Below are 72,089 nucleotides of genomic sequence, written 5' to 3' on the forward strand. Positions count from 1 at the left end.
TAGTACTGGTGTGTGTGGGGGGGGAGAGGTGAGGGGCTTTGCTATTGGTGTGTGTTGGGGAGGTGAGGGGTTATTGCAATGGTGTGTGGGGGGGGGGGAGGTGAGGAGCTATAGTACTGGTGTGTGTGGGGGAGGTGAGGGGCTATATTACTCGTGTGTGGGGGGAAGGTGAGGGGCTATAATATTGGTGTGTGAGGGGGAAGGTGAGGGGCTATAGTACTGGTGTGTGTGTGGTGGGGGGGAGGTGCGGGGATATAGTACTGATGTTTGGGGGGGGGGGAGGTGAGGGGCTATAATAATGGAGTGTGGGGGGGAGGTGAGGGGCTAAAGTACTGGTGTGTGGGAGGGGAGGTGAGGGGCTATAATTTTGGTGTGTTGGGGGGAGGTGAGGGGCTATAGTACTGGTGTGAGTAGGGGAGGGAGGTGATGGGCTATAGTGCTGGTGTGTGTGTGGGGGAGGTGAGGGGCTATAGAACTGGTGTGTGTGTGGGGGGAGGTCAGGGGCTATAGTATTGGTGTGTGTGGGTTAGGTCAGGGGGGACTATAGTACAGGAATATAGGCGGGAGGTTAGGGGCTATAGTACTGGTGTGTGTAGGGGGGGAGAGGTGAAGGGCTATAGTACTGGTGTGTACTCACCTAGTTGTGTTTGCGGGGGTTGAGCTCTGGCTCTTTGGTCCCGCCTCTCAGCCGTCAATCAACAGGTGTACAGATTCCTGAGCCTATTGGGCTCTATCATATCTACACTTGAAACTGTGTATGGAGTCAGCCTCCATCACATCACCTCCTAATGCATTCCATTTTTCAACCACTCTGACACTAAAAAATTTCTTTCTAATATCTCTGCGGCTCATATGGGCACTCCTTGTGTTAAATAGACGGTCTCTATCTACCCTATCAATTCCCTTCAGAATCTTGAATGTGGTGATCATGTCCCCCCTAACTCTTCTGTCTTCCAGCGAAGTGAGGTTTAATTCCCGTAGTCTCTCATCGTAGCTCATACCTCTCAGCTCGGGTACTAGTCTGGTGGCAAACCTTTGAACCTTTTCCAGTTTAGTCTTATCCTTGACTAGATATGGACTCCATGCTGGGGCTGCATACTCCAGGATTGGCCTGACATATGTGGTATACAAAGTTCTGAATGATTCTTTACACAAGTTTCTGAATGCCGTTCGTATGTTGGCCAGCCTGGCATATGCCGCTGATGTTATCCGCTTCATATGTGCTGCAGGAGACAGGTCTGGCGTGATATCAACCCCCAAGTCTTTTTCCTTCTCTGACTCCTGAAGAATTTCCTCTCCCAGATGATACCTTGTATCTGGCCTCCTGCTCCCTACACCTATCTTCATTACATTACATTTGGTTGGGTTAAACTCTAGCAACCATTTGTTTGACCATTCCTTCAGCTTGTCTAGGTCTTCTTGAAGCCTCAAACAGTCCTCTTCTGTATTAATCCTTCTCATAATTTTAGCATCGTCCGCAAACATTGAGAGAAATGAATCGATACCCTCCGGGAGATCATTTACATATATCAGAAACAAGATAGGACCGAGTACAGAGCCCTGTGGGACTCCACTGGTGACTTCACGCCAATCGGAGGTCTCACCCCTCACCGTAACTCTCTGCTTCCTATTGCTTAGATACTCCCTTATCCACTGGAGCACCTTACCAGCTACACCTGCCTGTCTCTCCAGCTTATGTACCAGCCTCTTATGCGGTACTGTGTCAAAGGCTTTCCGACCATCCAAGAAAATGCAGTCTGCCCAGCCCTCTCTTTCTTGCTTAATCTTTGTCACCTGATTGTAGAATTCTATCAAGCCTGTAAGGCAAGATTTACCCTCCCTGAACCCATGTTGGCGATTTGTCACGAAGTCCCTTCTCTCCAGATGTGTTACCAGGTTTTTTCTCACGATCTTCTCCATCACCTTGCATGGTATACAAGTCAAGGACACTGGCCTGTAGTTCAGTGCCTCTTGCCTATCGCCCTTTTTGTATATTGGGACCACATTCGCCGTCTTCCATATTTCTGGTAGGTCTCCCGTCTCCTGTGACTTACTATACACTATGGAGAGTGGCAAGCAAAGTGCCTCTGCACACTCTTTTAGTATCCATGGTGAGATCCCATCTGGACCAACAGCTTTTCTAACATCCAGATCCAGCAGGTGTCTCTTGACCTCCTGTCTCGTAATTTTGAACTCTTTCAAGGCCGCCTGGTTTACCTCCCTTTCTCCTAGCACAGTGACCTCACCTTGTTCTATTGTGAAGACCTCCTGGAACCTCTTGTTGAGTTCTTCACACACCTCTCTGTCATTCTCTGTATACCTGTCCTCGCCTGTTCGAAGTTTCAATACCTGTTCTTTCACTGTTGTTTTCCTTCTGATGTAACTGTGGAGTAGCTTTGGTTCGGTCTTGGCTTTGTTTGCTATATCATTTTCAAAACTTTTCTCTGCTCCTCTTCTCACCCTGACGTACTCATTCCTGGTTCTCTGGTATCTCTCTCTTCTTTCTGGTGTTCTGTTATTCCGGAAGTTCCTCCACGCCCTTTTGTTCAGTTTCTTCGCTTCCATACATGCCCTATTACACCATGGATTCTTCTGTTGCTTCTCGGATTTTTCCCTTTGGGCCGGGATGAACCTGTTTACTGCCTCCTGACACTTTTGGGTAACATAGTCCATCATACCCTGTACAGACTTATCTCTGTGGTCTGTGTCCCAAGGCATTTCACTTAGGAAACTTCTCATCTGTTCATAATTCCCCTTTCGGTATGCCAGCCTTTTGATTCCTAGTTCTTTTTTGGGGGAGATAAGTTCTAGCTCTACCAGGTACTCAAAGTTCAATACACTGTAGTCACTCATTCCCAAGGGCGCTTCCATCTTAACTTCCCTTATATCCCACTCATTTAGAGTAAATATCAAATCAAGCATTGCTGGTTCATCGTCTCCTCTCATTCTTGTTGGTTCTTTGATGTGCTGGCTTAGAAAGTTTCTTGTAGCCACGTCCAGCAGCTTAGCTCTCCATGTTTCTGGTCCTCCATGCGGGTCTCTGTTCTTCCAATCTATCTTCACATGGTTGAAGTCTCCCATAATTAGTAGTCCAGATCCATTCCTGCTAGCAACAGAAGCTGCTCTTTCTATTATGTTAATGGTGGCCATGTTGTTTCTATCATATTCCTGTCTAGGTCTTCTGTCATTTGGTGGTGGATTATATGACTACGACTATAATTTTTTTCCCTCCATTCGTTACGGTACCTGCTATGTAGTCACTGAAACCTGCACAGCCCTGAATATCCATCTCCTCAAAATCCCAGCCTTTTCTTACCAGCAGAGCTACACCACCCCCACCTCTTCCTTCCCTCTCTTTCCTCATAACATAATAGTCCTGTGGGAACACTGCGTTTGTTATCGTTTTCGTGATCTTTGTTTCTGTGAGGGCTATTATGTCTGGGTTTTCCTCTAGTACCCGTTCTCCAAGCTCATTTGCTTTATTTGTAATTCCATCTATGTTAGTGTACATCACTTTGAGGCTCACTTTCTTCTGTCCCTTCTCAAATTGCCTCCTTGGTGAGTGTTCTGCTGGTGGAGGAGGTTGTTCCATGGGTGTGAGGACCTGTGAGGTGGATAACAGGGTCTCAGAGGATACTGGGATGAGGGGCGGGGGATCCAGTGAAGGGGATGGGACAGGGAGGGTATGGGGTGGAAGGGGAGGGAGGACGGGAAGGAAAGGGGGGGGGAGGGAGGACTCGGGAAGAGAGGAGGGGTAGAAGGGTGGGGATTGGGTGTGGGGGGAGGAAGATTTGGCTGAACATTTGAGTGGGGGGAGGGGAGGTGAGGGGCTACAGTATTGGTGTGTGTGGAGGGGGTTATCTTGAGGTTATCTTGAGATGATTTCGGGGCTTTTTAGTGACCCCGCGGCCCGGTCCTCGACCAGGCCTCCACCCCTAGGAAGCAGCCCGTGACAGCTGACTAACACCCAGGTACCTATTTTACTGCTAGGTAACAGGGGCATAGGGTGAAAGAAACTCTGCCCATTGTTTCTCGCCGGCGCCTGGGATCGAACCCAGGACCACAGGATCACAAATCCAGCGTGCTGTCCGCTCGGCCGACCGGCTCCCCAGGAGGTGAGGGGCTATAGTACTGATGTGTGTGGGGGAGGTGAGGGGCTATAGTACTGATGTGTGTGGGGGAGGTGAGGGGCTATAGTACTGATGTGTGTGGGGGAGGTGAGGGGCTATAGTACTGGCGGTACGCAACAAGGGGACACAGGTGGAAACTGAGTACCCACATGAGCCACAGGGACATTAGAAAGAACTTTTTCAGTGTCAGATTAGTTAATGGATGGAATGCATTAGGCAGTGATGTGGTGGAGGCTGACTCCATACACAGTTTCATATGTAGATATGACAGAGCCCAGTTGGCTCAGGAATTTGTACACCAGTTGATTGACAGTAGAGAGGCGGGACCAAAGAGCCAAAGCTCAACCCCTGGAAGCCCAAATAGGTGAGTGCAAATAGGTGAGTATACACACACAAACACACACACAAACACACACACACACACACACACACACACACACACACACACACACACACACACACACACACACACACATACACACACACGAACATAAATAGGATTACAAGCATGGCGAGGGAACTTAGGGAAAAAGCACAAGAAGTAAGCCCAGATGTAATTGGAATCACAAAAACAAAACTCTCAGGAATCATAACAAATGCAGTGTTCCTTCAGGATTACACTGTAATAAGAAAAGAGAGAGGGTAGGGAAGGAGGCGAAGTGGCCCTACTAATGAGAAAGGAATGGAGTTTAAAGGAGATGGTTATCCCAGGCTGTGAAGGGTTTATAGACTACATAACAGGCACCATGACGATGGGAGGACCTAGAGTAGTAGTAGCAGTGATATATAACTCTCCACCAAATGACAGAAGACTCAGGCAACAGGATGACAGAAACAGCATGGCAGTAAATAACATAATTGAGAGGGCAGCCTCTTCTGCCTGTAGAAATCGATCCCATTTGTTCATCATTGCCCCCCTCCCCGCTCAGCTCGTTGATGCCATAAGGGGGGCTTAGTGGGCGGCTGCCGGAGTGTGATGCTCCTTGGGGCAGTCCTCTATCCTTTTCTAGCCTTGTGCTCCTGCTGCCGTCCTCTCCAATTGTGCTGAGCACCTTTTCCTTCTGTTTCGTTTTTCTCCCCCCTCTTCTCCTATCTGCTTGTCGTTTCCTGCCGACCTTTTACTTGTTTTGGATCTTTCTTTGTACTTCTTCTATTTTGACGCCCGGGTGCTTGAGGAGGCATACTCTTGCCCCCGTAGAACTGTTGCACCCAACGTCTCGAGCGAGGGGAACTTTTTATTGTCAATCCCCCTTTCGTCGCTGAACCCGATCTCGACGGACTAACGGTTCTTAAGGTGGCGTTTGTGGGGCATATACTCACGACGCACCCCTAGGGGGCCCCGGCATGATCGGCGATAGCTTCCTGTTGGGTGTCCTACCTCTAATTGTGGCTCCATGGTGGGTATGGGGGCACATTCGTGGATGAATTTCTTTCTCTTCGTCTCTATGTCGATAAATGTTTCCGTTGTACCCTCTCAGGCTCGTGGGGTGGGCGACCAAGCCCCCGAGTCGGCCTGTATTGGAAGACCAGGCTCTGTAGCTCCTGCTGCGTTGGGCCCCGACCTTGCTCCTCCTTTGACCATCCTGACTTCTTCCCCCAGCTCCCCTCCCTCCTCTGTGGTTGGGTCGAGCCTCCAGCCCCCAGTGGTGACCACTTCGTCCCCTGGTGCGGCTAAGTCTCTCGTTGTGACTACTGCGCCTTTTAACCCCTCTCTGGGGGTTCTCAACGCCGTTCGCGCCCCGGCCGCACTCGCTCGATTCCTTCCCGTACTGCCGCGTATCAGGCCTTGTTTGGTCCCGCTTCCTGGGCCAAATACTTTGATCTCCTCCCTCTTGATTCTGCGCTTCCTGACGATTTCTCCCTCCATCGGCATCTTGTTGATTCCGTGGATGCGTCTGTTACTTTCAACCCCACTCGTCTCGGTACATGTGTCGTTGCTGCTCCATCTCAGGATGCAGCTTCCCGCTTGGCAGCCTTGTCTTGCCTTGGCGAGATTCCTGTTCGGGTCTCCAAGAATGTTCAGATGAATGCCAGTGTTGGCACTATTCTCCTCCCGCCCCATGTTGCAACCGGTGTTCGGAATCTGCAGGATTGCCACGATGATATTCGGCATATCCTTGATGCCCAAGGCCATTCTGTCCTCCAGGTTGACTCGTTTACTCGTCCCCCTCGTGGTCGTCGCCGTCAACCCCTTCGTGTTGTGAAGATCACCTTTGATGGTAGGACCCTTCCATCCTCTGTCATTCTTGCTGGTGCTAGGTGCTCTGTCCAGGAGTATATTCCTTCTCCAAAGCTATGTAACAAGTGCTGGAGGTTTGGGCATGGTGCCCTCCGCTGCTCTGGGACTGTCTCTCTCTGTCCTTTGTGTGGGGGTGAAGGTCACTCTAAGTCGAAGTGCACTTCTCCCCAAGCTCGCTGCCTCAACTGCGGTGAGAGGCCCATCCTACCTTCTCCCGTGCCTGTATCCATTACAAGCTTGAGGCGGCCGTCCTCAACTTGAAGCACCGGGAGCGTTTATCTTTTCCTGAGGTGAGGCGCCAGGTTCGCCGGCTCCCGCCTTATGCTAACGTCTCTTATCCTCTCGTGTTGCGCTCTTCCTCTCCTCGTCCTTCCCTTCTTCCACAGACTCACAACCGTTTCCAGGCCTTGGACCCTGATATGCCCACTGCCTCCGCCTCTGTTCCTTTGAGTTCTGTCCCGAAGGGTCCCCCTCCTGGTCCTCTGTCTGGGGTTCCATTTCTTTATACCCGGTCTGTCATGTCTCCTGTGTCTTCTTCCTCGTCTCCCTCCGATCCTCCTTCCCATCCTCTTCCTCCATCTATTGGCTCTCCCCGCCGCCTGTCGGTGCAGGCGGATGTCCATCGCTCTCCTAACGGCCGTCGTGTGTGCTCTCGTTCAGCTTCTCCTATTGAGACACTGGAATCCGTTGCCCGGTACGTAGTTGCTGGGACGTCGGCCTCTTTAAGTCAGAATCGTAAGCCTGGCTCTTCTCCTTCCTCCTCCCCGGCGGGTAAGAAGGTTTCGCTTTCTTCCTCGGCCCCTACTTCTGCCTCTCTCGCTCCTTCCCCTCCCATTTCGGTGGTTGCGCCCCCTGTTCCTGCTATGGAGGTTTCTTTAGCCCCCGCTTCCCTCTCGGTTGCTGCCCTTGCTGAGGTGCGCTCCTCTCTTCCTGCTGCTGTCCTTGCCTGCTCCCCTCAGTTGTCTCCTCCTCTTCCTCCTCTGAACCCCGCCTGCCCACCTCTGGTCTGTTCTCCCGCCTCCTTCCCTCCGTCTTTGCTCAGTTTACCCATGCCCCCTAACCCTGACTTTGCTGACCCTGATCCCGACCCTGATATTCTTTAACGTGCTCTGTTGCTCTTTCGCCTTTGTTTCTTCCTTGTCCTCTGTTTTTGTACTTTCTCTTCTCGTCGATGTCTATTCTTCAATGGAACGTTCGAGGTTATTACGCCAATTTCCTCGAACTCCAACTTCTGATTTCGCGGTTTTCGCCCCTTTGTGTCTGTCTCCAGGAGCCAATGCTTGGTGCTCGTCCTGGTCGTTTTCGTGGCTATTCCTTTCTCTCTCCCCCCCCCCCATCCTAATTCTTCTGCTCTCTTGATTCGTGCTGATGTTCCCTTTGTTCCTTTACTTTTTCCTTCGCCTCTCCAATGTTCTGCTGTTCGTATCTTTGTGGGGAAATGGTACACAGTTTGTTCCATTTATCTCCCCCCGAGTATCCCGCTTTCTCTTCCTGATTTGAAACACCTCCTAGACTCCTTGCCGGAGCCTGTGCTCCTGCTGGGTGTCTTCAATTGTCGTCATTCTCTTTGGGGTGATGTTCTGACGAATACCTGGGGTCGCCTTCTTGAGCCGTTTCTCCTCTCTTCTTCCCTGTGTTCTGAATTCTGGTGAGCCCACTCATTTGGACTCTCGGACTCGCACCCTTTCTTGTCTTGATCTTTCTCTCTGCTCTTCTTCTCTTTACTTAGATTTCACGTGGCAGGTTCTTGATGACCTCCAAGGAAGTGATCATTTCCCCATCTTTGTTTCCTTTTTCTCTTTTCGCCCTTCCCTCTCTTTCCCTAGGTGGCAGTTTGCTAAGGCGGACTGGACCCTATTTACCCTCAGTGCTACTCTCTCTGACCTCTCCCTTCTGCCTCTCTCTCGCGCTCTCCTCCTTTTTCATGACACTGTCTTCAACGCTGCCCTCTGCTCTATTCCTTGCTCTTCCTCTCGGGGTCCGCGGAAGTGCGTTCCCTGGTGGAATGCGGACTGTGCTCGGGCTGTCCGCTGTAAGCGTGCAGCCTGGAAGAGGCACCGCCGTAGGCAGACGACCGATTCTTTTCTTTTCTTTCAGAAAGTGAGTGCGGTGGCCCGTAGGGCCATCTGTACGGCTAAACGTGAATGTTGGGCATCTTATGTCTCAACAACTACGTCCGAAACTCCTCTGCCCCAGATCTGGAAGCGTATCCGCAAGATAGCCGGTAAGTTCGTTCCCGATGTTTCACCGGTCCTTCACCTCCATGATACTCTTGTGGCGGACCCGTTGCAGGTCGCTTCAGTACTGGGTTCCCACTTTTCTTCTGTTAGCTCTGGTCTTCATCTTCCCCAATCTTTCCTTCTTCATAAACCTGTCCTTGAGGTTCGTCTTTTAGATTTCTGCACTCGTCTTCAGCTTCCCTATAATGATCCCTTCTCTCTCTCTGAACTTCGTTCTGCCCTGGCCCTCTGCGGTTCTACGGCGGCGGGATCCGATGGTATTCATTATGAGATGCTTCGCCATCTCCCTCCGTGCACGTCTCAGTATTTACTGAGTCTGTATAATCGGATCTGGGAGTCGTCGTCAGTCCCTGAGGACTGGCTCGATGCCGTTGTCCTCCCTGTTCGCAAACCGGGGTCTCTGGGTACTTCCCCTAAGGACTTTCGCCCTATTGCCCTCACAAGTTGTGTCTGCAAACTCTTTGAACGTATGGTTAACGTTCGTCTGATGTGGTTCCTGGAACACCATCACCTCCTCTCCCCTTCTCAATTTGGTTTCCGCAAGTGCCGCAGCACGACAGATGTCCTGGTGAACTTGGAGGTCTATATTCGTACTGCTTTTGCTGCGAAGACCTCCGTTGTTGCCGTCCTTTTTGAACTGGAAAAGGCTAACGACACCACTTGGCGGTATCATATTCTATCTCAACTTCATTCTTTTGGCCTTCGTAGTCATCTCCCTCTCTTTCTCTGCAGCTTCCTCTCTCGTCGTTCCTTTCGGGTGCGCCTTGGTACCGCTCTCTCTGCCTCTTTTCAGCAATGCGAAGGTGTGCCCCAGGGTAGTGTTCTGAGCACTACTCTTTTTCTAGTTGCCCTCAATGGTCTTCTTTCCTCTCTTCCTTCAGGTGTCTTCTCTGCTCTTTATGTCGATGATCTGACCCTTTGCTCTCAGGGTGATGATTCGCCTCTCCTTCAGAGCCGGCTTTAACTTGCAATTGAAGCCGTGTCGTCTTGGGCCACCGATCATGGCTTCAAGTTCTCTCCTTCTAAGACTTGTGCCATGACTTTTACGCGGAAACGGGTCGTTCTTCGTCCCTCTTTGTCACTTTATGGTCATCCCCTTGAGTACAAAGATTCCGCGAAGCTTTTGGGGTTATTCCTTGACACTCGTTTGTCTTGGTCTCCCCATATCTCTTACCTCCGTGTTGAGTGCTCTAAGGCCCTTACCCTCCTTTGGGTCTTGTCCCATACTTCTTGGGGGGCAGATAGGTGCACTCTCCTTGCTTTACATTCCTCTCTCGTCCTGTCTAAGCTCGATTATGGTTGCCCTGCTTACTCGTCTGCTTCTCCTTCTACTCTTCGCCGTCTTGATGCTTTGCACCATACTGGGTTGCGCCTCAGTTCTGGTGCCTTTGCGTTGACTCCCGTCCTAAGCTTGTATGTTGACACTGGCTTCCTGTCTCTCCAAAACCGCCGTGATCGCTACTGTCTTCGCTATCTTGCGCTGTCCTTACAACATCCTTCCTCTCGCCTCTGTCGTGCTTTAACTTTTACCCCTCCTGCGGTTCCTGTTCCTCTTCACCACCTCCCTCTTTCTGTCCGGTTATCTCGCCTACAGGACTCTCTTTCCGTTCGTATTTCTAATGTTTCTCCTCGTGTTGTTCCTTCTTTGCCCCCGTGGAGAGTCCCTCTTCCGCGCTTTTGTACATCCTTGACCCATATCACTAAAGCTTTTACCCCTCCTACGGTTCTAAAACGCCTTTTCCTTGAGCACTTTTCTTCTCACTCCCGCTCCGTTTCTGTCTTTACCGATGGGTCTAAGTCTGTGGACGGTGTTGGCTACTCTGTTGTTTTTCCTGATCGCACTTATATGTGTCGCTTACCTCCAGAGACTAGCATCTTTACAGCGGAGCTTTATGTTATTCTCTATGCTCTTCATCTCCTGCTTTCTCGTTGTCAGTCTTCCTTTGTAGTTGTTGTTGACTCTCGTAGTGCCCTCATGGCTCTCTGGTCCTTTAATCTGGTTCATCCAGTAGTTGTCGAGATCCAGCATTGGCTGTTTCTTGTTCACAGTAAATTTAAGTCGGTTGAGTTTTGTTGGGTTCCCAGCCATATTGGTGTGTCTTTAAATGAATGTGCGGATGCTGCCGCCAAGGAAGCTGTCCGCTCTTGTCCCATCTCTCGTAAAGGTATTTCATATTCCGACTTTTACCCGGTTATCCATTCACCATCCTTACCCGTTGGCAGGCTTCTTGGTCGTCTGTTACTGGTAACAAACTACTTACTCTTAAATGTTGTGTTTCCTCGTGGCCGTCCTTCTACCACTGTAACCGGCGATGGGAAACAGCTCTGGCGAGGTTGCGTATTGGCCATACTCGCTTAACCCATGGTCACTTGATGGAGCGCCGCCCAGCTCCTTATTGTCCTAGTTGCATTGTCCCTCTTACGGTCGTGCATGTCCTTCTTGAATGTCCTGACTTCCAGGACGAGCGTGTGTCTTGCTTTCCGACCGCCCCTCGCGGTCACCTGTCCCTCAATAGAATTCTTGGTGACTCGGATACTTTTGATATCGTTCGCCTTATGCGTTTTTGTTCTCGTATTGGCATCCTTGGTGATATTTAGCGCCCTCTGATTATTTTGTGCATTTGATGGTGCTACATAGCCTTCCCGGTTTGGTGCCTTCTTTTGATAATTACTTACTTACTTGTTCATCATGGGGGACTACAATCATGGAAGGATAGACTGGAAGAACAAGGAACCGCACAGAGGAGAGGATACATGGAGAGCCAAACTAGTGGAGGTGGTGACAAGAAACTTTCTTAGCCAACATGTCAGAAAACCCACTGGGATGAGGGGAAACGATGAACCAGCGAGACTCGACCTAGTCTTCACTCTGAATGACTCCAACATAAGGGAAATTTACTTCGAGGCACCAGTAGGAATGAGCGATCACAGTGTACTGACGTTTGAGTATCTGGTCGAATAAGGGCTAAAGTACTCGTGAAAGGGAACTGAAAGCAAAAGGCTAGCATTCTGTAAGGGAAATTACGAGGAGATAAGAAAATTCCTAACGGATATAATATGGGAATCAGAGCTAAGGGAAAAGACAGCCTAAGACAAGATGGAATATATCACACAAAAGTGCAAGGAGGCAGCAGAAAAGTTTATCCCGGCCTTAAAGGTAAAAAATGAAATGCAGATGAGAAAGAAAAAAGAAAAAAAAGAAATGAGGTTTAATCAGAGATAGAAGCTAGCTAAGCAACAAAGTAAAGGACCATAGAGAAACTATAGAAATAACAGGACACTTGGGAGCAAAGAAGGTTACCAGAGAGCCAGGAATGAATATGTCAGGGTGAGAAGAGAGGCAGAAGGGCAATATGAACACGACATAGCAAGCAAAGCTAAGACCCAACTCAAATTGCTGCACAGCCACATCAGGAGAAAGACAACAGTGAAGGAACAGGTAATAAAACTGAAGATAGGGGCAGACAGATTCACTACAAACGACAAAGAAGTGTGCGAGGAACTCAAGTTGAAATTCCAGGAAGTCTTCACATTAGAGCAAGGAGAAATTCCAGAGATAAGAGAAGGAATAATTAACCAGGCACCACTAGAGGAATTTGAGATTACCAGTGGAGATGTAAGGAACCTTTGCTAGAGTTGGATGTAACAAAGGCTATAGGCCCGGATGGAATATCACCATGGATACTAAGGGAAGGAGCAGAAGCTCCGTGCCTGCCACTCTCCATGGTGGCATACAAATCACCGGTAACAGGTGAACTGCCAGAAATTTGGAAGGCGGCAAACATAGTCCTGAGATACTAGAAGGGGGGTAGACAGGAAGCACCTGAACTACAGGCCAGAGTCCCTAACTTGCATACCATGCAAGCTAATGGAGACAATTGTGCGAAAAAAGCTAGTCGAACATCTGGAGCGAAGGAACTTTGTGTCACTACACCAACATGGTTTCAGGGATGGGAAGTCATGCATCACAGGATTAATTGAATTCTACGATCAGGCAACAAGAATCAGACAAGAAAGCTACGGTGGGCAGACTGCATATTTTTGGATTGCCAGAAAGCCTTTGACACAGTGCCACACCAGAGACTAGTGCAAAAGCTAGAGATGCAGGAAGGAGTTAAAATTAAGGCTCCGTTGGATTAAGGAGTACCTATGTAACAGAAGGCAGCAAGTCACTGTGCAGGGTGAGGTCTCAGATTGGCGAGACGTCACCAGTGGGGTCCCGCAGGGTTCATTCCTTGGACCAATACTGTTTCTTATATAAGTAAATGATCTTCCAGATGGTATAGAATCATTCCTCTTATTGTTTGCTGATGATGCAAAAATTATGATTTAGACACAAGATTTGGACGTAAGAAAGATCTAGGAGAGCCCGGATGGAATCTCACCATGGATTCTAAAGGAAGGAGCAGAAGCTCTGTGCCTACCACTTTCCATGGTGTACAACAAGTCACTGGTAACAGGTGAACTGCCAAAAAATTGGAAGACGCCCAATGTAGTCCCAATATACAAGAAGGGTGATAGGCAGGAGGCACTAAACTACAGGCCAGTATCCCTAACTTGCATTCCACGCAAGATGATGGAAAAGATTGTGCGAAAAAAGCTAGTGGAACATCTGGAGAGGAAGAACTTTGTAACACAACATCAGCATTGGTTCAGACATGGCAAATCATGCCTAACAGGATTAATTGAGTTCTATGACCAGGCAAGAGAGAGAGAGAGGGCTGGGCAGACTGCATATTTCTGGACTGCCAGAAAGCTTTAAACACAGTACCACATAAGAGACTAGTGCACAAACTGGAGATGCAGGCAGATGGGAAAGGGAAAGTACTCCACTGGATAAGAGAGTACCTAAGCAACAGGACACAGCGAGTCACCGTGAGGGGTGAGGTCTCGGAATGGCGGGGAGTCACCAGTGGAGTCCCACAGTGATCAGTCCTTGGACCTATACTGTTTCGGATATACGTAAATGATCTCCCAGAAGGAATTGACTCGTTCCTCTCGATGTTTGCTGATGATGCAAAAATTATGAGGAGGATCAGGACAGAGGAGGATAGTATGAGGCTACAAGATGACCTAGACAAACTGAAGGAATGGTCTGACAAATGGCTACTAAAGTTCAACCCAAGTAAATGTAAGGTAATAAAACTATGAGGAGGAACTAGGAGGCCAGTCACTAGATACCGAATGAGAGACGAAGTCCTTCACGAAACGGACAGAGAGAAAGATCTGGGAGTTGATATCACGCCAAACCTGTCTCCCGAAGCCCACATCAAAAGATTAACATCAGCGGCCTATGCGAGGCTGGCTAACATCAGAACTGCTTTAAGAAACCTGTGTAAGGAATCTTTCAGAACCTTGTATACCACGTATGTAAGGCTATCCTGGAGTATGCAGCCCCAGCTTGGAGCCATATCTAGTCAAGCACAAGATGAAGCTGAAAAAGTTCAGAGGTATGCCATTAGGGTAGTGCCTGAACTAAGAGGCATGAGTTATGAGGACAAACTACGTGAACTGCACCTCACGTCGCTGGAAAACAGAAGCGCTAGGGAAGACATGATCACCTCATTCAAAATTCTCAGGGGAATTGACAGGGATTATTTAACACGAGTGGCACACACAAAAGGGGACACAGATGGAAGCTGAGTACCCAAAAGAGCCACAGAGTCATTGGAAAGAACTTTTTCAGTGTCAGAGTAGTTAGTAAATGGAATGCATTAGAAAGTGATGTGGTGGAGGCTGACCCAATACACAGTTTCAAATGTAGATATGATAGAGCCCAGTAGGCTCAGGAACCTATACACCTGTTGATTGACAGTTGAGCAGCGGGACCAAAAAGTCAGAGTTCAACCCTTGCAAGCACAATTAGGTGAGTACAATTCAGTGAGCGCGCGCGCGCGCACACACACACACACACACACACACACACACACACACACACACACACACACACACACACACACACACACACACACACACACACACACACACACACACACACACACGAGCCCAAAGAGCCAAAGCTCAACCCCCACAAGAACAATTAGGTGAACACACACACACACACACACACACACACACACACACACACACACACACACACACACACACACACACACACACACACAAACAGATGGGGAAGGACAGGAATCATGGTTTAGGGATTCAATCGAACACATGTGGAGTGAATTCATGGAAGGACTGAGGGTTATGAAGGAGACAGTATCCAACCTGCAGGATGAGCTGAAGACAGCAAAGGATGAAATCAAAAGCTTGAAAGAAAATCCTACCAAGCACCAGACACAAACCATCTAGCAGGGTGATGGTAATTTTCCTGTTGATTGGAATCTTACAATACAACCCTCATATGCAGAGTTGCTTAAAAAGGACCTTGAAGCTAGGTCTGCAGTAAGGGAAGTTGCCATGGAAGTGGCTTCCTCTCAGGAAGCAGCTAGATGTACTAGCCGGCTGATAGAGAGAAAAAGAGCAGTAATATTAGCAGGCATTAAGGAGCAAACAGGGACCAGCCTAAGGGGTGGAGAGACAAAGACAAAAACATAGTTACCGAGATCCTTAAAGAGGTAAGGATGGAGGGAACTGACCAAAATGTTGAAAAAGTTTTCAGGCTTGGAAAATACAACAAGGACAGAGACCGAATGATAAAGGTGGTATTCATGAGCGAGAACACGAAAAAGGAACTGCTAGTAAGGAAGAACGGTCTAGCAAATGTACAGAAGTTCAAAAAAGTATTCCTGCAGAGGGATATGACAAGGGAAGAGAGAAGGCAGGCAGCAGATGCAAGGAAGGAGTGCAGGGAGAGAGAAAGGAATAAGAGAACCACAACCCCGAACCCTACAATCCCAAAGGGGAGTGGGGAACCCTCCTCAAACAGTGCAACAGCCACAGGAAGTGGAGCACCACCCCCACATTCTACCCAACAGACACCCTACCTGCCCCATCCCATGACAGCCCCCACTAACTACCCATCTAGGGCACCTTCCTCCCAACCCATCCCCTCCTCCCACTCACCCCTCTCCCCAGGACCTTCTTTTTCTCCCAACCACTAAGCCCTCCCTACAACCACATGCCTTCCTGTCTCTCCCACCCCCAAGCCCTCTGTTCTCCACCACCCCCCGAAGCCCCCACTCTCCCCACCCCACCTAAGCCCTCGACCCCTCTCCACTACCTCCCTAAACCCTCCCCTCTTCCTCACCCACCTCAGCCTTCCCTTTCCCCTCACGTCCCCCAAGCCCTCCCCCTTTTTCTGCCCCCCCTCCATGCACCCCCTTCTCCCCCATCCCCCAAAGCCCTCCCCCTTTTTCTGCCCCCCCCCCAAGCCTCCCTGTCTCCCACACACCCGAACCCTCCCCCTCTCACCTCCCAACCCTCCCCCTCTCACCTCCCAACCCTCCCCCTCTCACTCTTCCCCACAACCATCCCCCTCTCACCCACCCCCCTACCCTCCCCATCTCCCCCATCCCCCCAAGCTCTTCCTCATCCGCCAGTCACCCCGTACCAGATCCTCCCAGCTCCCGCTCACCCCAGATCCCACAGATCCCCCCCCCCCCCAAGAGGAGAAGCAGAAGAGAGTCAGTTTCAGGGTAATGCACTAAAACACAGATGGGATCACAAGCAAGGCAAGTGAACTAAGGGAAAGAGCACAAGAAGTGAACCCAGATATAATTGGACTCACTGAAACAAAACTCTCAGGAATCATAACGAATGCCATGTTTCCCGAGGAGTACACAGTTTTCAAGGAGATGGCTATCCCGGGCTGTGAGTGTTTTAGAAACTACATAACAGGCACCATGACAATGGGAGGACCAAGAATAGTAGTAGCAGTAATATATAACCCTCCACCAAATGACAGAAGACCCAGTCAAGTGTATGACAACAACTACATGGCAGTTAACACTATAATTGAGAGGGCAGCCTCTGCTGCCTGCAGAAATAGATCCCACCTGCTCATCATGGCGGACTTCAATCATGGAAGGATTGACTGGAAGAACAAGGAACCGCATGGAGGCGAGAATACGAGGAGAGCCAAACTATTGGAGGTGGTGACTAGAAACTTCTTAACCCAGCATGTCAGAGAACCCACAAGGATGAGAGGAAATGACGAACCAGCGAGACTCGACCTAGTCTTCACTCTGAACGACTCTGACATAAGAGAAAGTGGTTTTGAGACTCCAGTAGGAATGAGCGACCACAGTGTACTGGCGTTTGAGTACCTGATTGAAGAAGCGTTATTGAACTCGAGGAGGGGTACTGAAAACAAAAGGCTGGCATTCCAAAAGGGAAACTATGAGGAGATAAGAAAATTCCTAACAGATATATCATGGGTAACAGAGGTCAGGGTAAAAACGGCCCAAGACATGATGGACTACATCACGCAGAAGTGCAAGGAAGCAGCAAACAAGTTTGTCCCAGTCAAAAAGGAAAACAGTGAAATGAAGATGAGAAACCCATAGTTTAATCAGAGATGTAGGCTAGCTAAGCCGCAAAGTAAAAGGGCGTTATCTTGAGATGATTTCGGGGCTTTTTAGTGTCCCCGCAGCCCGGTCCTCGACCAGGCCTCCACCCCCAGGAAGCAGCTCGTGAGAGCTGACTAACACCCAGGTACCTGTTTTACTGCTAGGTAACAGGGGTATAGGGTGAAAGAAACTCTGCCAATGTTTCTCGCCGGCACCTGGGATCGAACCCAGGACCACAGGATCACAAGCCCAGCGTGCTGTCCGCTCGGCCGACCGGCTCCCCGACCGGCGTGGAGAAACTATAGGAATAACAGGACACTTGAGAGCAGAGAGAGAGAGAGATGCCAGAGTGCCAGGAATGAATATGTCAGAATGAGAAGAGAAGCAGAAAGACAATACGAAAATGACATCACAAGCAAGGCAAAGAGCCTAAATTGCTGCACAGCCACATCAGGAGAAAAACAACAGTAAAGGGACAGGTTATGAAATTAAGGATAGGGGTAGAAAGATTCACTACAAACGACAAGGAAGTGTGTGAGGAACTGAATAAGAAATTCCTGGAGGTCTTCACCTTAGAGCAAGGAGAAATTCCAGAGATAAGAGAGGGAATAGTTAACCAGGAACCACTGGAAAAGTTTGAGATTACCAGCGGGGAAGTAAGGAAGTTTTTACTAGAGTTGGATGTGACAAAGGCTATAGGCCCAGATGGAATCTCCCCTTGGATACTAAAGGAATGAGCAGAAGAACTGTGCCTGCCACTCTCCATAGTGTATGAGAAATCACTGGCAACAGGGGAACTGCCAGAAATTTGGATAGCAGCTAACGTAGTCTGGATACACAAGAAAGGGGATAGACAGGAGGCACTGAACTACAGGCCAGTGTTCCTAACCTGCATACCATGCAAGCTGATGGAGAAGATTGTGCGATGAAAGCTATTGGAACATCTGGAGCGAAAGAACTTTGTACCACAGCATCAACATGGGTTCAGGGATGGCAAGTCCTGCCTCACAGGGTTACTTGAATTCTATGACCAGGCAACAAAAATAAGGCAAGAAAGAGAAAGGTGGGCAGACTGCATATTTTTGGATTGCCAGAAAGCCTTTGATACAGTACCACACAAGAGGCTAGAGAAAAAGCTGGAGATGCAGGCTGGACTGAAAGGGAAGGTACGCCATTGGATAAAGGAGTATCTACGCAACAGGAGACAACGAGTCAATGTGAGGGGTGAGTTCTCAGATTGGCGAGATGTTACAAGTGGAGTCCCGCAGGGGTCAGTCCTTGGATCTATACTGTTTCTGATATATGTAAATGATCTCCCAGAGGGTATAGACTCGTTTCTCTCAATGTTTACTGACGATGCAAAAATTATGAGGATGATTGAAACAGAGGATGATAGTAGGAGGCTACAAGATGACCTAGACAGACTGAGTGAGTGGTCCAACAAATGGCTGTTAACGTTCAGCCCGAGTAAAAGCAAAGTAATAACTCGAGGCGGTGGAAACAGGAGGCCAGACACAGGATACAAAATAGGAGATGAAGTACTTAATGAAACGGACAGAGAGAGAGAGATCTAGGAGTCGATATCACACCAAACCTGTCTCCTGAAGCCCACATAAAAAAAAATAACGTCTGCGGCATATGCGAGTCTGGCTAACATCAGAACTGCCCTCAGGAACCTGTGTAAGGAATCATTCAGAATCAGGAATACCACATATTTAAAACCAATCCTGGAGTATGCAGCCCCAGCATGGATCCCGTACTTCTGTCAAGCACAAGACGAAGCTGGAAAAAGTTCAAAGGTATGCCACTAGACTAGTCCCAGAACTAAGAGGCATGAGTTACGAGGAAAGGATGCGGGAAATGCACCTTACGACACTAGAAGACAGAAGAGTAAGGGGAGACATGGTCACTACCTAAAGAATCCTCAGGGGGAATCGACTGGGTAGAGAAGAATAAACTATTCAACACTGGTGGTACGCGAACAAGGAGACACAGGTGGAAACTAAGTAACGACATGAGCCACAGGGACGTTAGAAAGAACTTATTCAATGTCAGAGTAGTTAATTAACAGATGGAATGCATTAGGCAGTGATGTGGTGGAGGCTGACTCCATACAAATGTTTCAAATGACAGAGCCCAGTAGGCACAGGAATCTGTACACCAGTTGATTGACAGTTGAGAGGCGGGACCAAAGAGTCAAAGATCAACCCCCCACAAGTACAAATAGGTGAGTACATATAGGTGAGTACACAGTTGAGAGGCGGGACCAAAGAGCCAGAACTCAACCCCCGCAAACACATCTAGGTGAGTACACACACGAACACGTATCCACACACACACACACACACACGCACACACACACACACACACACACACACACACACACACACACACACACACACACACACACACACACACACACACACACACACACACACACACACACACACACACACACACACACACTTACACTCACACACGTGCACAAACATATTCACATACACATACACACACCGGCCGGCCGAGCGGCCAGCACACTGGACGTGTAATCCTGTGGTCCCAGGTTCGATCCCGGGCGCCGGCGAGAAACAATAGGCAGAGTTTCTTTCACCCTGTGCCCCTGTTACCTAGCAGTAAATAGGTACCTGGGAGTTAGTCAGCTGTCACGGGCTGCTTCCTGGTGTGTGAGGGGGGGAAATAAATAGTAGTAGTAGAAACAGTTGATTGACAGTTGAGAGGTGGGCCGAAAGAGCAGAACTCAATCCCCGCAAGCACAACTAGGTGAATACACACACATGCACATGCACTCACACACACACATGCACATGCACTCACACACACACACAAACACAGACACACACACACACATGCACATGTATGCAAACACGCACACAAACACACACACGCACAAACACACACACACACACACACAAACACACACACACACACACACACACACACACACACACACACACACACACACATATGCATATATGTACAGGTTTCAGGAACCTGTACGGTTGAGAGGCGGGACCAAAGAGCCAGAGCTCAACCCCCGCAAGCACAATTAGGTGAGTACATGCTCACAAAAACACACATTTAAGCGCAATATACAAACACTCCAAACAGCCAGAGCTCAATCCCCGAAAAGCACAACTAGGTGAATGCACACACACACACAAACTCACATTAGGTAATTAATACTTAATTTAAATTATAAATGCTATAAAACATCACTTATGCATTTGCTTAAAATGTCTACGATTTCATTAACTGAAATTTACATATATTATACGTACAAAAGACGACTTTATGTAAATAGTTATGGTGTCACCATTCTGCTACCAAATGAAAACGCCAGAAAACGTTATATGTTTGCCGAGGACGAATCAGACCAACAAAAGCTCCTTGATTCTGTCGTTATCTCATCACGTGATTTTCCCCCTAAAAAACTGATGGAGAGGACTATGCTGCCGCCGTGATCCAGGAATTGCATGATAAAAGGAATTATGCAATTCAAGCAAGAGACATCAAATCAGTATATAGAGTGGGTACCAAAACATCTGGTGTAAATAACAGAAGAATTCGTGTGAAATTAGATAGGTGCTCCTGCAAGTCAGACCTTATCAGAGCTGCAGTCTCTAGTAATACCTCTGTTTATGTGAATGAATGTGAATGTCTATTTATGTGAATGTCTGACTAGAAACAGACAAAGTCTCTACTTTAAACTGCATAGAATCCGTAAAAATTCCATTGGGTCAATCAAACATTGTTTTGTGATGGATGGTAAAATTCTAGCTATGAAGACTGACGCTGGGAAAACCTATGAAATAACCTGAGGCATACCTCAGGTCTTTCCTCAAAGACTCTGGGACAATAGCTGAATAACCAGAATATAAATTAAAGTTTTATCTAACAACCAAAGTATACTACAGCTCTGCTTTTCCTTTCAAAAGGTTTTTAAATTTTACATTTTGTTTTGTGTTTTTTGTTATTATTTTTCTCGTGTTTATACTATTTTATATTGTTCACTTTTTTTATTTGACACTGTATTGTTATTTGCTATCACTGTCTCAATTCAGTGATCTTCATTTTACTTTATTTGTTTCTATTATATGTGTATTTGCATTTGTTTTAATTTTAACCAGAATTATTTTATATTTTTTACAGATTTAGTATTTTACTGCTCTGTAATTGCTTACCTTATTGTACCCCCTCCGTGGTGCCTCCTTGCCGTGGTGAGGGGCTCACGTACACCTCCCTGGGACCGGTGTGGGTTGCCTGCGCCCCCCTCTCCTGCCCCTTCTTTGGGTGGTGGACGTGCTGAAGGGTACCATGTAGGGGCCTTGTGAGCCATCGGACCACCTGCTGGAGGGGTCGCCTGTGAGAGGCCGCCCTGAGTGGATGGTTGGGTGTCCAGGCTGGGGCGATAGGGGATATGTGGTCTTAGCACCGGTGTGGGACAATGAACGAAGTAGTTGGACTCCCCCTGTTGAAAAGGGGGAGCACCGCTGGGGACATACATACATTGCTTTGTATGTCCTTCCTATCAAAGCCTTCCTGCTTTGGCCCATGCTCGGCCTCCCTGGCTGCCCTGGTAGGTGGTATCCCTTGGTTCCAGGTCCCATTCTTTAGATATTGGTTTGCTGCATGGATGACGACTTGACTTCTCTTACCCAGGCTTATGGGGTGGGCGACCAGGTCCCTGAGTCGGACCGTCCTGGAAGACCGGGATCTGTAGCCCCCACTACAGGACCCGGTTTAGGCCCAGACCGGACTCTTCCTCCCTGCTCCCCTCCCTCCTCTGTGGTTGAGTCGAGCCCCAAGCCTGCTGTGGTGACCGTCTCGTCCCCTTGCACGGCTCCATCTCTTCTTGTGACTACTGCACCTTTTGACCCGTCTCTCTCTAAAGGTTCTCATCGCCGTCCCTGCCACGGCCGTTCTCGTATGCTCCCTTCCCATCCTAATTCGTTCCATACTTTGTTTGGTCCTGCTACGTGGACTAAGTACTTTGACCTCCATCCTTTGGATTCAACTCCTCCTGACGATTTTTCCCTTCAAAGGCATCTTGTCGTTTCCGTAGATGCCTCTGTCACCTTCAACCCAACCCGTCTTGGTACCCATGTCGTTGCTGCTCCTTCTCAGGATGCGGCCACCCGCTTGGCCGCCTTATCCTTATCCTGTGAGACTCCTGTTCGGGTCTCGAAGAACGCTTGGTTGAATGCCAGTGTTGGCACTGTTCTCCTCCCGCACCATGTTGCGACCGTTGTCAGGAATCTCAAGGACTGCCACGAGGATATCAAGCATATCCTCGAGGCCCAGGGGTCATTCTGTCCTCCAGGTGGATACGTTTACTCGTCCCCCTTCGTGGTCATCGCTGTCTGCCCCTTCGGGTTGTGAAGATTACCTTTGATGGTAAGACCCTTCCCCCCTCTGTCATTCTTGCTGGTGCCAAATGCTCCGTTCAGGAGTATATTCCATCTCCTCGGCTCTGCAGTAAGTGCTGGAGGTTTGGGCATGTGCCCTCAAATGCTCTAGTCCTATCACTCTCTGTTCCATGTGTGGAGGTGAGGATCACTCTAAGTTGGAGTGCATTTCTTCCCAGGCCCGCTGCCTCAATTGCGGTGAGGCTCACTGTACCTTCTCCTGTACGTGTATTCGTTACAAACTTAAGGCGGCTATCCTCAACTTGAAGCACCGGGATCATTTGTCTTTTCCTGAGGCTCAGCGCCAAGTTCTCCCCTCTTTCGCTGGCGTCTCCTATGCTCGCGTGGTGCGCTCTTTCTCTCCTCTTCCTTCCCACCTTTCTCAGTCTTACAATCGTTTCCAAGCCTTAGACCCGGACACGCCCACCACCACCTCCCCTGTTTCCCTCCGTTCTGTCCCGGAGGGTCTCCCTCTTGGTTCACTGTCTAGGGCTCCCCTTCTTTCTACCCAGTCTGTCACGTCTCCTGTGTCTTGTTTCTCCTCTCCCTCTGGTCCTCCTTCCTGTCATTCTCCTCCATCTCTTGGCTCTCCACGCCGCCTGACTGTGTTGGCCAATGTCCATTGCTCTCCTGGTGGTTGTGTTGTTCGCTCTCGCTCTTCTTCTCCTATCGAGACGCTGGAGTCTGTTGCCCAGTACATTGCTGCTGGGACGCCTGTCTCTTTGAGTCAGAAGCGGAAACCTGGCTCCTCTCCTTCCTCCTCCCCAGTCGGTAAGAAAGCTTCGCTTTCTTCTTCACCCCCTATCTCTGATTCTATCGTTCCTGCCCCTCCCACTTCGGTGGTGGAGCCCCCTGTTCCTACTGTGGGGGTTTCTTTAGCCCCCGGTTTCATCTCGGTTACTGCCCTTGCTGAGGTGTGCTCCCCTCTTTCTGCCCCTCGTCCTCCTCTTCCTTCTCCTCCTCCAGACCCTGTTCGTCCACCTCTGGTCTGTCCTCCCGCTTCTTTCCCTCCTTCTTTACTCAGTTTACCCATGCCCCCTAACCCTGACTTCGCTGACCCTGCGCTTTTTTAGCATGCTGTGTTCCTTCTTCACCTTTGTTTCTTCTTTGCTCTCTGTTGCTCTCCTCTCTCTCTTTGCCGATGTCTATTCTTCAATGAAACATCCGTGGATTTTACGCCAATTTCCTTGACCTCCAACTTCTCATTTCACAATTTTCGCCCCCTTTGTGTCTGTCTCCAGGATCCGATGCTTGGTGCTCGTCCTGGTCGCTTCCGTGGCTATTCTTTTCTCTCCCCCCTCCCCCCAGCAACAGCTGTGGTCCATAATTCTTCTGCTCTCTTGATTCGCTTTGATGTTCCCTTTGTCCCCTTACTTTTTTCCTCACCTCTCCACTGTTCTGCTGCCCATGTCTTTGTGCGTAGATGGTACACGGTTTGTTCCATTTATCTCCCCCCCTCCCATGTCCCACGTTCTCTTCCCGATCTTAAACACCTCCTAGACTCCTTGCCGGAGCCTGTGCTCCTGCTGGGTGATTTCAATTGTCGTCATGCCCTTTGGGGTGATGTGCTGACAAACCCCCGGTGTCGCCTCCTTGAACCTTTCATCCTCTCTTCTTCCCTGTCCCTTCTTAATTCTGGTGAGCCCACTCATTTGGACTCTTGGGCTCGCTCTCTTTCTTGTCTCGATCTTTCTCTGTGCTCGTCATCCCTTTCCTTAGATTTCGGGTGGCGGGTCCTTGATGACCTCCATGGCAGTGACCATTTTCCTATCCTTGTTACTTTTTTCTCTTTTCACCCTCCTCTCTCCTTCCCTAGGTGGCGGTTTGCCGAGGCTAACTGGCGCCTCTTTACTCTCTGTGCTACTATTTCTGACCTCTCCCTCGCGCCCTCCTTCTTTTTCATGACACTGTCTTTGACGCCGCCCTCCACTCTATTCCTCGCTCTTCCTCTCGAGAATGCGAAAATGCGTTCCCTGGTGGAATGTGGACTGTGCTCGGGCTGTCCGCTGTAAGCGTGCAGCCTGGAAGAGACATCGCCACCGGCAGACGGTTGAGTCTTTTCTTTTGTTTCGGAAGGCGAGTGCGGTGGCCCGTAGGACCATCCGTGCGGTGGCCCGTAGGACCATCCGTGCGGTGGCCCGTAGGACCATCTGTGTGGCGAATCGTGCTTGATGGGCGTCTTATGTCTCCACCGTTATGTCGGAAAGTCCTCTCCCACTGGTCTGGAAGCGTATTCGCAAGATTGCGGGTAAGATCGCTCCCGATGTCTCACCGGTCCTTCGCCTCCATGGTGCTCTTGTGGCGGACCCGATGCAGGTCGCGACCGAACTGGGTTCCCATTTTTCATGTTAGTTCTGATTCTCATCTTCCCCAATCCTTCCTTCTTCGTAAGCCTATTCTTGAATCTTGTCCTTTAAATTTCTGTACTTATCTTTGCCTTCCCTATAATGATCCCTTCTCTCTCTCTGAGCTTCAGTCTGCCCTAGCCCTTTGCGGTTCTATGGCAGCGGGCTCCGATGGCGTTCATTATGAAATGCTTCGCCATCTCCCTCCGTGCACGTCTCAGCATTTACTGAGTCTGTACAATCGGGTCTGGAAGTCGTCGTCAGTCCCTGAAGACTGGCTCGATGCTGTTGTTCTCCCTGTTTGGAAACCCAGGGTCATCGGGGGATGACCCGAGGGTCTCTCGGGTCATCCCCCAAGGACTTCCGCCCTATTGTCCTCACGAGTTGTGTCTGCAAACTCTTTGAACGTATGGTTAACGTCCGTTTCATGTGGTTCTTAGAACATTATCACCACCTCTCCCCTTCTCAATTTGGTTTTCGCAAGTGCCGCAGCACAACGGATGTCCTGGTGTACTTGGAGGTCTATATTCGTACTGCTTTTGCTGCGAAGACCTCCGTTGTTGCCGTCCTTTTAGACCTGGAAAAGGCTTACGACACTACCTGGCGGTATCATATTCTGTCTCAACTTCATTCTTTTGGCCTTCGTGGGAATCTACCTCTCTTCCTCCAGAGCTTCCTCTCTCGTCGTTCCTTTCGTGTGCGGCTTGGTACCACTCTCTCTGCCCTTTTTCAGCAGTATGAGTGTGTACCCCAGGGTAGTGTTCTGAGCACTACTCTTTTTCTGGTTGCCCTCAACGGTCTTTTTTCCTCTCTTCCTTCTGGCGTCTTCTCCGCTCTCTATGTTGATGATCTTACCCTTTGCTGTCGGGGTGATGATTCGCCTCTCCTTCAGCTTTTGGGGGTCAGTCTTTGACACTCGTTTGTCTTGGTCAGCCCATATCTCTTACCTCCGAGTTGAATGCTCTAAGGCGCTTAACCTACTTAAGGTTTTGTCCCATACTTCTTGGGGAGCGGATAGGCGCACACTCCTCTATTTGCACTCCTCTCTCGTCCTGTCTAAACTCGATTATGGTTGCCCTGCATACTCGTCTGCTTCTCCTTCTACTCCTCGCCGTCTTGATGCTTTGCACCATACTGGGTTGCGTCTCAGCTCTGGTGCATTTCGTTCAACTCCTGCCCTCAGTTTTTATGTTGACACTGGCTTTCTCTCTCTTCAGGACCGCCGTGATCGCTACTGTCTTCGCTATCTTGCGCGGTTCTTACAACATCCTTTCTCTCGCCTCTGTCGTGCTTTAACTTTTCCTCCTCCTGTAGCTCCTGTTCCTCTTCATCGTCTCCCTCTTTCTGTCCGGTTATCTCACTTGCAGGATTCTCTTTCTGTTCATATTTCTAATGTTTCTCCTCATATTGTTCCTTCCTTGCCTCCGTGGAGAGTCCCCCCCTTCCCAAGTTTTGTACGTCCTTGACTTGTATTACTAAAGCCTTTACCCCTCCTACGATTCTGAAAAGCCTCTTCCTTGAGCACTTTTCTTCGCACTTCCACTCTATTTCCATCTTCACCGATGGGTCTAAGTCTGCGGACGCTGTGGACTACTCATGTTTTTCCTGACCGTTCCTATATGTGTCGCCTCCCTTCGGAGGCTAGCGTCTTTACAGCAGAACTTTATGCTATTCTCTATGCTCTCCGTCTCTTGCTTTCTCATTAGCATTCCTCCTTTGTGGTTGTAGTTGACTCTCGTAGTGCCCTCATGGCTCTAGGGTCCTTTAATCCTGTCCATCCGGTGGTCATTGAGATTCAACATTGGCTGTTTCTTATTTCTAGTAAATTTAAATCAGTAGAGTCTTTGCTGGATTCCCAGCCATATTGGTGTCTCTTTCAATGAGCGTGTGGATGCTGCCGCTAAGGAAGCTATCCTTTCTTGTCCCATCTCCCGTAAAGGTATTCATTATTCCGACTTTTATTCTGTTATTCATTTCTCCGGCCTTGCCCGTTGGCAGGGTTGTTGGTCCTCTGTAGTTAGTAACAAGCTGCGTATTCTCAAACGTAGTGTGTCCCCGTGGCCTTCCTCCTACCACCGAAACCAGCGGTGGGAAACTGCTTTGGCATGGCTACGGGTTGGCCATACTCGCTTAACCCACGGTCACTTAATGGAGCGCTGCCCTGCTCCTTATTGTCCATATTGCGTTGTCCCTCTTACAGTTGTGCATATCCTTGTTGAATGTCCTGACTTCCAGGACGAGCGTGTGTCTTGCCTTCCGACCGTCCCTCGTGGTCACTTGTCCCTCGATAGAATTCTAGGTGACTCGGATACTTTTGATATCGTTCGCCTTATGCGTTTTCGTTCTCGTATTGGCATTCTTGGTGATATTTAGCGCCCTCTGATTATTTCGCACTTTGATGGTGCTACATAGCCTTCCCGGTTTGGTGCCTTCTTTTGATAATTACCTTACCTTACCTTATTGTACCTTGACTCCATTGCATCCACATGCAAGCTGATATTGATCCTGAACAAAATCTTCTGTCACAAATTTACAATATCCAGCTAATTTACCATCACTACTGAAGGTATTACACAGCACACCAGGCAAAAAACAAACTCTAAAATAACACTTGCTTATCAGTTTTCAACCAAAATGTCAGATCACTTGGTAAACATTTTGATGATATAAATACACTACTCACCGCCCTAGGTACAAAACTATCGTTCTTTACTTTTAACAGAAACCTGGCTAAGCAAAGACCATACCCAACTTTACAACTTAGCTGGTTATAAAGCCATTCACAACTGAAGGCCTAACGAAAAAGAAGGTGGCACAGCTATATATTACCAAGATACCTTCATCTGCAATAGTGTCATTAGTGATAGAGATGACTACTGTGAATATACCTTTGCTCAATTCTAGATTTAATCCCTTAAATCCTCCTTGACTATTTGGAGCCATCATTAGATTTCCCAATGCAAACATAGCTGCATTCTCAGATAACCTGAGGAATCTTATCATAAACGACAACCTCAAAAAAAATCACATCATTTTGGGAGGTGAATTCAATATTATGTAACCAATTATGTTCATTCAACAATTCAAAATTTATGAGAATTCAAGGCTAAATTTAATAAGAATTCAACAATTATGTAACCATATGGAGCACCTTAAACGAGCTGCCGGCTCTTGTTCCGACTTCAAGTGCTTCGCTGATAACCCATGGCTCAAGTTATTAACCCAGATGCATGAAGACCAAATATCAGTAATCGAAGAGCAGTTAGCCCTAATACGGAACCTACAAGTTGAAGCTAAAGCCATGCTCAAGAATAATCAAGATCTGTCTACCAGAGTCAGCCTCCTCGAGCTGGAATTAAGCCCTCTTAAGAACACAGTTACTAACTTTAATTAAACCAGCTTAAACCACTAGAAAACAAGAAGAATGTTGCAAAAGTTTGAGAACCATCTTAACATCCTATAACAGCATCACAGTTTTACCCAACACGAATCAGACCAACATAAGCTCCTTGATTCTGTCATTTTTCTGTGTATGGAAGAATACGTGCACATGGAGTGGGGGATCTTTATTTAATAATAGCAATAAGAATAATTATAGTAAATAAATAATTATAATATTATAACAGGTAATACTTATAATAATAAATTACCATAATAGTAATAATATATTTTATTAACTATAATAAATAGATATAATAATTTCATTACAAATAATTAATAATAATTAGTAATTAAATGTTGCTTTATTTAAATTTACACTAATGCATTTACCAACAGTAATTACAATTGTATACTGCTTTGGCACGGCTGCGGGTTGGTCATACTCGCTTAACCCACGGTCACTTAATGGAGCGCCGCCCTGCTCCTTATTGTCCGAATTGCGTTGTCCTCTTACAGTTGTGCATATCCTTGTTGAATGTCTTGACTTCCAGGACGAGCGTGTGTCTTGCTTTCCGACCGTCCCTCGCGGTCACTTGTCCCTCGATAGAATTCTAGGTGAATCGGATACTTTTGATATCGTTCGCCTTATGCGTTTTTGTTCTCGTATTGGCATTCTTGGTGATATTTAGCGCCCTCTGATTATTTCGCACTTTGATGGTGCTACATAGCCTTCCCGGTTTGGTGCCTTCTTTTGATAATTACCTTACCTTACAATTGTATATAGGATAACATTAGTCATAGTATTAAATAGCATAAAACTTTAGGGTTTCCGGCGGAGCACCCGCCAGCCCAGCTGGCGGATGCGGAACTCCCTTCCTGAAGGGCAAACTTTAGGTGGCTGCTATAATGGTGTTTATGACGGTAGCGTCCCTTCTGATGTAGGCGTCATATGTATGCCAAGATGGGAACGGAGAGGCTAAGATAGGGTAACGACGGCAATAACCTCGCTACATCAGGGTTAGCCACCTTGCTGTGTGATGTTGCTCGCTCGGAGGCCATTGCTGCCTGCATGGTCTCTGTCTGCATCCGTTCCCGTACTCCTAGTCTGCTGTTAAGAAACAGTTAGTTTTCCTGAACTGAAAAAGGTACAGGTTCAGTCATACGAGGTTGACGCTGCTAAGTAAACAGCGTCTGGGATGGGACCAATGGAGCGCCATCTGAAGCAGGAATCCCTGATAGGAGATCTACAGCTAGTGAAATCTAAGGGAGAGGAGTTAGGCCTTACCCTAAACTCATCAAAGTGTGAAATCATCTCATCCAGCCAACCAATCAATGCAGTAAGAATCTTATGGCCAGGAGCCCCAGTGATTGCTCCCACCAACAGTGTGCTGCTAGGGGCACCTCTGGGCTCGTACGCCATTGAGTTATATATAGTCCTCGAAGAAAAGCTGAACGACCTGAGGAGGATGGAGGGAAGAATAGGGGCTTTGGATGCTCACGATGCTTTGTACCTTCTCAAGGTGCTGGCTTTGCCCAGACTTACCTATTTCCTCAGGTGTGCTCCCTCCTTCGACAGCCCAAAATTAACGGAATATGACTCACTCAAAGTCAATAACTATGAAACCTATGTTTCATAGGTTTAACTATGTTAGACCTCTCCCTGCAAGATGACCAGTGGGACCAAACAACGCTCCCAGTTAGACTCGGGGGTATAGGTATTCGGATTTCCAGCATTCTTATCCTCGACCAGTGCCACAAGTGAATTAGTGAATGAAATACTACCACAATACCTTAGGAACTCCGTTGGTATTCATGATCCTAAATTTGAGAAAGGAGCTGGTCAGTGGGACACACTTGCCCAACTCACACCCTCGACCAGCTTTTCCAAACGACGGCAAACAGGCCAAACGGGATAGCCCCATAGTGGAGAACATCTCCAAAGCATTTATTTATTTATTTATTTATTTATTTATTTATTTATTTATTTATTATTTTGCCGACACTGAAGTACCACTACCCAGAATTCTTAGGTTACTTCCCTTCTCATGGGGCAGGGGACACCCCACCGCAGCCTGCAATTTAATTTTGCTAAGAACTTTAAGACCTGATTACAAGTTTTTTTAGTCCTCAGTGAATTCAACTGTTTAATGACCTCGAACGCGTATCCGCTCCTGTCGACTCTGCTGTACCTCCAACTTCATTAGCTGCTCCTTGAGCTACAACACCCCACACATGATGTAACATCCCCAGAAGACAGCTAAGTACCCAGTGACCTAAATGTGATCAAAATATACGACAAGACCGACCTACTAGCTCATCTCGACCTCATTAGTGTTGCTCCCTGGAGGAAGCTGAACCTAACGTTCGCTGCTGCCATATCAACGAGTCTACCCCATTTTCCTGCCTGCATTTCTCCTGCTACCATGCAAAACAAACCTAAACTCGGTAAGGCCGCTAAGAAAGATAGCACACCTATCAGGATTAACCAACCAGCCAAGCTAGCAACAGGAATAATGCGGCTGTCTCCCCCTTAGTGTTCGCCGGGAGGGGGAGGGGGGGGGGGGTACCGACACTCCCCTCGACAACAATAACAAACCATCCCAGCTGAGTGGAGCGTCGTCACCGACTCTGGCCATGCAATATTTATGTAACCATATGGAGCAAGTTAAATGAGCTGCCTCCCCAATTTTTGACTTCAAGCGTTTCGCTGATAGCCCATGGCTCAAATTATTAACTCAGATACATGATGACCAAATGTCTGTAATCCGAGAGCAGTCGAACTTGATAATGAATCTACAGAGTGATGCTTTGGCCATGCTCAAGATTAATCAAGATCTGTCAACCGAGTCGGCCACCTCGAACAGGAATTAAGCTCTCTTCAGACCTCAGTTATTAACTTTAAATCAGCAGGAACCTCCAGGAAGCAAGATGAGATGTTTCAAAAGTTTAAGACCATTTTAAATCCCTACAACAGCAACACACTGCAACCCAAGGCGAATCAGACCAACTTAAGCTCCTTGATTCTGTCATCATCTCATCACATGATTTTCCCCATGAAACTGAAGGAGAAGACTGTACTGCCATCGTGATCCAGGAATTGCGTACTGAGATGAATTATTTAATCCAAGCAAGAGACGTCAAATCAGCTTATAGAATGGGTACCAAATCATCTGGTACAAATAACAGAAAAATTCGCGTAAAATTAGATTGCTGCTCCCGCAGGACAGACCTTATCAGAGCTGCAGTCGCTAAGAAACCCACTGTTTATGTGAACGAATGTCTAACCAGATTCAGACTATACCCAATCTCTTATTTAAACTACGTGGAATCTGCAAAAGATCCACTACAATTAAACATTGTTTTGTGCAAGATGGTGAAATAATAGCTAGGAAGACTGACTCCGGAAAAACTTATGTCATAACCACTGAGGCACACCTCAGTTCTTTCCAGGATGATTGTGGGTTAACAGCTGTATAACCAGAACAAAAATTATAGTCTCATATACTACCTAAGTGTACTTAAGCTCTGCCTTTCCTTTCCAAAGTTTTTTTCATTTTGTCACCTTTGTTATTGACATTTCTTGTTTTTTACTCTAACTATTTGTTCTTAATTAACCCTCTTGTCACTAAACCTAGGTTTCTTTATTACCCTGTTATATTTAAATATGTTGTTTAAGATTTGCTACCTGGAACAAAAAAGTTCTAAGTAGCACGGGCTATGGTGAGCCCGTAAGATATTTTTAAAGTAACTTGGAATTTGTTTCTTAGTAATCATTTGTTGGAATTAATTAATAGTATAAGTGTTTATGTAAGCATCTACCTCAGTATCATAGTAAAATCTTACACATAAATATAATCTCACCCTGTTTATTTTTAAATTAAGATTAATTAGAGTAAATTTCTAAATTTACTTAGATTTATAAGTCATTTTTTGGAATTAACTATTTGAGCTCACTTTGTTTTCTTAAGTTCATGCTAATTATAGGATTTTAACTAACCATTACTAAGCTATTTATCTTTAGGATCATTTTTACTTTATGATTATTGATTATTATTTTTTATTTTACATTTATATTGTCAGTCTTTACTGATTTTTTTTCTTTTTACCTAACTTCTGTATCCTTCCTTTATTTTACTTCTAATTTGTTGCTATTGTATGCGTATTTGCTTCTATTCTTGTGTTTTGCTATAATTACTTTGTTTTTATAGCAGATTTAGTATTTAACTGTTTCTGTAATTGCTTGACTTATTGTATTGTGACCCCTTTGCATTTCCATGCACACTGATATTGATCCAGATCTAAATCTTCTGTCTCATATCTACACCAACCAGCACATTGATCATCATTATTGCAAGTATTACAGAGTACACCAGGCTAAAAACAAACTCCAAAATAGCACCTGTCTATCAGTTTACAACCAAAATGTTAGATCACTTGGTAAACATTTTGACGATATAAATGCACTACTCACAGCATTAGGTACAAATTTATCGTTCATTATTTTAACAGAAACTTGGCTAAGTAAAGACTATACCCAACTCTACTACTTAGCTGGTTATAAAGCCATTCACAACTGTAGGCCCCATAAAAAAGGTGGCGGCACAGCTATATATTACCGACATACATTTATCTGCAACAGTGTCATTAGTGATAGAGATATCTACTGTGAATATACTTTTGCTCAGTTTACAATTAAATCCCTTAAATCCTCCTTGACTATTGGAGCCATCTATAGATTTCCCAATACTAACATAGCTTCATTCTCAGATAATCTCAATAATCTCTACTGTGAATATACTTTTGCTCAGTTTACAATTAAATCAGATAATCTTCATTCTCAGATAATCTCAATAATCTCTACTGTGAATATACTTTTGCTCAGTTTACAATTAAATCCCTTAAATCCTTCTTGACTATTGGAGCCATCTATAGATTTCCCAATACTAACATAGCTTATTTCTCAGACAACCTAAGGAATCTTATTATAAACAATAATCCCCCCCCCCAAAAAAAAAACATCATTCTGGGAGGAGACTTTAATATTGACCTAGGTCAACAAAGTAGCTCTCAAATTGACTATTTCCTTAACAGCATACAATCCTGTATGCTAATCCCCACAATCACCAAACCCACCCGAGTCACTCAAACATCAGTCACTATCTTGGATCACTTATGGACTAACATAACAGCTCCCCTTATATCTGGTATAATCTACGACGGAACAATTGCCCACTATCCTACCTTTCTCTTAGTGAACATGGACTTAACACCACCAGAAAACAAGAAACTTACATTCAGGTTACACAGTAAATCAGCTATAGGCTATCTTACAAACGCACTTCACAATATTAACTGGGAATCTGAATTCAATGATACTCAGGATTCATTAGCTAACCTCTTTCTCTCCAAAACTCTAAACCTCTACAACGCTCATTGTCCCCTCCTTACCATGCAAGTAACTGACAAAAGAATAAACAATCCATGGCTCACAAGTGGCATATTCGAATCAATCAACAAAAAACATGAATATGAAAAGAAGCTTAGGGTTGGCCTAGTTACAAAGGAAGTAGTTAAAAGGTACTCATCAATGCCTACCAGTATCATAAGAAAGGCAAAACTTTCATATTATGAGAATAGATTCAATGAAACAAAAAGCAACATGAAAAGCACATGGAAACCCATCTCTAGTATCCTAGGAACTAAACAACACTCATATAACCAAATAAAACACTATAAGGATGGCTATACACCGTCAACTGCTTTGGAAATGGCAAATGAGTTTAATAGCTTCTTTTCATCGGTTGGTGCTAATCTTGCCAGAAAAATCCCACAGACTCAGACACATATTTGCATAGAATGGAATACATCTGTAGGAGAAAATTCTGTTAAAGTGCCTGACTTTCGAAAAGCTGATTTCAATAGTCTAAGAAATTTTTTGGTTCAAATAGATTGGAATGTCTTGGGGATGGGGTGTGGGATAGACCTAACCCCAGCGACAGGTGACGGAAAAGGGGATTTCGATGTGGATTCAAAATATAACCTATTTAAAAATATTCTAAGCAAAGCCCAGGAATGTAGTATACCATATAAATTGAATAGAACGAATACTAATGATCCTAAGTGGATAACAAAGGATCTAAAGAACCTTATAGGTAAAAAAAGAGCGTGGTACAAAAGGATTAAGAATGGGGAAGTTAGTTTAGAACAGGAATTCGTACAACTGAATAGAAATGTTAAAAAAGAGATAAGGAAAGCAAAAAGAAACTACGAAGTTCGCATAGCAGGGCAAGCGAAGACAAATCCTAAAGGTTTTTTTCAGTTATACCGAACTAAGACTAGGGAAAGGATAGGTCCATTAAAAACTAAGACAGGTCAAATAACGGATAATGACGAGGAGATGAGTAGTATTTTTAACAAATATTTTGTATCTGTGTTTACTAAAGAGGAGCTTAACAATATGCCTTCAGCCGAACAAATATATGTGGGTGGGGACATAAGAACATAAGAACATAAGAACAAAGGCAACTGCAGAAGGCCTATTGGCCCATACGAAGCAGCTCCTATTTATAACCACCCAATCCCACTCATATACATGTCCAACCCATGCTTGAAACAATCGAGGGACCCCACATCCACAATGTTACGCGGCAATTGGTTCAACAACCCTGTTACTGAACCAGTATTTACCCAAGTCTTTCCTAAATCTAAACTTATCCAATTTATACCCATTGTTTCGTGTTCTGTCTTGTGTTGATACTTTTAATACCCTATTAATATCCCCTTTGTTATGTCCATTCACCCACTTGTAAACCTCAATCATGTCACCCCTAACTCTTCGCCTTTCCAGTGAATGCACCTTAAGCTTTGTTAATCTTTCTTCATATGAAAGATTTCTAATTTGGGGAATTAACTTAGTCATCCTACGCTGGACACGTTCAAGTGAATTTATATCCATTCTATAATATGGCGACCAAAACTGAACTGCATAATCTAAATGGGGCCTAACTAGAGCAAGATATAGCTTGAGAACCACACCAGGTGTCTTGTTATTAACGCTAAGATTAATATATCCAAGTGTCCGATTTGCCTTATTACGAACATTTATGCATTGATCCTTTTGTTTTGAATTCCTGCTAATCATAACTCCCAGATCCCTTTCACAATTCGACTTCGCAGTCTCAACACCATCTAGCTCGTATCTTGTAACCCTATCATCATTACCTAACCTCAGAACTTTACATTTATCAGCATTAAGCAGCATCTGCCAATCCTTCGACCATTTCAAAACTCTATCTAGATCAACTTGAAGTGATAGTGAGTCCTCCTCCGAATTAATTTCCTTACCGATTTTCGTATCATCGGCAAATTTGCAAATGTTGCTACTCAAACCTGAATCTAAATCATTTATATATATTATAAACAACAGAGGTCCCAGGACAGAGCCCTGAGGCACCCCACTTACAACATTTTCCCACTCTGACTTGACTCCATTTATACTAACTCTCTGTTTCCTTTGGTATAGCCATGCCCTAATCCAGCTTAATACAGCACCCCCAATACCTTGAGACTATCTTTTTAATCAGTCTTTCATGTGGCACTGTATCAAAAGCTTTGCTAAAGTCAAGGTACACAACATCGCAATCCTTACCACTATCAACTGCCTCAACATTGCTAGAATAAAAAGATAACAAATTTGTTAAACATGAACGGCAATTTATAAATCCATGTTGCGACTCAATTATTAATTTATGTTTTTCAAGATGAAGACTAATTTTATTTGCTATTATAGATTCGAGTAACTTTCCCACAATAGACGTTAGGCTAATTGGTCGATAGTTAGACGCAAGTGATCTATCTCCTTTCTTAAAAACTGGTATCACATTAGCAACTTTTCAAAACTTTGGCACTCTGCCTGACTCTATTGATTTATTAAATATGGTTGACAGTGGGTCACAAAGCTCCTCTTTCCATTCTTTAAGCACCCTGGCAAACACTTCATCCGGCCCTGGGGATTTGTTTGGGTTGAGTTTTACTATTTGTTTAAGAACATCCTCCCTGGTAACTGCTAAACTCGTCAACCTGTCCTCGTCCCCACCCACATAGACTTGTTCGGCTGAAGGCATATTGTTAAGTTCCTCTTTAGGAAATACCGATACAAAATATTTATTAAAAATACTACTCATCTCTTCATCACTATCTGTTATTTGACCTGTCTCAGTTTTTAATGGACCTATCCTTTCCCTAGTCTTGGTACGATATAACTGAAAAAACCCTTTAGGATTTGTCTTTGCTTGCCCTGCTATGCGAACTTCATAGTTTCTTTTTGCTTTCCTTATCTCTTTTTTAACATTTGTAACCAGTTGTACGAATTCCTGTTCTAAAGTGACCTCCCCATTTTTAATCCTTTTGTACCAAGCTCTCTTTTTACCTATAAGGTTCTTCAAATTCTTTGTTATCCACTTTGGGTCATTAGTATTCGATCTATTCAATTTGTATGGTATACTACGTTCCTGTGCTTTGTTTAGAATATTCTTAAATAAGTTATATATTGAATCCACATCGAAATCCCCATTTACGTCACCTATCGCTGGGTTCATGTCTCGCTCCAAGACCGGCCCCCACCCCATACCCAAGACTTTCCAATCAATTTGACCCAAAAAATTTCTTAGGCTATTAAAATCAGCTTTTCGAAAGTCTGGCACTTTAACAGAATTTTCCCCTACAGGTCTATTCCATTCTATGCTAAATCTGATTTCTTTGTGATCACTGTACCCTAGCTCACTCCCTATTTCGATGTTATTAATTTGTGTTTCCCTGTTAGTTAACACTAAATCTAAAATATTATTTTCCCGTGTTGGTTCCTTAATGTGTTTCGTAAGAAAGCAATCGTCAGTTAATTCTAGAAAATCTTCTGCTTCACTATTCCCTGTTTTGTTCAAGCAGTTTATTCCACTAAAATTAAAGTCACCCATGACGTAAATACTGTTAGATCTAGAGGCCCTAGATATTTCATCCCATAGATGCTTTGCTTCCATTCTGTCTAAATTTGGTGGCCTATATATAACTCCTATTATAATATTATTTGCTTTTTCGTATAATTCTATCCAAATAGTTTCTGTGTGTGGCTCAGTTTTGATTCCCCTCTTTGAGACTACATTTCAAATTGTCCCTAACATATATGGCTACTCCCCCTCCTCGTCTAATATATCTATCTGTGTGAAATAGTTTAAATCCATTTATCTGATATTCAGCTAATAGTTCTTTATTTTCTACATTCATCCACGTTTCGGTAAGTGCAATAATATCTATTTTTTCTGTGCAGACAAGAGCATTTAATTCGTTAATTTTATTTCTTAGACTTCTACTGTTAGTGTAATATACCCTAAGTGAATTGTTATTTTGAGGCCCTTCTTTCCCTGATCATTTTGCCAATTCCTTTCTCCCACAAACACATACTTTTATTATCTCCTTCCTCCAAATCAATTCCCATACCTCTATCTTAGAGAATCGAAGCGAATTTTGGTTGTGGGAGATTCCCAGGTGAGGTATTTAGACAGAACGTTTTGTGCCAGAGATAGGGGGAACAGATTAAGGGTTTGCTATCCGGGAGCTGGAATTGGTGATATTGTTGGAAACATGAATGATATTATGACGGGAAATGGAAACAAACCCATTATTTGTATTAGTGCAGGGGGTAATGATGTTGGGCGAGTTAGGAGTGAGGAACTAATACAGAGATTCAGGACAGCCATTGAATTAGTTAGGAGCAAGGGAGGAATCCCGATCATATATGGCATTCTTCCAAGAAAGGGAGTGGGAAATGAATGGATGTCGAGGGCAATTGGTGTCAATTGCCGGCAGGAAAGATATTGCAAATCAAATGCAATATCTTTCATAGACAACTGGGAACACTTCTATGGAAGAAATGAAATGTATGCTCGTGATGGGGTGCATCTATCGACAGCTGGGGTTGTTGCTGTTGCGAACTCGTTGGAATCAGTGGTTAGAGGCATTTGTTTGGGTTTAAACTGTTAGTAGATAGTAGTATGGGAATTGATAGGGAGGAAGGAGGTAATAGAAGTGTGTGTTTGTTGGAGAAACAAATTGGCAAAATGATCAGAGCAAGAGAAGGGCTTCAAAATACCAATTCACTTAGGGTATATTACACTAACAGTAGAAGTCTAAGAAACAAAATAAACGAGTTAAATGCTCTTCTCTGTACAGAAAAAAACAGATATTATTGCACTTACCGAAACGTGGATGAATGTAGAAAATAGAGAACTATTAGCTGAATATCAAATAAATGGATTTAAACTATTTCACACAGATAGATATATTAGACAAGGAGGGGGAGTAGCCATATATGTTAGGGACAATTTGAAATGTAGTCTCAAAGAGGGAATCAAAACTGAGCCACACACAGAAACTATTTGGATAGAATTAAACGAAAAAGCAAATAATATTATAATAGGAGTTATATATAGGCCACCAAATTTAGACAGAATTGAAGCAAAGCATCTATGGGATGAAATATCTAGAGCATCTAGATCTAACAGTATTTATGTCAAGGTGACTTTAATTTTAGTGGAATAAACTGGTTGAACAAAACAGGAAATAATGAAGCAGAAGATTTTCTAGAATTAATTGACGATTGCTTTCTTACGCAACATATTAAGGAACCAATGCGGGGAAATAATATTTTAGATTTAGTGTTAACTAACAGGGAAACACAAATTAAGTAGATGGAAATAGGGAGTGAGCTAGGGAACAGTGATCATAAAGAAATCAGATTTTGCATAGAATGGAATACATCTGTAGGAGAAAATTCTGTTAAAGTGCCTGATTTTCGAAAAGCTGATTTCAATAGTCTAAGAAATTTTTTTAGTCAAATAGATTGGAATGTCTTGGGGATGGGGTGTGGGCTAGACCTAACCCCAGCGACAGGTGACGGAAACGGAGATTTCGATGTGAATTAAAAATATAACCTATTTAAAAATATTCTAAGCAAAGCCCAGGAATGTAGTATACCATATAAACTGAATAGATCCACTAATGATCCTAAGTGGATAACAAAGGATCTAAAGAACCTTATAGGTAAAAAAAAGAGCGTGGTACAAAAGGATTAAGAATGGGGAAGTTAGTTTAGAACAGGAATTCGTACAACTGGTTAGAAATGTTAAAAAAGAGATAAGGAAAGCAAAAAGAAACTACGAAGTTCGCATAGCAGGGCAAGCGAAGACAAATCCTAAAGGGTTTTTTTCAGTTATATCGAACTAAGACTAGGCAAAGGATAGCTCCATTAAAAACTAGACAGCTCAAATAACGGATAATGACGAGGAGATGGTTCACCAGCTCACTTACAATAGTGCTCTAATGCCTGTGGGAGACAGTACACTTGTTAAGTGCACTCGTTAAGTGGGCGGACTTAAGTTTGGTAACCATCAACCGAAACATCTAGTGTTTGGGCTCATGTGAGAGTCCCAGTCATCAGCAGTCCATAAATGTTACCCTGACTGGGGTAACATGTCTGTGGACAGTGCTAGAGCCGATAGCATCATCTCCTTGTATGGCTTTGAGGCGAGACTCAACTTTGCGCGGGAACAGCTAGGCCGCAGGCGTGGGTGAGCTGTGAGCCTCCCGCGCTCGCTGGCCACTTGAGTCGTTGTCATGGAAACAGCCGCCATCTTAGTAAACATCTTGAGCCGCCATGTTGGTAGGCCATCTTGGAGCAGCCCTAGGGGCTATGCTACACCATCGCTGATTGAATGAGAGGGGTAGGCCGCTGTATGCCTTCCTCTCATTGGTTATTTCGAGAAGGACGCGGGAATAGCCGGTGTAAGCATCATTCTGAACCCAGCTGCTACTTTGTCAAGACGCTTCCTGTACTCAATTCGGCCAAATTGTAGTATAGGGCGTCGTGGTGGCTGGACTACTCAACTGCTGAGGCTTACTGCTTCACCAATGACAGCGGTCGTCACAGAATCCGGCCGAAGTCGTCGCTTGGAGGGGTTTAAGACATTGTGTACAGTGGTTGAGGTACAGTGATCTGGGATCGTGGGGAATGTGCATACGAGCAGTAACGGACTCGTAGATCCCATACCTGTGTTGATTAGACTTGCTAGTGCTCTGTAGCAGTCGATGGGAACGGGGGAAATTCGTGTCAGTGTTAAGGCAGATTTCCCATGTTTGAGTGAGACGCTATCGTTGTGCGTGTCACCTGGGTATGAACACTTCACTTCACCGGTGGGTCGAGATTGCGAACTCAGCCGTGTTTAGTGGGAGGGGTTCGAGTGCGCGCCAATTGTACGAAAAAATACCACGTAAGGTACTACCGCTGCCCTGAGCGAGCCAGCCACCTGAAGCGGGGTACCTGATGTATGGGAATGGCGTGTAGCCGGCAGTGTGAATGAGTAAGTACCTACGTGTGTATTTCTGGTGATCAGTTAGTCTCTAAAAGCTTGAATTCGAGGTCAAGTGTTCCGTCACATTGTCACGCAGCACCTGTACAGGTGGAGTGGAGTGTGGGCGAGGAGATAATCACCCTTGTTGTCATCTTGTCAGTCCAGAGGGACTTATGTCTGGTGTATACAGACTTACAGTGTGCGTGTGTGGGTACACACGGAAACAGAGTATACATAGATTAGCCAAGGACTGAGACGATGTCCACGTAATAATTATAATATTCCATTGTGGTAATCATTTTTGATCGTCCGTGGGACGGAGTGATATCATTTCCATGTGTGGTCTTGCAGGTGTGGAATTCCAACACTGAGCACTCAGGTATGTGTAACGCCAGTGATTCCTGGGAATGATTATTGTGGAGTGTACCACAGTGTGGTCTTAATTTCTTGTATTGTTCCCAGGGCCGTGACAAGTGTGATTTATATTTATATATATATATGTATTAACGTAATTTTGGTAGAATTTGGTGAGTGACGAGGCTGGCTGGAGAGACCGGCACCGCTCTGTCGAGTGAGGTAACTCTCGAGAGTGTTTATCGACATGCGTGATCGATAAATCACTCACCCATGTGATTTAAGGAGTGCGAGATCTCCTTAATGTTCCCAATAACATTTGATAGCTGTAGGCTACATGTGTCAGCAGTAATTATATATATATATATATATATATATATATATATATATATATATATATATATATATATATATATATATATATATATATATATATATATATATATATATATAATCGTAGTGTCACGGTGCCCAGTGTTATTGTGTTATTTACTGTGTGGTGATTGAAATATTTTGACCTATGTTCTAGGGGTTATTGAGAGCACTGGGGTCATTTAAAACAGTAAGTAAGTGGGTGTGTGCAGTAGTCTAATATTTGGAAATTAGAGTACTTGCCGTGTGTGTTATTGCAAAGGGGGTTGTTATTTGATGGTGATTGTTGCTAGTGTTGAGCATCACCGTATGTGATTGCAGTTCAGTAAAGCCATTGTGGGGCAGTGTTCTAGAGGGTTCATGTCCTGTATGTTATTTTACTAGGGTCTGCAGTATTGTCATTGCAACCGGATTGTAACGTAAATCACTGATTTGTTAGTGTGATTTGTCATTGTCGTGGGTGAACTCGGCTGTAGACGAGTACTTGAGTACACATATATTCTCCTGGTTATCTGGTAGGACATCGAAGTCCAGTATTCAGTGAGGTGATTGCGAGGCAATTAATATAACGTAACCAAGGAAACGCCCATTGCTTTAAGAGAACTTGTTCTTTGACAATTTGATTAACGTAGAATACGTTTGGGTTAATTTACTTTCCTGCAAGCAGCTACGGTAGTCTCGAGGAGCCTAGCCATCAGCCAGATAAGAATTAGAGTATTGTCTGTCGTAATTAACGGTCAGTGGGCCGGGTAATTGACGTGTTTCAGGAAGTCAAAGTAATTAACCTCGATCCTTGTTTGATCGACTCACACGAAGGCTACATTGTTCCATTAACGTAACGTCGTTATTTATCTGCCCGGAAGTACCGGCACTTGATTGACTCGTGGGAGGAGTAACGTCATTTTAAAATAACGTAAACGTGGGGCTAATTACTGTTATTAGCCGCCTGAATTGGTCTGAGTATGGAAGGCTTAGACGGAATTCATACCTTAATGTAAATTGCCCAGCCAGTGTGAAAGGTTGCGTATTTTAATTGTTTAATTATTGATCTTGAGGATAGTAATTAATTACTCTAAAGGTAATCACGAGTGATTACCGTTCTCTTAGCACGTTGGACATTGTAAATCAGAGTTTACCATCGCTGAGTGATTAGTAACCGATTAACGTAAATTAACGTAACTAGTAAAGAGATCAATCAGCTGTCTGGTAGTACAGGGATTAATGGGATTTTCTCACTGAATGCTCGACGGGTAGAGTGTTGTGTAATTTCCGCGTTACTAGTGACAGTTGTAAGAGTTATTAATTTAACGTAAATGTTATTGTGTTATTAACGTAAATCAATTGTTATTGATTGTTGATCGTCCGTGGGACGGAGTGTTAACGTAAGGATTAATTTGAGGAAGGGTGCTGGAGTTGCCAGTGAACCCATTAGTTATTGTTGTCATTGGAAGACTACTGATTTGATTGCATTGCAACCGCTATTGCAGGTGTAGACTGCACTGAGGCGTAGAACAGTTAGGAGGTTACTGGAGACGTGTTTCAGAACCTACTGTGTCATTTGTTGTAATTGTGATTATAGATCTGTTAGTTCATGTTTCTTGTTGATTCCTCTGTGGTCATGCTTATGTTCGAGTTAGTTCATTATGCAGTCCGAGGGGCTGGTGTCTAGCTGTCATTGATAGTGTCACAGGAAGGATTTCGAGTAACGTCATTGACATTTCTTTTTGTTTTTTTTGTAGTAGTTAGTACTTTATTGAATAAACTAAGTTGTTATGGTTAACACTGTCTTTTCGTTACACCCCCACACGTTATTATTGTTATGCAAAAGTTCTTCACACTCGACTACTAAAATTGAGACTGATTCTGAGCTTTGGATCAAATATACGGCACCACACAACAATAAATTATTGTTGTGAGAGCCCTTGACCTACTCGTTAGATTCGCTTTGGCGAATGGTGAAGGTCGGCGGCCTAGTGGAGGGGATTTCAATTTTCATTGGGGTCTCGGCGTTTGCTCGCGCCTAGTCAATTGTTCATACATGGTCCCAAAGTGAGGAATGAGCTGTTTACTACACTGGTGTGTTAGCTAAGCAAGTCCTTCCTCAGGCGACCTAATTGAATATCACGACAGGAATAAAGGTTAAAGAATAAAGAAAAATTCTTAGAAATTTTCCGAGCTCAATTCCTTATACCAATTGCATTCCACAAATTCTCACATCAAAACTCTCACATCATGGCGCCCAACGTGGGGCCGTAGACTTTTGATTCATAATCAGAAAAGTAAGACTCATCAAGTTGAGAAACCTATGAAGAAAGGTGTGCAGAACATTGCAGAACAATATTGCTGTGGGTGTGTTTGTTATCGGTTAGAACGATTAGGTACACACACACCACACACACAGAATGGATGAGGATTATAGGGATAAGTACATAGATCTGTATGTGTCTAGGTATGGCGTGCTGCCAAAGGATAGAAACATTCGCACAGATGAGGAATGTCGGCAGTATGTTGATTACCACAAGGCCTATGTACGGCGTCTATGTCTAGAAAGAGCAAACAGAAGTGATCTAGGGGACAAGGGAGTTCCCCTAGCCGACCGTGGTATAGTCGGTATGTCAGGGGGTGTGGAATTGAGTCCACCCCAGGAGAAGGAAAGGGAGTCGCGACCCCAGCCTAGGCTAAGGACTGATTCCTTGGGCCACAGAAACGTTTCGTTGGAAGTAGTCAATCAGATACCAGAACAACCTCTCAGGATGGGGACTGAACAACCCCAGGAGGAAATTACTTTAGAGTACCTAGCAGCTCAAGCTGATGCTATGGAACTGCAAGGAGTGGATAAGGCTAAATTTGTGGCCGACATGTGGAATGCCCACCACGAGAGATTGACTAGATTGGAAATTGCAAGAGTGCAATCCCAGGCAAGGATGGGGAGTCAAACCCCTCTTGCCGCGCCAAGCTCAGAGGTACAGGCGCTGGAAGTAGAGGTACCTCCTCTATTGCCAAGAGAGGAGAAGATCGATCCTAGGGATGCATACCTAGATCGATGTGTGACGAAGGTTGAAAGGTTTACTCAAGCTCCAAGTAAGGGAGCCAAACCTAAAGAAAGTAAGTCTAAGGGACACCAACAGAAACCCAAGGTTAAGGGACCCAGGTGCTTCACATGCAACATGGTAGGTCACCGAGCAGCTAAGTGCCCCAGCAACACTAGGCTTAAGACTAAGAAGGTGACCAAGGTGCAAGTTACAGGCATGAGTACCGTGGGAGGTGATGCCCTAAGACACACACTCGAGTTAACTAGAGGAAGAGTTAATGGGCAATGGACGAGTGTCTTTCGAGACTGGGGTGCTACAGTTAACATGGTCAGGAGCAGTTTGGTTGAGCCTGAGAGTAGAACAGGTCGAACCCACCATGTCCAGTACCCAGATGGCACTGGTAAGGACATGGAAGATGTGTCCGTGTTGGTAGACACCCCATATATCAAAGGTAAGATCAAAGCTGCGCTAAGTATGGACTTTTGATAGGTAATACTCCTGGTATAGAGAACCAGGTGGGTCTGTCCTGTGGAAATGACCCAGAGGAAACAGGAACAGGTGAGAGGAAGGTTAAACCCGCTGGCGTTGACACCAAGCGTCAACCGGCCGGTCGAGCAGAGATCACCGCCGCCCAGACAGAAGAAGAGAGGCAGCAGGTGAAAGGAAACCGGAGCCATCCTCCTCTCCCTATTGCACAGAAAACGAGAACTGACTCAGAAGGACTCAGAATGGTCTCACCAGCTGACGGCGATGTCACACGGCCGCCAGCTGAGGTAGTCATGGTCGCCTCTTATCAGGCGAAAGATCAGGTGCATGAGGTAAAAGGAAAAAAGAGCAAGTTTCCTTCTTTCATTTCACAGAAAACGGGGGTGAGCCCAGTGAGACGGGTGTGGCCTGGATCAGGTGATCCCGCCACGACCTGTCGACCAGCTAGACCCACGAGGGTTAACACCACTCAGGAGAGTAACCGTCTGCTAGATGTTACCAGTGGTGAGGCTAAGGTAGCTGTGGTTCCCACAAGTGATGTGAATATTCTGGACCAATCTTTCAGGCTGTTGGAAGATCGCTCAGACAAACAAACGGTCGCTGAGAGATTGATGAACGAGCAGGTCAGTGACCCAGTGCTCAGTGAGGGGCGAGGTTTCACAGCTGCTGAAGAGGCCTCAGCCCAGTCAACTCAGTCGGTAGAGCAACTCGGTCTGAGAGTGACAGACAGACAGGAAGAAAGACCCTGTCACCTGGAAGTCAAGACAGTCTGCTAACTGTCGGAATTGTGTCGGTAGAGTAGGGAAGGTGTGGAGTCTGTACTTCATTGGTAAGTCCATCCCAGTGTGCTACCCATTGTGTCCAGTATGACACAGACCTGTGGGGCGAGAGTGTGAAGGGTCTGAGGAAGGGAAGCTGCAAGGCGTTGAGCCGGCTTAACCTGGACCCAGAACCTGAGCACGACCGCACTACAGTCAAGAAGTACCACCCTGGACGAGCCAGTGACGTCACATCTTGTCCCGCCAGCCACCGACGTCAACAGAAAACGGATGAATCGCCACCACCCAGCCGCCGTGCACTTAGGAGCACAAGTGTAAGTGGCTGGTGATTTAGATGAAATTTTCCTCCGGGAAATTTTATCTTCTGGTGGGAGGTTATGTGAGGAGATGGTTAACCAGCTCACTTACAATAGTGCTCTTATGCCTGTGGGAGACAGTACACTTGTTAAGTGCACTCGTTAAGTGGGCAGACTTAAGTTTGGTAACCAGCAACCGAAACATCTAGTGTTTGGGCTCATGTGAGAGCCCCAGTCATCAGCAGTCCATAAATGTTACCCTGACTGGGGTAACATGTCTGTGGACAGTGCTAGAGCCGATAGCATCATCTCCTTGTATGGCTTTGAGGCGAGACTCAACTTTGCGCGGGAACAGCTAGGCCGCAGGCGTGGGTGAGCTGTGAGCCTCCCGCGCTCGCTGGCCACTTGAGTCGTTGTCATGGAAACAGCCGCCATCTTAGTAAATATCTTGAGCTGCCATGTTGGTCGGCCATCTTGGAGCAGCCCTAGGGGCTATGCTACACCATCGCTGATTGGATGAGAGGGGTAGGCCGCTGTATGCCTTCCTCTCATTGGTTATTTCGAGAAGGACGCGGGAATAACCGGTGTGAGCATCATTCTGAACCCAGATGCCACCTTGTCAAGACGCTTCCTGTACCCAATTCGGCCAAATTGAAGTATAGGGCGTCGTGGTGGCTGGACTACTCAACTGCTGAGGCTTCCTGCTTCACCAACGACAGCGGTCGTCACAGAATCCGGCCGAAGTCGTCGCTTGGAGGGGTTTAAGACATTGTGTACAGTGGGTGAGGTACAGTGATCTGGGATCGTGGGGAATGTGCATACGAGCAGTAACGGACTCGTAGATCCCATACCAGTGTTAATTAGACTTGCTAGTGCTCTGTAGCAGTCGATGGGAACGGGGAAATTCGTGTCAGTGTTAAGGCAGATTTCCCATGTTTGTGAGACGCTATCGTTGTGCGCATCACCTGGGTACGAACACTTCACTTCACCAGTGGGTCGAGGGTGCGAACTCAGTCGTGTTAAGTGGGAGGGGTTTGAGTGCCCACAAATTGTACGAAAAAATACCACGAAAGGTACTACTGCTGCCCTGAGCGAGCCAGCCACCTGAAGCGGGGTGCCTGTTGTATGGGAATGGTGTGTAGCCGGCAGTGTGAATGAGTAAGTACCTATGTGTGTATTTCTGGTGATCAGTTAGTCTCTAAAAGCTTGAATTCGAGGTCAAGTGTTCTGTCACATTGTCACGCAGCACCTGTACAGGTGGAGTGGAGTGTGGGCAAGGAAATAATCACCCTTGTTGTCATCTTGTCAGTCCAGAGGGACTTATGTCTGGTGTACACAGACATACAGTGTGTGTGTGTAATTACACACGGGAACAGAGTATACATAGATTAGCCAAGGACTGAGAGGATGTCCATGTAATAATTATAATATTCCATTGTGGTAATCATTTTTGATCATCCGTGGGACGGAGTGATATCATTTCAATGTGTGGTCTTGCAGGTGTGGAATTCCAACACTGAGCGCTCAGGTATGTGTAACGCCAGTGATTCCAGGCAATGATTATTGTGGAGTGTACCACAGTGTGGTCTTAATTTCTTGTATTATTCCCAGGGCCATGACAAGTGTGATTTATATTTATATATATATGTATTAACGTAATTTTGGTAGAATTTGGTGAGTGACGAGGCTGGCTGGAGAGACCGGCACCGCTCTGTCGAGTGAGGTAACTCTCGAGAGTGTTTATCGACATGCGTGATCGATAAATCACTCACCCATGTGATTTAAGGAGTGCGAGATCTCCTTAGTGTTCCCAATAACATTTGATAGCTGTAGTCTACATGTGTCAGCAGTAATTATATATATATATATATATATATATATATATATATATATATATATATATATATATATATATATATATATATATATATATATGGGATAAACATAGGGGCTGCAGAAGGCGTATTGACCCATACGAGGCATCTCCTATCTAAACACAAAGATTAATCCAGTGTAATTGGCCTGTTATGTTGGACATTGTCTTCTGTGTTGGCATCGATATGTTCTTGTCTTGTCCTTACTCTCATGGTGGGTAGAGTAAATAGTTCCGTGATTTGGGTGTTCATGGTAGGTCGCTCTATTCTTATGTGAATTGCCTCAAGAATTTGTAATCTTCTTGAATCTTGGGTTTTGTCTATTATGCAAGTATTCTTGTTCAACATTTCTCTTGTTAGAGTAATGTCATGGGCTTGTCTCATGTGATTCCTAGGGGCACCAGATTGAAGATGGCATGTCAAACGCCTCGTCAGCTTGGTCGACGTCATACCTATATATATATATATATATATATATATATATATATATATATATATATATATATATATATATATATATATATATATATATATATATATATATATATATATATATATATATATATATATAATCATAGTGTCACGGTGCCCAGTGTTATTGTGTTATTTACTATGTGGTGATTGAAATATTTTGACCTATGTTCTAGGGGTTATTGAGAGCACTGGGGTCATTTGCAACAGTAAGTAAGTGTGTGCAGTAGTCTAATATTTGGAAATTAGAGTACTTGCCGTGTGTTATTGCAAAGGGGGTTGTTATTTGATGGTGGTTGTTGCTAGTGTTGAGCATCACCATATGTGATTGCAGTTCAGTAAAGCCATTGTGGGGCAGTGTTCTAGAGGGTTCATATTCTTTATGTTATTTTACTAGGGTCTGCAGTATTGTCATTGCAACCGGATTGTAACGTAAATCACGGATTTGTTAGTGTGATTTGTCATTGTCGTGGGTGAACTCAGCTGTAGACGAGTACTTGGGTACACATATATTCTCCTGGTTATCTGGTAGGACATCAAAGTCCAGTATTCAGTGAGGTGATTGCGAGGCAATTAATATAACGTAACCAAGGGAACGCCCATTGCTTTAAGAGAACTTGTTCTTTGACAATTTGAGTAACGTAGAATACGTTTGGGTTAATTTACTTTCCTGCAAGCAGCTACGGTAGTCTCGAGGAGCCTAGCCATCAGCCAGATAAGAATTAGAGTTTTGTCTGTCGTAATTAACGGTCAGTGGGCCGGGTAATTGACGTGTTTCAGGAAGTCAAAGTAATTAACCTCGATCCTTGTTTGATCGACTCACACGAAGGCTACATTGTTCCATTAACGTAACGTCGTTATTTATCTGCCCGGAAGTACCGGCACTTGATCGACTCGTGGGAGGAGTAACGTCATTTTAAAATAACGTAAACGTGGGGCTAATTACTGTTATTAGCCGCCTGAATTGGTCTGAGTATGGAAGGCTTAGACGGAATTCATACCTTAATGTAAATTGCCCAGCCAGTGTGAAAGGTTGCGTATTTTAATTGTTTAATTATTGATCTTGAGGATAGTAATTAATTACTCTAAAGGTAATCACGAGTGATTACCGTTCTCTTAGCACGTTGGACATTGTAAATCAGAGTTTACCATCGCTGAGTGATTAGTAACCGATTAACGTAAATTAATGTAACTAGTAAAGAGATCAATCAGCTGTCTAGTATTACAGGGATTAATGGGATTTTCTCACTGAATGCTCGACGGGTAGAGTGTTGTGTAATTTCCGCGTTACTAGTGACAGTTGTAAGAGTTATTAATTTAACGTAAATGTTATTGTGTTATTAACGTAAATCAATTGTTATTGATTGTTGATCGTCCGTGGGACGGAGTGTTAACGTAAGGATTAATTTGAGGAAGGGTGCTGGAGTTGCCAGTGAACCCATTAGTTATTGTTGTCATTGGAAGACTACTGATTTGATTGCATTGCAACCGCTATTGCAGGTGTAGACTGCACTGAGGCGTAGAACAGTTAGGAGGTTACTGGAGACGTGTTTCAGAACCTACTGTGTCATTTGTTGTAATTGTGATTTTAGACCTGTTAGTTCTTGTTTCTTGTTGATTCCTCTGTGGTCACGCTTATATTCGAGTTAGTTCATTATGCAATCCGAGGGGCTGGTGTCTAGCTGTCATTGATAGTGTCACAGGAAGGATTTCGAGTAACGTCATTGACATTTTTTTTTTTTTTGTAGTAGTTAGTACTTTATTGAATAAACTAAGTTGTTATGGTTAACACTGTCTTTTCGTTACACCCCCACACGTTATTATTGTTATGCAAAAGTTCTTCACACTCGACTACTAAAATTGAGACTGATTCTGAGCTTTGGATCAAATATACGGCACCACACAACAATAAATTATTGTTGTGAGAGCCCTTGACCTACTCGTTAGATTCGCTTTGGCGAATGGTGAAGGTCGGCGGCCTAGTGGAGGGGATTTCAATTTTCATTGGGGTCTCGGTGTTTGCTCGCGCCTAGTCAATTGTTCATACATGGTCCCAAAGTGAGGAATGAGCTGTTTACTACACTGGTGTGTTAGCTAAGCAAGTCCTTCCTCAGGCGACCTAATTGAATATCACGACAGGAATAAAGATTAAAGAATAAAGAACAATTCTTAGAAATTTTCCGAGCTCAATTCCTTATACCAATTGCAATTTATTCCACAAATTCTCACATCAAAACTCTCAAAGAGATGAGTAGTATTTTAGTATTTTTAATAAATATTTTGTATCTGTGTTTACTAAGGAGGAGCTTAACAATATACCTTCAGCCGAACAAATATATGTGGGTGGGGACGTGGACAGGTTGACTAGTTTAGCAGTTACCAGGGAGGATGTAATTAAACAAATAGTAAAACTAAAACCAAACAAATCCTCAGGGCCGGATGAAGTGTTTGCCAGGGTACTTAAAGAATGCAAAGAGGAGCTTTCCGAGCCACTGTCTACCATATTTAATAAATCAATAGAGTTAGGTAGAGTGCCAAAGTTATGGAAAGTTGCTAATGTGATACCAGTTTTTAAGAAAGGAGACAGATCACTTGCGTCTAACTATCGACCAATTAGCCTAACGTTTATTGTTGGAAAGTTACTCGAATCTATAATTGCAAATAAAATTTGTCTTCATCTTGAAAAACATAATTTAATATTTGAGTCACAACATGGTTTTATAAATGGCCGTTCATGTTTAACAAATTTGTTGTCTTTTTATTCTAGCATTGTTGAGGCGGTTGATAGTGGTAAGGATTGCGATGTTGTGTACCTTGACTTTAGCAAAGCTTTAGATATAGTGCCACATGAAAGACTGATTAAAAAGATACAGTGCCACATGAAAGACTGATTAAAAAGATAGAGTCTCATGGTATTGGGGGTGCTGTATTAAGCTGGATTAGGGCATGGCTATACCAAAGGAAACAGAGAGTTAGTATAAATGGAGTCAAGTCAGAGTGGGAAAATGTTGTAAGTGGGGTGCCTCAAGGCTCTGTCCTGGGACCTCTGTTGTTTATAATATATATAAATGATTTAGATTCAGGTTTGAGTAGCAACATTTGTAAAGTTGCCGATGATACGAAAATCGGTAAGGAAATTAATTCGGAGGAGGACTCACTATCACTTCAAGTTGATCTAGATAGGGTTTTGAAATGGTCGAAGGATTGGCAGATGCAGTTTAATGCTGATAAATGTAAAGTTCTGAGGTAAGGTAATGATGATAGAGTTACAAGATACGAGCTAGATGGTGTTGAGATTGCGAAGACGGATTGCGAAAGGGATCTGGGAGTTTTGATTAGTAGAATTTAAAACAAAAGGATCAATGCATCAATGTTAGTAATAAGGCAAATCGGACATTTGGATTTATTAATCGCAGCGTTAGTAACAAGACACCTGGTGTGGTTCTCAAGCTATATTTTGCTGTAGTTAGGCCCCATTTAGATTATGCAGTTCAGTTTTGGTTGCCATATTATAGAATGGATATAAATTCACTTGAACGTGTCCAGCGTAGGATGACTAAGTTAATTCCCCAAATTAGAAATCTTTCATATGAAGAAAGATTAACAAAGCTTAAGTTGCATTCACTGGAAAGGCGAAGAGTTAGGGGTGACATGATAGAGGTTTACACGTGGGTGAATGGACATAACAAAGGGGATATTAATAGGGTATTAAAGTATCAACACAAGACAGAACACGAAACAATGGGTATAAATTGGATAAGTTTAGATTTAGGAAAGAGTTGAGTAAATACTGGTTCGGTAACAGGGTTGTTGATTTGTGGAACCAATTACCGCGTAACGTGGTGGAGGTGGGGTCTCTAGATTGTTTCAAGCGTGGGTTGGACATCTTGATGAGTGGGATTGGGTGGTTATAGATAGGAGCTGCCTCGTATGGGCCAATAGGCCTTCTGCATTTACTTTATTCTTATGTTCTTATAAGGCACTCCACTTACAAAATTTTCCCACTCTGACTTAACCCCATTTATACTAACTCTTTTTCCTTTGGTATAGCCATTCCCTAATCCATCTTAATATGGCACCTCTAATACCATGATCCTCTATCTTTTTAATAAGTCTTTCATGTGGCACTGTATCATTTTTCATGTGGCACTGTATTGTAAAACCATGTTGCGACTTACTTTTTAATTTGTTTTCAAGGTGAAGACGAAATGTATTTGCAATTATCGATTCAAGTAGCTTTCCAACAATAGACGTTAGGCCGATAGTTTGACGCAAGGAAGGATGACGCAGATACCTGGGAGGAAGTTATTAAACAAATAGTAAGACTCAAACCCAAACAAATCCCAGGGCCGCATGAAGTGTTTACTAGGTTGCTTCAAGAATGCAAAGGGGAGATTTGCGAGCCACTGTCTACTATATTTAATAAATCAATAGAGTCAGACAGAGTGCCAGAGTTATGGAAGGTCCCTAATGTAGTACCAATTTTTAAGAAAGGAGATGCCATCCTATGAGATGTTATTTCTCCATCCTACGCTGGACACGTCGGATGACAAGGTTAATTCCCCAAATTAGAAATCTTTCATATGAAGAAAGATTAACAAAACTTAAACTGCATTCACTGGAAAGGCGAAGAGTTAGAGAGTGACATGATAGAGGTTTACAAGTGGACGAATGGACATAACAAAGGGGATATTAATAGTGTATTAAAAGTATCATCACAAGAAAGAACAAGAAACAATGGGTATAAATTTGATAAGTTTAGATTTAGGAAAGACTTGGGGTAAATACTGGTTCGGTAACAAGGTTGTTGATTTGTGGAACCCATTACCGTATCACGTGGTGGAGGTGGGGTCCCTGGATTGTTTGAAACGTGGGTTGGACATGTATGAGTGGGATTGGGTGGTTATAAATACAAGCAGCCTAGTAGGCCTTCTGCAGTTACCTTTGTTCTTATGTTCTCATCACTTGCGTCAAACTATTTACAAGTCAATGGATGGACATAACAAAGTTGATATTAATAAGGTATTAAGAGTATCAACACAAGACAGAACACGAAACAATATGTATAAATTGGATAAGTTTAGATTTCGGGAATACCTGGGAAAATACTGGATCGGTAACAGGTTTGTTGATTTGTGGAACCAATTACGATGAAATGTGATGGAAGTGGGGTTCCTTGGTTGTTTCAAACGTGTTGCACATGTGGGATTGGGTAGTTAATAATAGGAGCTGCCTTGTATGGGCCAATAGGCCTTCTGCAGTTACCTCTATTCATATTTTTTATGTTCAATTGAACTTCTGCCACTCCCTTACCTTCTAAGTTTTAAGGTGAGGTGACCGGAGAAGCTTCATGGAATTATCAGTATAAGAGGAGACCCGGTCAGATGCATATCGTCACTTGTCCTACTCTTTCAACACCTGTTTGAGTTAGTCCCTCAACTTTCAACACCTGTTTGAGTTAGTCCCTCAACTTTCAACACCTTAGTTAGCATTACTTATGTGCCCGGCTCCAAGAGGAAAAGGAGTGAGCGTCACTCCAACAACGCCACTACCACAAAAAAACAAAAATACAGCAATGGATCTGCTGATATACAGACATTTTCCAAAGGACGCGCTGGATTACAGAAACACTGGGATAAATCATCTAAAATACAGGAATACTGGAATAGAGAAGCTGAAATACCGAAAACCCGCAACGAAGTACAGAAACACCAGGATAAATCATGTGAAATACAGAAATCCTCTAATGTATCATCTAAACTACAGAAACGCCTGGATGAATTGTCTGAAATACAGAAACCCTGTACTGGAGCATCTGAAGTACGGAAACAACCAGGATAAATCATCTGAAATACAGAAACCCCCTAATAGAGCTTCTAAAGTAAAGAATCACCTGGATATATCATCTGAAATGCAGGAATTCATTAATGGATCACTAAGCCTACAGAAAGGCCTGGATGAATTGTTTGAAATACAGAAACCCTGTAATGGAGTAACTGAAATACGGAAACACCGGGATAAATCATCTGAAATACAGAAATCCTCTAATAGAGCATCTAAAGTACAGAATCACCGGGATGAATCATCTGAATTACAGAAACCCTCTAATGGAGCATCCATAGTACTGAAACACCAAGATAAATCATCTGAAATACAGAAACTCTGTACTGGAAATTCTAAAGTAACAAAAAACATGGATAAATCCTCTGAAGTATAGGAACATCTTGATAAATTATCTGAAATACAGAAAGCCTGTAATTTAGCATCTGAAATACAGAAACAGTTTAATGAAGCTTCTGAAATACAGAAATACGGGAATGGAACAGCTGGGTATGAGATTAGTTTAGATGGTGAAGTTCTCACAATATACCTAACGTTTCCTCCTATTCTCACTTGTCTCCCATCGTTGGAAGGTTATGATGAAATCTCTCTGGACGGACATAACTACCTCCCAGTGGAAGTCAATGGTAAATGCTGTAAGATATTTGTCGATTCTGGGACAACAAGCAATGGTATAGAACACAGACTCGCATTGAACCTGGGATTAGATAAGAAAGTCGAGTCAACCATTCTCTGTGACTCTTCGTTTTCGTATGAAAACAAACCCCTCAAGACAAGCATAGTTGAAAATTGTAAAATCAAATTACAAAATGGCAAAGAGCTCGTTGCCACTGTAAATATTTTCCCACCAGAAATGGACAATTACTTTAGCTCTGAGGACACACTGTTCTTCTTTAGCTTCCCACTGATGACAGAGTATCACGTAATTCATCAGTTTAAAAGCAGTAAATCTTCCATCTTTTTAAAACCTTTGAGAAGATTTACGAAAAGAGGATATGGGTTGAGCAGTTCTCCCTTGCCGTATCTTAGGATAAAGTTTCCATTATTTGTGAAAGACAACTATTGCAGCGATAAAATTGTAGTTAATACTGGCTCCGATGCTACAACCAGTTCACAGTTATTTTTGAAGCACATTGGCATGGCAACATGTCCTCCCAAAAAACTAAGAATTCATGTGAAGGATGACCTTTACCTGGAGGATGACTTGGAGGTGCTGGAGAATCCAAAGATAAAAAATCCTCTAGCTTTAGGCACAGCGTTTTTGTCTAAATACTATTGCACATTAGATTCCTCGTCTTATTATTTATATTACAACATTAATGATCAAACCTATAAGTTTGATCTCATCTGAAGAGACATAAGCATAACAGGATAGGTGTTTACATCGACAGTGTCTCTCAAGTATGGACAGTGTTACTCAATATGTATAGTGCAACTCTTGTAAATGTTTTTAACAAATAAAATATATAAACAGTTTTAATATTTGTATTATTTGTTAATATTAAAATTATATAGAATTGTATAAATGGGTGAAAATTATTATGTAGCAAATGCTAACACCCAATGCAGACGACGAGTCACAGTAACGTGGCAGAAATATGTTGACCAAACCACTCACTAGAAAGTGAAGGCACGACGACGTTTCGGTCTGTCCTGGATCATTCTCAAGTCGATTGTTACACCCAAACTTACTCACATACAAGTCTGTCCTACGCTTGAAAGACTCCTTGTGTCCTTGTCTGCTATGGCAGTTGGGCTCTAAAGTCCAAATTGAAAATTTTCTTCTCTTAAGGTTATGGTTTTAGGTTTAGCTACTCGGAATTATAATGTAGCACGGGCTATATCACGTAGATAAATCATCAAAAATGCAGAAATCCTCTAATGGAGCATCTAAACTAAAGAAACCATGTCTGCTATGGCAGGAATGATTAGTTGGGCTCTAAAATCACAAATTAAAAATTTCGGTTTTCGCGATATCTTTATTACTGTGATATCTGGGTTAAAGTTTTAAATGAATGTAGAGTTTCCTTCTTTTCGCGCCTATTTAATCTTTTGTTTTAATAGCTTTATCTTGATGGTGGATATTATTATAGTTTGTGTTGGTTGTGTCGTTTTTGATCCTTCTCTATGGACAACCCAACCCACAACTCGGTAGAGTGCTTATACCTCTCTAGGAGATCACCCTTGGCGCTTCTGGCTCTTGGAGAGGGGCTCAACGTCACACGTTTAGGGGATGCGGCTCCAACACTTAGCCTTGTTGTCACGTGCACACACCCACTCGAGCCGCTGTGACTCCCCACTCTCTCCTTATGAGATATGATCTCCTCAATCCCCTTTGACTTAATAATTTTCCATCCTACCCTGTCCACAGCGGTGGTTCTTGGTTCTTTCTCTCTCTCTCTCTTTCTTTACTATTTTCTAGGAAGCCTCACTAGGACAAGGGCAAACACCAGCAAATTGGGATACATTTACTGGACAAAGCACATACACGATACATACACACATATAATAATAATGAATCCTGTACTCTATAATATTACAATCAGATTGCACTCCAACACCATCAGAACTCTATCATCAGCTTATCAAGTGGTATCCTATCTCCTGGTTCACCACCTGATACTATCAACCTCCTCAAGTTGATCAAGTCTACATACACTGTTGCACCATCAGCAAGAGAATATATATATGTATCTATAAATGTGTACAAAGAAAATCAGCATTTAAATGCAATAACATATATCAGTATAAATGTTCATTGATACACAACAATGATCAATCGATCACTCTATCAGTCCTAGAACGCATACGTCTGTAGGTAATCCAGCCTACGTCTGTAACTCTAAACTTCAGTATAAAACACTCCTTGACGTGAGAATGCAAACAACCACTCACCTCTCACTGCGTCTTGCACACTAATGACAACCAAACACTATCAACTCCCTACAAGTAATCCCCCAGAACTTCCCTTCCACCTCTGGAAGTTCACTACCCTGATATCTTCAGGTTCTTCTGGGCTTAACTACCAGGATCCTCTGCAGCTCCTCCAGGCTGCTATCAAGAAGTTTCCTTGAGCAACTACGGTGCTTCACCCTTCTGCTAGGGTCCTCCACAGCTCTCTTGGCTGCTACACCATGAAGTTTCCTCGAACAACTATGGTGCTTCACCACCTCTACAGAAGCATGTGACACTCCTCTTCACTGCTTCTCCTCACAGCTCGAGGGCCTCTCCTCCACTACCTTGGAGTCTCATCAATTACTTCATCTGTGCTGGCTTCGAAGTTCTCAGCAACTTCTTCCCCAAAGACAAACCTGCAACCCATCGACACTCCAATAAAAATGTTTCCCCTTCAACACATAAACAAAAATAATCACACAATATGTTTGCCTCAAACCTCTATCTGTCCTCTACATACTGTGAGAGTGGACTCCCCCGTTTTGGGCTGGTCCGTACTCCACCTCGCCCCGACGGTGGTCCTCACACGCTGGGAGGGTCTTCTACCGTCAGGAGGGCTCCCTCAGTTGCCTGCCAGTGCTCAGAGGGGACGGACGTCGCTCCATGTTCCTCCCCCTCCACTCTCTTATTTCAGGCCTTCTGCCTTATAAAAACATGTCTAACTTATCAATAAACATTGCTACTGTCGCTGGGCACACGACCAACTACAAGCAATCAATATGAACTGGCGTATATCGTGCTTACCACAGATTGTCTGGTCCAGGGCGCTCCTCCCTCTGACGAAGCTTGGTCAGGGCGCTTCCACGGCCCACAATAATGCCTCTGGGCGGTTTAATACTCTCCTCTTCGACCAGGACTTGAGACCACAACGTTCCCAGCTCAGTTACACAGCTGGTATGTCGGCACACTTCTCTTCTCTTCGAGATATATCACTAGGGGTTCCCTTCTGACGGGAGCTCAACGGAGCGCGGCTTTCCCCTGCGATGTCTGGCACTCAAGTGAGGTCAAAGCCCCTCCAGAAGCGAGCCTCACGCCTCCAGCAAAATATCCACATCTCCTAGCCAGTCATTTATCTGTTTTCTTCTTCATTGCCCATAATCTCAAATTGTTATACATATCCAAGCAACTATTTTACATATGTGTTATCACCTCTATATTTCTTAGACCTTCTGGTTAGGTCAGGCTTGATAGAATAATTCTCAAAGGGGAGACTCGTTTTTTCGGCTACCTGGGATCATAACAATATAGATGCACAAAATGTTCACTAGTGTGTACCATTCTTCAACTGCATTTTTAACTATTGTAGTCGCTATGGATTTTGCATTTATTGCAGCTGCTCTTGTTGGTTGAATATTGAGTTGGATGCTCAGAGCTTCAGTGGCTTCACACTCCAGTAATTAAAGTAATGTTGGCGCCTCTGCATCTGTTCCACACATATTTGAGGATTTATTACCTCCCAGCAGCACTTGTAGCCAAGCATGAGTCTGTGTATGGCTACTGCAATGCCTCTGAATATATTTTTGCCAAGCTTGAAAGAGTTGTACCCAGTGTCATGTTTGTATCACATCACAGCGAATCTTCCTTTGGTTCTGTGGTGACTTTTGATAGTTATCAATATTATCGTCTTGATTTGCTCCTTAATCTCTGAAAAAAACTTTGAGCTATTTTAACCAGTAAAACATGTTTACTAGTGGCAGGTTTGCCTTTTTATCTGAGATAAATATATAAATATATTCCTAGTGACATCTATGTCATTGTGTCTAGGTATCCAATTTTGAGTGATTGACTGCCTTAGATTATGTGCTTCTTTTCCTTTATTTAGGATTTCTTTAATGAGTTGTATATTATCTTTGTGCTTGCTGGATAACAATGCCTGGAGCAAAGATTTAGAGTTTGTATGAATGATGACGTCATGTACATTATTCTCAATTGCATAATTTATTACCTCCATCAGGGCAAATAATTCTGTTTGCAATGTTGAGGACCCACTATTCATGTTCCAGAAAGCTTCATGGTTGTTAGTGTAAACTGCTGCCCCAGCATAACATCTTATTCGATCAACTTATCCATCTGTGAAGATGTGAGTTGTTGTCGGTCTTGAGATGGTTTCCATTTGTTGTTCTGTGATTACTTTGAGCCTCTGCGAGTCACATGGTGATTTTTTAACATGTAATCCGTATCAGGAGGTTGGGGATTTATAAACTTGGTTCTTGATCCAAACAGATTCTTCCTTACCGACGAACAGAGACCCCAATTACTCCCTGATAAAATATATGACTGACTGTTACACCAACTATGGGTTGCAACCGGGTTCTTGATCGGTGACTGAAAGTACTGGTATCCGAACCCAATTCGGTGGTGGCTTTCAGGGAGTAATGCAAGCAATAAATAAATGGGAAGCTGAAATGAACACAACACTTCATCCTTTATCAATATACATGCTTTTGATACAGTGCCACATGAAAGTCTGATTAAAAAGATAGAGGCTCATGGTACTTGGGGTGCTATATTATGCTGGATATACCAAAGCATGGCTGGGCATGGCTATACCAAAGCAAACAGAGTTAGTATAAATGGGGTTAAGTCAGAGTGGGAAAATGTTGTAAGTGGAGTGCCTCAAGGCTCTGTCATGGGACATCTGTTGTTATAATATATATAAATGATTTAGATTCAGGTTTGAGTAGCAACATTTGCAAATTTGCCGATGATACAAAAATCGGTAGAAAAATTAACACGGAAGAAGACTCACTATCACTTCAAGTTGATCTAAATAGGGTTTTGAAATGGTCAAAGGATTGGCAGATGTAGTTTAATGCTGTTAAATGTAAAGTTTTGAGGCTAGGTAATGATGATAGAGTTGCAAGATACGAGCTAGATGGTGTTGAGATTGCGAAGTTGGATTGTCCAGCGACTTCCGGTGTCCAGCGTAGGATGACAAAGTTAACCCTCCAAATTAGAAATCTTTTATATGAAGAAAGATTACGAAAGGTTAGAATTAAGTAGAGAGAGATTAGGCTGACCAGGGTAGATTGCTTTTCTCCGTACCACTGCAGCCCTACGTCGCCTCTGTGGGTACAGACACGTCATCAGTAAACTGGACGGTACTGGTGGAACTAGGAAATACCACTTACTGACTCTGGCATTGACATTCAGTTCATATCAGATTGATTGACTGATAAAGATTAAGCCACCCAAGAGGTGGCACGGGCATGAATAGCTAGAAAGTGGTACAATTTTTTGTTCACTAATTCTTTTCAGAATTCTGAGGTTGCATTTAATCGTCAAGCTGTTATCGCGGGGAAGGATACTGCTTGACAGTCTTTATGAGGGTGTCCAGCTGCTGGACACCTTTTTTGACCAGGAGAGTGGCTGTGTTGATGGCACAGCCGAACAAGTCTATGTGGGTAGGGACGAGGACAGTTTGACTAGTCTAACAATTACCAGGGATGATATTATTAAACAAATAGTAAAACTCAAACCAAACAAATCCCCAGGGCCGGATGAAGTGTTTGCCAGGGTGCTTAAGGAATGGAAAGAGGAACTTTGCGAGCCATTGAATACCAATTTGCGATGTTGTGTACCTTGACTTCAGCAAAGCTTTTGATACAGTGCCACATGAAAGACTGATTAAAAAGATAGAGGCTCATTGTATTGGGGGTGCTATATTAAGTTGGATTAGGGCATGGCTTGAAATGAGTTGGAAATGAATGGTTGTCGAGGGCACTTGGTGTTAATTGCCGGCTGGAAAGATATTGCAAATCAAATGCAATAATCTTTCATAGGTAACTTGGAACACTTCTTTGAAAGAAATGAAATATATACTCAGGATGGGGTGCATCTATCGAGGGCTGGGGTTGTTGTTGTTGCGAACTTGTTAGAACAAGTGGTTGGAGGCGTTTGTTTGGGTTTAAACTGTTAATAGATAGTGATATGGGAATTGATATGGAGGCAGGAGGTAATGAAAGTATGTGTTTGTGGGAGAAAGAAATTGGCAAAATGATCATGGAAAGAGAAGGGCCTCAAAATAACAATCTCTCTCCTTCACTCTCTCTTTTCTCTCTTTCTCTCCTCCTCTCTCACTCTCTCTCTCTCCCCCCTCTTACCTCCCTTCTCTCTGTCCCTCCTCTCCCCCCCTCTCTGTCTCTCTGCTTCTCTCTCTCTCTCTCTCTCTCTCTCTCTCTCTCTCTCTCTCTCTCTCTCTCTCTCTCTCTCTCTCTCTCTCTCTCTCTCTCTCTCTCTCTCTCTCTCTCTCACTCACTCTCTCTCTCTCACTCACTCTCTCTCTTTCTCTCACTCTTTCCTCTCGCTCTCTCTCACTCTTTCCTCTCTCTCTCTCTCACCCTTTCCTCTCGCTCTCTCTCACCCTTTCCTCTCGCTCTCTCTCCCTCTCTCCTTCTCTTCACTCCTCTTTCTTGTCTCTCTCCTCTTTGTCTCTCTCTTCTTTCTTGCTGTCTCTCACTCTCTCTTCTCCTTCTGTTTATCTTTCTAAATACAAAAAAGATAATTATACCTAATAATTCCAGTAATTAATAATTAGAATTAACGTTTTAAAAAACTTTGCTCCAAAATGTTATATCATCAAATTTAAAACACGTTTTATTAAAACGTTATAACCTCACATTTTATACTCGTCTTTACAAATTCTCAAAACATGTATATTAAACGAAATTTAAAATGTGCCCAAAACAAAGAAATGTCGTTTTTAGCAGGTTTATAAAACGTGAAAATGTTTGGTGGGGAAGGCCGAGAGTAACGCTCGCAGGCCGAGATTAAAGCTCGTAGGTTGATTGAAGCTCGTAAGTTGATTGATAAAGGACGTAGCCCGATGAATTAAAGCAGGTAGACTGGAAATAAAGCCTGTAGGCCAGGAATAGAGGAAACACGACAAAATGTACGAATTACTGCAGTTAAATGTGCTGGTCATTGTGATCGAAATAAGAAAGAATTAAAATAATTCCAGCAGGGAAAATTTAGAATAACACAGCAGAATAACTAAACTAAAGCAATTGGAGGTAACTTCCCTGAACTGGAGGTAACTCCAATTCAGGGAAGGGTAGACCCAACCTCACACTAGAAATTGTAGGGGAGGGAGGGGGGGAGAAATCAGTAATAACACCATTGCTAGTGGAGTGGAGGTGTCTCGCAACTAGACACCGTCCGACATATAAAAAAACTGAACAATACTTTCTAAATGGCCTAGGTAGAAAAAACCCTATCAGCAAGAACAAAGATGAAAAATTAATATATTGAAGATTCGAATTGTCCCCATTCCATCGAAAAATATAATAATAAATAGTAGGTAAAAGGCATCATGGTAAAAGCAACCAGAGCATTAATAATACGTGAGAATACGTGGCTGGCGTTCCTTAATAAATAGGTAATAACAAACAGGGGTAACTACAGGAAACCCCCTGAATAGAGATACTGCTTACAGCCGCGGGCAAATGCAGGCCAGAATGCCGTTTCCAATGTTGCAAAGCAGTTCCAATAATAAGAACATAATAACAAAAGTAACTGCAGAAAGCCTATTGACCCATACGAGGTAGCTCCTATTTATAACCACACAATTCCCCCTCATATAGATGTCCAACCCACGCTTGAAACAATCGAGGGACTCCCACCTCCACCATGTTATGCGGTAATTGGTTCCACAATTCAACAACCCGGTTACCGAACTAGTATTTTCCCAAGTCTTTCCTAAACCTAAACTTATCCAACTTATACCCATTGTTTCATGTACTGTCTTGTGTTGATACTTTTAACTATAACATAGTTAACTACTACTACAGTGTACTTATAATAGTAAGTAATCTATTTGTTTTTAGAATTATTAATTGCTATTTGATTTTTATTGGTCATCTATTGTTATTAATTATTCTAGTTCATTTTTACTTTTTTTTTAAGTTCCCATTAAGTTTATTTTACTTAAATTACCATTAAGTTTATATTGCTTTAGAATTTTTATTCAATTTTTTCTTTGTTGAAAAAGACTGCACTTTGCCTCACCACTCTTGCTCCATTGTGGAGCAAGAGTGTAGCTTGGCTTTGCCTGTGTCTCCTGGTGCAAATTATTACCTTCAGTGTACCTAAAAGTACCTTTAAGCAACGTACCTTATTTTGTGTATAGTTTCATATTTTTTTTCATAATTGTCTTTTTTGGCTTTTTCTGTAAAAACAGGCAACTTATGCAAACTGTTTTAGACCCAGACCTTAACCTCTTATCAAGTATCTATGACAATCATCACTTTAATAATCAAAATTGCAGGTATTATACAGCACATGATGTGAACAATGTTTTAACACCTAATCACAATGTTTCTGTAACTAACTTGAATGTAAGATCTCTAAGCAAACACTTTGATGATGTTAATGCCCTGATCCAAACAGTTGACTACAAATTCTCTTTTGTTGTGTTTACTGAAACGTGGTTAAAAGAAAACACTACTCAACTTTATAACATACCTAACTACTCAGCTATTCACAGCTGTCGTCCTATACAAAGAGGTGGTGGTACTTCTCTTTACTACCACCAAGAACAGACTTGCTTAAAAAGTAATTAAAACTAGAGACCCTTATGGAGAGTATATATTTGCCTGTTTAAGAGTCAAGGGCAGCGATGCTGTCCTGACTGTGGGAGCAGTCTACAGGATTCCTAACACTGATGTCACTGACTTTAACTCTAACCTTAGAATCTAATACTAGAGAACAGACTGAACAAAAAGCACTTAATTATTTCTGGGGACATTAACGTTGACCGCTGTGAGGCTGATAACCCTCCTGCTGCTAGTTTCCTCAACTGTATGAATTCCTGCTTCCTTATACCCTCAATCACTAGACCTATTAGAATCACTGATAGTACTGCCATGGATCTTGATCACATCTGGACCAACATAACCTCTCCGCTTACTTCAGGGATAATCATCGATATCACTACAAACCATTACCCCACATTTCTCCTAACCAACATTAACAAACCACCTCTAGAGACAAGGGAGATAAGTTTTAGGCTGCACAATGAAACCGTTATAGGCAATTTTATAGTTGCTGCTGCTAATATCAACTGGGAGTTCGAATTAGGTAACACAGGGGACATCAACCTAGCAGTGCAATATTTTCTTCAAAAAACTCTCAGCCTTTATAACACACCACTGTCCTATACTAACGAAACAAGTCACAGCTAAAAGGCTAAACAATCCTTGGCTTGCAAAGGGAATACTTAAATCCATTAATACAAAAAATGACCTTGAGAAGAAGAATATGTTAGGAATCGTCTCCAAAGAATTTTCAAAGAATTACTCATCATAGTTATCTAAAATAATTAGAGGAGCCAAATTAAATACTACGAAGATAAATTTACTCAAACAAAGGGCAACATTAAGAAAACATGGAGCACAATTTCACAAATATTGGTATCAAAGAAGATTTTAAATAACAAACCAATACTCCTGTCCAATAACGATGGTCTGCTTTCAGCCTCTGATACTGCTATTGAGTTATTATAATAATAATAGAATCTTTTGAGTTCAATAGGTTCTTCTCTTACATTGGGTCATCCCTTGCAAATGATATTCCATCTTCCAGTTCTAATGTACAGGACTATCTTACAGGTAACTATTCACAGTCTCTGTCCCTAATGCCTGCTAATTCCACTGATGGTAATGAGATAATCCTTTCCCTTAAAAGAAAGCCTAGTGTCCTTGAGGACATACCAACTCTAATTTACAAAAAAAAAAAAACTCCAGATCTTTAGCTCCTGCCATTTCATTGCTCTTTATCAAGTGACTTGAACTCCAAACCTTTCCAGATATTAAAAAAGCGAGAGTAACCCCTATATCAATTCTGCCAAAGTTGTCAAAAATATTTGAAAACTAATCTACAAACAGCTTTACTCTTATCCATTCAAACATAATATACTCAGCTCTTGCCAATATGACTTCAGACCCCAAAAAAGCACTAACGATGCACTTATCAGTATGATTAGCTTGATAAATGCAGCTCTTGATAAAAATGAGTTCCCTGTTGGGTTATTTGTGGACCTGCATTAGGCTTTTGACACTGCCAACCACCAAAACCTTCTTCTTCTTAAATTACACCATTATAGAGTCAGAGGTCACTCCCTGTGTTATGGGAGGCAAGTTGGTTGTACTGAGAGGTTCAAAAGTGAAAATCACAGGAGTTACAATAATAATAATAATTATAATAATAATCATAATAATAATTTGTTTAGGAACAGTACATACATAGTTGCAGAGTTACAGTACAAACATTCTGTTAGATTTAAAGGTAGTACAGAGAAAGAAGTAGTACATACGATACCTAAAGCCACTAGTACACATAGCGTTTCAGGCAAGGTGAGGTGGGGAAAAAACACTTAGACTAAAACGTAATAGTAATTGATCTTAAAGTATAAACTGTGTTGAATGAAAAAAACAATAATAAAGGATAAAAAAAGCGAAACATGGTAGAGAATAGCCAATATACAAGTTGGTCAACAAACAGCATTTTTTTTTTTAATAGTAAGACATGGGTTGACATTTAAAAGTAAGGTAGGTAACATGGAGTTAATTAGGTAGTACTTAGTTTTCATCTTAAACTGGTTGAGAGAGGTACAATCTTTGGCATAATTGGGGAGGTCATTCCACATTCGAGGTCCCTTGATTTGTAGAGCATTCCTAGTTTGATTAAGTCTAACTTGGAATATCAAATAGATATTTGTTTCTGGTGTGGTGCACATGAGTTCTGTTACAACCTTCTAGGAAGCGTTGAAGGTCAGAATTGACATTACAATTCAGAGTTTTAAATATATAGAGTACACAAGAGAGGATGTGCAGTGACCTAATATCTAACATATTCAGAGATTTGAGTAAGGGTACCGAGTGCTGTCTGGGGCCAGAGCTAGATATTGTTCTAATAGCAGCTTTGTGTTGGGTAATTAGAGGACGTAAATGATTTTGGGTAGTAGAACCTCAAGCACAAATACCATAGTTGAGATAAGGATAGATGAGAGAGTAATAGAGCATCACCAGGGCAGGGCGAGGAACATAATATCTGATCTTAGAAAGAACGCCAACAGTTTTAGAAACTTTTTTTGCTGTATTTAGAATGTGTCCCTGAAAATTCAGCTTGTTATCGATGAGGACACCAAGGAATTTACCATCAACTTTACTACTGATTTGTATATTGTTTGTTCTTAAATTAATTTCATTTGAGGATTTATTACGAAACAAAATATAGAAACTTTTGTCAGTGTTAAGGGTGAGTTTGTTAGCAGTTAGCCAAAGATGGACTTTATTTAGTTCTGTATTCACAGTGACATTTAGAGCAAGAGGGGCTGGACTGGAGAAGATGAAAGTTGTGTCAGCAAATAAGATTGGTTTGAGGTGTTGAGAGGCATTTGGAAGGTCATTAATGTAGATGAGAAAGAGGAGAGGGCCAAGTATGCTGCCCTGTGGAACACAGATGTTTATAGGTAGTGTCGGAGAAATGGAATTATTCACAGAAACATATTGGAGTAAGGTAGGACTGAAGGTATTGCAGGGAGTGTCCTCTGACTCCATAATGATGTAATTTAAGAAGGTTTTGGTGGTTGACAAAAGCGTTAAAAGCCTTACGTAAGTCCACAAATATCCCAACAGGGAACTCATTTTTATCAAGAGCTGCATGTATCTTAGTTAATCATACTAATAAGTGCATCGTAAGTGATTTTTTTGGGTCTGAAGCCATATTGGCAAGAGCTTAGTATATTGTGTTTGGCTAGATAAGAGTAAAGCTGCTTGTAGATTAGTTTTCAAATATTTTTGACAAGTTTGGCAAAATTGATATAGGTCTGAAGTTGTTGACATCAGTAAGATCACCACATTTATGGACTGGGGTTACTCTCGTTTTTTTTAGAATATCTGGAAAAGTTTGGAGTTCAAGTGACTTGTTGTAGAGCAATGCAATGGCAGCGGCTATATATCTGGAGGCTTATTTCTAGATTAGAGTTGGTATCTCCGCAAGAGCACTAGACTTGGAAAGGATTACCTCATTTACATCTTCTTGAGGTTATCTTGAGATGATTTCGGGGCTTTTTAGTGTCCCCGCGGCCCGGTCCTCGACCAGGCCTCCACCCCCAGGAAGCAGCCCGTGACAGCTGACTAACACCCAGGTACCTATTTTACTGCTAGGTAACAGGGGCATAGAGTGAAAGAAACTCTGCCCATTGTTTCTCGCCGGCGCCTCTGATCGAACCCAGGACCACAGGATCACAAGTCCAGCGTGCTGTCCGCTCGGCCGACCGGCTCCCCATCAGTGGAATTAGCGGGCGTTAGGTACAGAGACTGTGGGTAGTTACCTGCAAGATAGTCCTGAAAATTAGTACTGGAAAATGGAATATCATTAGCAAGGGATGACCCAATGGATGAGAAGAACCTATTGAATTCAATAGCAGTATCAGTGACTGAAAGCAGACCATCGTTATTGGACAGGATTATTGTTTTGTTATTTAATATCTTTTTTGATCCCAATATTTGTGAAATTGTGCTCCATGTTTTCTTGATGTTGCCCTTTGTTTGAATAAATTTATCTTCGTAGTATTTAATTTTGGCTCTTCTAAATATTTTAGATAGTAATGATGAGTAATTCTTTGAAAGTTCTTTGGAGACGATACCTAACCTATACTTCTTCTCAAGTTCATGCTTTTTTATTAATAGATTTAAGTGTTCCCTTTGCAAGCCAAGGATTGTTTTGCCTTTTAGTTGTGACTTGTTTCGTTAGCATAGGACAGTAGGTGTTTGTTACGAATCTTACAAGGATTCTAACATTACTCTTGATGCTTATATACTTTATTGTCTTGTTCTATAATTAGTATAGTATCCAGTTGTATGATTATAGACTATTGTATGTTATATAGTGTAGCATGTTGTAGTGTGCCTGAGTTCCATTATATTGTATGAGGCTTTTTGCAAGTTAATTCCTGTTGGTTTCTCCGTGTGGGGAGATGACCATATTTGGATGTGGCCAGTGTGGGAGCCTGTTGTCAAGCGAATGGTTATAGTTCAACCTTGATTAATTCTTATTATTGTTTGCCAGTAAATTGTATTGAGTAATGTAACAATATTATGTACTCTTATGATTAATAATGATTTGAATATTAATACTACATTTGGTTAGTAGAATTTTCACAATAGTTATGTGGATGCTTAGTTGATGTTTGTGGTAAAACGCCTGCCCTGGGAACAGACACTTTGTCAGAGGCGTGGCAGAGTTGATCGAGAGGAGACATGTATTTAAGTTAAGTCAGCGGTTATTGTTATGTTAGCTAAATACTCGGTTAATTCTCTGGGTAGATGATTGTGTAATTATCCCATTTATTAATTCATGTGCTGGTGATTATGGTCATTGCTCAATAAGGATTTTTATTTATATTGTTGCATGCTAAAGAATATTTCTGGCTGATATATTTTTACCATTAATTGTTATGTTTTGTCACTCTTAGCGTAGTACATTGTTTTCCCCGTTTATGCAGTGTTTTAATTATACCCTAGACACTATTTGGCAAGGCCGATTCTCATATACTTCGATCACTGCGGGAAAAGAACCGTACTAAGTCTCAAGGGTTGTAACAAACAAGGGTTAAAATGAAATTAACTGAAGATTGATTTCATTTTTTTGACTGCATGAAATATAATATGAAAATGTAATATGAAAATACCTCAACAAAAGATCAAAGAAAACAATGAAATTTCATACAGTAAAAAAAATCAAAAGTTTACATACATCTTATGAATAAAGAACACTGCATATGTTTCACTGGAGTAAGCAAATTTATCTCTCCAGGGTACTATCTCATTTATATCACTTAGTTTCAAATCATATTTCACACTCTTATAAACAACATTATTAGTATTAACATGAATAGAACTGTCAAATAATCTAACTGTTTCCACACGGTCAATAAGGCAATTTATCTTTCCATCTGTTTCTACTATTTCTCTGAGATGAGTCCCATATTTCCAATTGATCCATTTTCAATATGGTGAAATTTTCTAAGACAGACTCCATTTTCCATTACTTCTTTTTTCTGGAGCTGAACTGCTTAATTGAAGCTGACTGGATGTAAAGTAGATTAGGGACTTCTCCTGGGTATGTCCTGACAAATTTATCTGCTTCTCATCACACTTGATCCTCTGTGGAACACACACTCTCGCCCAATGGATACTAAAATTAGAGAATTTAGCGTTAAACCTCACAATTACATATAAAACTTCTTCACCCATAGAACCTTCAGAAACAACACAACGACTTAGCAAACCTTTGACCTCGAAACCAATAAACACAACCCAAGATAAGTGCAAAGATTACCTGATCGAACTGACTAAATTGATCCTTAAGAAACACGTAAGTCAATTTCCTCATAACTCTGTCATGGCGATCAGCGAAAGAACACAAGCACCATATGGTGCCTAGGCACCATATGGTGCCTAGGCACCATATTTCAATCACAACTTCGAAACCAAGTTCACCCCCTCTGATGGTGGACTTGAACACAACACACACTTTCATAAACCTTCTAGTCTTCCAAAAAACTAACAAAAACATGCTAAAACCTTGACAACCCTTACCATGGATTTCACTTACCAAGTGATTTCCTTCTGGTGACAAACAATCGAACAAGAGGTTTAAGGGTTTCATCATCTTGAAGATGCACAGCAGATTACCTGGGAACCACCCGAGTACAATCTGTAACCCTTCACAATTATTACAACTAGGTAGGATAACCTTGTTCCCCAACTTGAAACACACACCTGGAGCCTCAACCATCTGCTCCCAAGTATGATTAAATCTTTCAACACCAATTTGACTCTGAAAGTCAACACCACACTTTAGTGGAACATACATGTTGTTCACTACTCCTACATCAAAATAAGTTGGATCTGAAATTAGAGACACTGCTCTAGTATGACTCACCACTTCCTCAGAACAACTGGATGTATAACCTACTTGAGTAAACTCTCTCTGCTCAACAACAAGGCTGGACAAAGATGTCCCACAGTCCATTACTTCAAGAGAGAATGGCTCCTGCGAAATAAAAGTAGATTGCAAGAACATTCCACACACAACTTTTCCCAACGTGGATGCACAACTTATTGGAGTAAACTATCTTTGTTCAACAACAAGGCTGGACAAAGATGTCCCACAGTCCTTTTCTACAAAAGAGAATGGCTCCTGCGGAATAACAATATATTGCAAGAACACCCTACAAACACTCTGACTCAATTTACACAATGACAAATACTTACTCCCCATGGAATAAGAATCACAAGCCACAAAACTCTGCAACTTAAATCCAAAAGATATTTTATCACCCTTAAAGTTTTTTCACCATTTACCAAAATTTCCTCCCATGACATCTGGAGTTGCTTTGAGTACTGTCTGTTCACAATCAATAACCCTAACCAAGCTGGGTCACATCCTCACAGACAACTGAAGAGGGAGGTTCAATGGGTCTCTATCTACTCGACAGAAGCTGATCCTCTGGCTGATTTCCCACACTCTCCAGACTTGGATCTACAATACAGACTGTCTCCTTGCTTCTCTCTGAAATTTTGGGGTCAGTTCTACTCAACTTACATAAATTAAATGACTCTGAATCTGAAACGAGTGGGCAAGTAACAGGTAGTTTGACCTCCTCCCCTTTACTATCATCTTGACTAGGGTGAAGCGGGACCTCTACAACAGACTTACTCTCGACAACTGATCCTAACTGGTCAACTGATTCTAAACTTGGAGTGAGCGGGAATACTTCTGCCAACCCGACATCTTGTCCTAAACCATTCACTTGGCTAGAATACAACAGAGTCGTGGCTTTAAAGTTTCTCTCAACTCCTGGCACAACGTTCGTAGTGAGCGGGCAAGACAATGGTATATGGACATCCTTTCCCAAATCATCTAGTGGATTGGAATAAATCAGAGTCATAGTACTAGGCTTACTCTCAACAACTAGATTGGCCACACATGAATCTGGAACAACCACATCCCACTTCTCCACTGAAGGGGTACTAGTTTCTGGAACAAATACTTGAGTAACATCAGAACTGACAACTGGATTAATAATAGTACTGACATCAGCACAAGTAGAGTGGATAAAACCATCTACTACTACAGATTTTTCATTCATAGAACTAACTTCAGCACAGGCAGAATAAACAACAGGGTCTGCAACTGGCTGGTTAAACAAACTGGGATCAATCTCACCCCCAACATGATTTATGGCCACATCATTACCCAATATAACATCCACACCTGGGATGGGCAACTGTGTACTAACACCCACAGTGCACACACTTGGTGTAATGGTGGATCTCAAATTAACATCTATCAGAGGTACAGTTTTACATCCTGCAACACTCTGAAGAACTACAGACTTCCTAGTATCTCTCTTTTCAACATTAAAGAGTATACGGGCACAAATTAAGGTTAGGGAAGCACCAGTATCACGAAGAAGAACCACTGGCTTCCATTTCCCATTAACACACAAAACTTTACCTGAAGACTGGAGAATACTGTTTCACCCAATTGGGGTTTATAGTTACATGTTCATTAATTAATTTATTTTGCACACCTCTACAATAAATGAGACCAGTTGGTCTTAACTCTGGGTGCAATGCATAACAGGAATTTACCACATGACCTCTTCTCCTGCAATGCGTGCAATATCTGCCAGTGGTCGAAACAGCCGAACCAACTGCAGGCTTAATCACTACATTACTTGAGGTTGACAGTCCTGTCTGTTGTATCTCAGATTTAGGCTTTACAGGAGAAGGGTTAAGGGGAGAAGGTGATGTAGCTGGTCGCGTCTGGAAAACATGATTTTTAGGAGCATAATTATTAGTTTTAGCATTATAATGATTAATTGGTGCTCTAAACGGCACTTTAGTAAGTAGTTCATGCTCATCAGCTAGCTTGGCTAGTTTCATAAGATCAGTGGTTTGTTTATTTTCAGCCATAAACAAAGC

This window comes from Procambarus clarkii, chromosome 58 (assembly GCF_040958095.1).
Source record: "Procambarus clarkii isolate CNS0578487 chromosome 58, FALCON_Pclarkii_2.0, whole genome shotgun sequence".
NCBI classification, from domain to species: Eukaryota; Metazoa; Arthropoda; class Malacostraca; order Decapoda; family Cambaridae; genus Procambarus; species Procambarus clarkii.